The sequence below is a fragment of the Dioscorea cayenensis genome, chromosome 9 (assembly GCF_009730915.1).
Source record: "Dioscorea cayenensis subsp. rotundata cultivar TDr96_F1 chromosome 9, TDr96_F1_v2_PseudoChromosome.rev07_lg8_w22 25.fasta, whole genome shotgun sequence".
NCBI classification, from domain to species: domain Eukaryota; kingdom Viridiplantae; phylum Streptophyta; class Magnoliopsida; order Dioscoreales; family Dioscoreaceae; genus Dioscorea; species Dioscorea cayenensis.
Window position 1 is genome coordinate 2,062,723 of NC_052479.1, and position 72,089 is coordinate 2,134,811.

Here is a 72,089-nt window from a genome sequence, read left to right on the forward strand (position 1 = left end):
TATATATATATATCTTCTGTGTACCTATGAACATTGCTATCAATCGTGATTATAAATAGTAATACAGTAAAAAATGAAATGTACAGTAGTTTGATCTAAACCTTTCAATCAATTTATGCACAATATTTGAACAAATCTGAACCGTCCAACTCAATATTTCATATACCAACATCAAACATTTTAAAAACAAAACCTAAACTAATCAACTCAACTAACCCATAATTAGGTCTCACTATAGCACCTTGATGGCCACTGTGCGTAACTGCGGACGTTCATAGGAACGTCCGCATATGATGTTATATATAGAGAGAGAAAGAGAGAGAGAGTCTTGAGTTGAACATAGTGTAGATTAGAGGGTATAGTGAGTGTTGCTTAGGTTTTAGTTTGAGTTGATTAGTTGTTGTTTTGTTTATAAATAGTTCTGTATGTGTAGTAAAAATAGGGTTGAACGGTTAAAATTTGTTAAGATACTGTGCTGAGTAATAATTGAACTGTTCATATCAAAATTCCATACATCCCACTTTTTACTATGCTATTATTCATCGACTTATACTGAGTTCTCAAACGAGTGGATTGGTTTTTTTTGGGTTGTTTATAATTTTGTGGGTTTTATTTTTCATTATGTAACTAACTATTCATCCACTGCTCAGCACGGATGTTATCACATACATTCGTAGATGCATGGCCCATATATATATATATATATATGACTTTTATATTAAATTTTAAATTTACGTGACTTTCATTATTTAAATTTAAAACACACTAAACACAATGGTATCAAAAGTCTCTGATTATGGGAGAAATATTACAATCAAATCCCCATATTACTGATAGACTGTTGGTGTTCATGTGCACACGGCATTGATTATATATATATATATATATATATATGTATGTTTATTGTATTTGTCAAAAAAAATTCAGCAACAAAAAAAACATATTTTTTAAAATAATAAATGGATTAAGAATAAAATTCAAACATAAATTTCTAAAAACTAAAAAAAAAAAAACGAGAAAGTGATGGTGATTAAAAGTCAGTAATAACATTTGAAAATAAGAAAGTTGAAAAGTCAACAATCAGGGTGGAGATCATATCCCGAGGCAACAGAGGCCACGTCTAAATCATTCCCCCACCAAACCGGTCCCTTTAGTCAACGACACGCACTGCGCACTGGGTCCCACACCTCCGTAGTCAAATCAATCAGGACCATTGGATGCTAATCCTCCCTTCCACCCCCAAACAAATACCAGCCGTACGATTCAGCACGTGCGGAGAGTGGTGAAAATATCTAGCGATCTCGCCAGATCCGACGGCTGTGGACGTCCGAGTTGAGCACGAGCTCTCCGAAGTCACGTGCGTCACGTGCGCACCGACTCGTTTCCCTTCAGGTGGAGAAACGTTTGTTTTACCAAATGTGACGTGGAACTATTTTAATTTAATTTAATTTAATTTTTTATATTTTAACCCTTAATATTTTGATAATCACATGAATTTTCAACTTAATAACGTTTTAATTTTTTAATTACGAGTTTTGTTTAAATGTCGCATCATTTGCTAGAATAAAAAGGGACATCTAAAGAAAATTCTAAATAATTTTGTCATAACATATTTCGAGTCAGTCAACATTCAATAAATGTTTTTTGAATTTTTTTAAATTTAATTATATAAAAATAGTATTTTCAAATTTATGACAAATATATGATTTTTTTTTCTCAAATAATTATCATTCACTAAATTTAAAACACATATATAAAAATCCAAATGAAGCAATTAATAAAAGTACAATAATCATAAATGCAAATATTTTGATCTTTCTCTATTTATCAATTACAAAGCTATATATTAAAAAAAAAAAAAAGCAGTTTCCTTTTTACACAAGATGGTTAACTGTAAGATAATAAATGATTTATGTAGGGGTATATATACAAAACCACATTCTATTTTTTTTTTTAAGAAAAAAGTTAATTTAATTATTGGATAAAAAAAGGGGTAAAATGAGCTTAGCAAAGTTACCATTTTTATTTATTTATTTATTTTATTCTCAATGGTATATAAAACTCTGCCGCCGCGCAAGAACCGATGCGCGGATATCTTCGGGGAGACGGGTCTTGCTTTCTCGGGAGCAGAGAGGGAACAGGGGAGAGAGAGAGGACAACGAAGACCGAGGATTGGATTAGGGCTAGGTTTAGGGTTCGGTTCTGGAAGGGGGAGGTGCAGCGAAGGAGCGTAGCTGGGGGACTGTGGGAAGAATCATTGAGAGGTTGTGTATATTTATTAGCTCAATATTTTAATCAGGAGCTCTGGTTTTGTTTGAGTGTTTTGGTGATTTGATGTGGGATTGGTGGAAGTGGGATCAAAATTTGGTTTTTGATTGTCAATGAAATAGTTTTGTTGTTGTTTGGGGTTGTGATGGTTGAGGTTGATCTTTCTCTCTGTTTTTTTAGTTGTTTTGGTTTGGTGAATCGATTGGTGGAATAGTTTTTGGGTGTGTTTTTTGAGGGATTTATGAGGTTGTTGAGGTAAAAGGAGGAACTTTTTTTTGGATAATTTGTTGCAATATGAGTTGTGGTGATGAGCATAAGGAGGGTAGGAAGGAGGGAGAAGAGAACAAGAGGCTTGGGGCTAGCAAAGTGGCAGATGACTCTGTTGAGGAAGGGAGGCAATCCTTTGGATTTAATGGCACTAATTCTGTTCCAGTGCTTGAGCTTGATGAGAAGCTGCTGATCAATCCCAGGTTGCTTTATATTGGATCCAAGATTGGAGAAGGAGCTCATGGGAAAGTTTATGAAGGAAAGTAAGTGTGAAATCTCTGATAAGTTTAGTGATTCTGTCCACTTGATGTGCTTTGCTCTGCTGATATTTAAAGTTAATTTCTTGCAGTGATTTGTTGTTTTTGCACCTAATCTGATTCATTTTTCCAACTTATTGTTCGGACTTTTTGCTTGAAATCACACTTGGAATTTCACCTGCGTCAATTATGTGCAAAGCTCTAAACTCTGGTCCTGCTTGATAAAAATTTGTTTCTAGTTACTGAAAGATTTGAGTTTCTTTACTTGGGATGGAAGGCTTCCCCATATTTATCTTCTTTTTCCAATTATATCTGTGCTATCTCCTTTCTTTTTGTCTATTTTATAAGCCTGACATCGCTTGCATAGAAGTCACCTTCTTCATCACTCAGAGTGGTTTTTGTTTCAGTTAAGATTGAGGGTTTTTCTTTGAACTTTGTTATGAAGTGAGTTTTGTTTTTCATTCATTTACTAAACCGATCTTTTGCCAGGTATGGTGAGCAAATTGTAGCAATAAAAGTTCTCAATGGTGGAAATACTCCTGAAGAAAAAGCTACTCTTGAAAGTCGGTTTATTCGAGAAGTGAATATGATGTCCAGAGTGAGACATGAGAACCTTGTCAAGGTGTGTTCTAGCAGGGTGCTTTGTGTTATTGATTATTATGATATATAGGTGAAATATTCTAGCCAATATTTTGTTAACATGTCACATTCCTACTTATGTTATATATATACATATATATATATATATATATAGGTGCACTTTTCTATCCAATATCCTGTTAATATTTTGCATTCTTGTTCATGTCTTTTAGAAACTGATGTCTGATTTTTTATTTTATTTTTTTTGTTTTAGCATTTAGTTTGACTGTGCATTACTAATTACATGTTTTTCTCACAGTTTATTGGAGCTTGCAAGGATCCATATATGGTAATTGCTACAGAGCTACTACCTGGAATGTCATTAAAAAAGTATTTGAGTAGCATTCGTCCGAGACAACTTGATCTCCATATAGCAATTGGTTATGCTCTTGACATTGCTCGTGCAATGGACTTCTTGCATGCTAATGGGATAATACATAGAGACTTGAAACCTGGTATACATTCTTATACATGTCTTTTTCTCATACCATTGTATTAACTCATTCACATGTTCTATTATTTATGCGTTAGTTTTTAAAGAGTTCGGTGGTAGGATATTATTAATGAAATAGAAGAAGAAAATAGAAGGCCAACGTGTCCACGCAATAAAGGGATTGAATGCTCACAAAATATGGTGACTGTTTATGAATTGATTTGGTTGTCCTTCTTCAGACAAGTGCTGCTACACACATTATTCATTGTACTAATGCATGATTTCTGATGCATGGCTTTTGATTGGTTTTTAATTGTTGTTAGCTCATATAATACTTCAACTACGCAGACAATTTGTTACTCACGGCAAACCAGAAAAATGTGAAGCTTGTTGACTTTGGGCTTGCAAGAGAAGAAACTGTGACTGAGATGATGACAGCTGAAACAGGGACGTACCGATGGATGGCTCCTGAGGTTGTGCAGCCTTAACTCCTGTCTCCTGCTTTGATTGAAACATCTATTTATCCTTCATTGTACTTGAAAAATTAATTGTTTGGTGGTCTATTATTACAGTATTATAGTCATGAAACTATGATGAAGTGTGATATTAGCTGAACAGGAAATATCATGGCTACTCTGGGATGCTAGGGAACCTTTTTGGGCAATATTTAAACTTGATAATTTTTCCAATTTAAAGAATGTTTTTTTAAAAGAAGGCTAAGAATTTTCTTATATCTGAGCACTGGATAAGAAAGCTTATTTGCTGGCCAGAGGACCTATCTTCTGACAAATGTGAGGCTTTAAAAATGGTATTTGAAAGACATGAAATTATCTAACGTAGTTTAGCATAAGCATGGTGTTTTCATATGCATTTTATATAAATTGCTGCTGCCATACCTCTCTGCTCTTTTAAAGACATTATGTGAACTTTTATTGCCAAGCAACTCACTTACTGTCATTAAATATTGAAATTTCTTCTTTCTGTATGAAGTTTGATTCAGCTAATAATTTGATCTGAAGGAACATATTCTTTATCATAAAATATTTTTTTGACCTTGCAGTTATACAGTACAGTAACACTCCGTCGTGGTGAAAAGAAGCATTACACCAACAAGGTTGATGTGTACAGTTTCGGTATTGTCCTCTGGGAATTGTTAACCAACCGTATGCCATTTGAGGGCATGTCCAATTTGCAGGCTGCTTATGCTGCAGCTTTTAAGGTGAGAAAAACTACCTTTTATATTCCTTGTGCTATGATTGTTAGCTGTTGTAACTAAACGATGATATTTCACTTTTTGATTGCAATTGACATGTTGTTCGAAGCCGAGGCAGTTTAGTTTCATTTTAGAACTAAAACACTTGAGATCAGTCTGGCTGTTTTAGAATATTAAGATGTTCGAGAAGATTACGACAATATCTACTAATTATGTTTGCTTATTCTTAAAATCAGAGTATATGAGTCTAAAGAATTGCAATCTTCAAAATTCTGAATTACTGATTTAACTGTTTGTTGTATGTCAAAAGCAAGTGAGACCAGTTCTCCCCGAGGACACACCGCAGGAGCTCATGTTCATTATACAGTCATGCTGGGTTGAGGATCCGAACATGAGGCCGAGCTTCAGTCAGATCATACGAATGCTCAACTCATTCCTCTTCACACTCCCATCTCCTTCACCAGAACCCGAAGCTGCTCCCTCCGTGCCAAGCAATAGAGCTGCCATCACGACTACCTCGTCGCCACGAAACGGTCGTAAGCTTTCTTTCCTTCGGCAGCTCTTTGCAGCAAAGAGGTCAGGCAACAATAAAACATGATCAGAAAAGTTATGTATGCTTCCCCATGTAAAATGAGAAGCCTTTTATAGATCACAACATTATGAAAGCAAGCAGAAAATGTTAGTTAAAATAGTTGATGCTGTTTTAGTTACTGCCTGCTTCTATAGAGTTCTTTAACCAGGAAAACATTTCCAATTGTGTGTATATATGTATAACCCATCTAAAGTTGTACTAATCAAACTAAATTAGATGAAAATTTTCAGGCATCAGTTCTTGTGAGAAAGTGGAGGAATTACAGCTTGTTAATTGTGTTTATTTGAATTATAGCTGCTAAAAAATGGTGGACTTCATGAATTAATAAAATGTTGTTGGGCAGATTAAAATGAATGATTCTATTTGTGTAGTTTTTAGAGATTAAAATGAATATTTATATTTTTAAAATTAAAATTAATATTTTTGTGTAATTTAATTACTAAAGTGAATGCTGACGTTTGGATAGTAATTTCAGTGAACAAATTATTGTCACTGCAACCAGAGATTGGACATTCATTCGAGTGTGTTGTTTTAGGGTCATATTGTAAATTTTAGATTTTACAGGGGTGTACTAGCAAAAAAGGAAAATTATTTGTACACCCCCAATATATATGAGTTTTTCTTTTTTTAAAAAACATATAAGGAACTTTGGCCTAGCCCAATGGTAACTACTCATGGTTGTAAGTGAGAGGTCTCGAGTTCGAACCTCTCAGCTTACAATTCATATTTAGGGTCCCATGTGGGAGTTCTGTGTGAGGATTACCTCTCGTTCTCCCCCCAAGGTTGCATGGTGGGAGGATTATTCTCAGGAGGTCATTTAAGCCACCGTAACTGGTGCACCTCCGTACCCGCTTGTCCTTTACTTTGTCGCTTGTCAACTTTGTCAAAAAAATATATATATATATATATATATATATATGAGTCATGTAGTCTATATGTTTATGTGGACGTTATTGAATCAACATCCAATGGTACCACATCTCCCCATCTTAACTTAGGATTCTTTTTCTTTCTAAATCTTAACCTTATCGGTCATTTTCACCATTCTTCTTTTATTAATTTTTATTATCTGCAGGTGTTTATGAAAAGTTCGTAAATGATATAAGCTATATATATATTATTTATTTATTTTAACAGTTAAAAATCAACTATTATTCATGATTGAATGCAAAGCGAGTAACTTTTACAAAAGCCCTTGAAAAAAAAAAAAATTTGTTAGCATATTGCAATTATGTGACTTTGTGAGGGCAAAATTGCAAAGAGTTCGGTAAAACGAAAAAAACCTCCAACGAATCCCGCCATGAAACCCTTATGCATGCGCTCCGCACCAGCGCGCGCGCAGAAGCTCACATCGCTCTTCTTCTCGACCGCTCGCCCAGCATCAAACACCTTGCGTGCATTCACGCCCTTGTCACCAAGACCGGCCTCGCCGACCATCCATGGCTCCGCGCGAAGCTCATTGCCCTCTCAGCTCTCTCTCGCTGCGGCAGCCTCGCCCACGCCCGCTCCCTTTTCGACACGACCGCCGTGAAGACCGCGTTCCTCTACAACACCCTCATCCGAGCTTACAGCTCCAGCGTCTTCCCCATTGAATCCATCCACCTCTACAACCAAATGTGCGTCTCTGGCGTGAGCTCGGATTACCTCACTTTCCCCTTTGTTCTCAAAGCGTGCGGTAGAGCCGAGGAGGGGCACGCGAAGAAGGGTGCAGAGATTCACTGTAGGATTGTTCGGATTGGGCTTGGTTGTGATCTCTTTGTGCAGAATGCTTTGATCTTCATGTACTCACAGTGTGGTCAGGTGGAAATTGCTCGGAAGGTGTTTGATGAAATGACTGAGAGAACTGTTGTTTCGTGGAACACTTTGATTTCCGCTTATGATCGGTGTGGTGACTTTGAATCGGCCGACCAGTTGCTGTGCTTGATGCCAGAGAAGAATGTATCATCTTGGAATGCATTGATTACTAGGTATGTTAGGATGGGCGACATTGATGCTGCAAAGAAGGTTTTTGATGAAATGCCACAACGGGATGCAATATCGTGGAATGCATTGATAGCCGGGTGCATTAGTATCAAGAATTACCGAGATGCGCTGGAGATTTTCAAGATGATGCTACGAAGCAAGATAGAGCCGACGGAGCTTACAATTGTGTCCATTCTTGGTGCGTGTGCGGAGGCGGGGGAGTTGGCGATTGGATTTGATATTCATGACTACTTGAAGCACAAAGAGCTAAGAATTGATGGGTTTGTGGGCAATGCACTTATTGACATGTATGCAAAGTGTGGTGATTTGAGGATGGCTCGTCGAGTATTTGATGAAATAGGGATGAAGCATGTCACGAGTTGGAATGCGATGATCGTTAGCCTGGCTGTTCACGGGCATTGTGAAGAAGCTCTTGAACTGTTCTCTTGCATGGAGAAGGAGAATAATCGAATTGTGAAGCCGAACAATGTCACATTTTTAGGAGTTCTGACTGCTTGTAGTCACAAAGGTCTTGTGAAAGAGGGACAAGTGTTCTTTGATACAATGATCAGAGTGTATGGAATAGAGCCTGATATCAAGCACTATGGATGCATGGTTGATCTTTTGAGCAGGTGCGGTCGGCTCCTAGATGCTTACCGAACAATCAAAGATATGCCGATCGGAGTGAACTCGGTGCTGTGGAAGACTCTGTTGAGTGCTTGCAGAGTCCATGGAGATGTGGAGTTAGCTGAGTCTGTATTTACGGAACTTACTGCATTGGGGCAAGTTTGTGATGAAGATTATGTTCTCATGTCGAACATTTACGCCGAGGCGGAGAGATGGCAGGATGTTCATCGCCTGAGGGGTGGAACAATTGGCCGGAGCATTCTAAAGCCGGCGGGATGGAGCCAGATTGAGCTCAAGTGACTATGCTAATACCGGCTGTTGGTTGATCAAAGAAATAATTACAAGGTTTGACTACTGCATTTCGGTAAATTAATAAGTACAAATCTATTAAAATCACAAATTTAAGATACAATGTAGACGTCGACAGATTGTGAGTACAGATTTGTGAATTTGCCGACACATAATGTCATTTTCAACTTGTCAAAATTCATTAGCGGAATATCGTTCATGTTTGTTGAATGAGTTCGATTTAGATTATTCGGTCTTTATTCTTATGAATGTGATATTAATGTTTTATATATGTATATATAGTCAGCCTGAAATGGACCTGTTTACTACTCTAGTTATTCTATGGTCTAAATTAGATCAAAATTTGGATTTTTATTTCAAGATTTCCCTTCTGGTTTGAATGGAGCCACTGACTTCTAACCAAGGATTGTAAAGACAGCTTTAATCAAGTTAAATTTAGACTTGTTTACCAAAATAGAAGAACCATAAACATTATTTGTTTATGCAAATCATGAAAGAAAACAAGAAAGATCATTGAAAATAATCACTCTTGAGTGACGTATCCACTTTATAATAAAAATAAAAATAAAAATAAAAATAAAAATAAAATCACTCTTTGAAAGTAAAACCATGTCTTGTGTTATTGAGAGGTTCTTATGCATACAAATATCTGATAACAATTCTTCATTTAATTTTCTTTTGTTAGAAAAACTGGTTTTAAAATTATGAAATCAGATCATTTCTTATGTGTAGATATTAAAGTGATCTTTGACCCTGAACATCTGACAATGACATCACATAGAAATTCCAATATTCCAAGCGGTTATAATGATTCCTCAAATTACTTATGTTTGATTTCAAAATTAAAGTATTTTTATTATATTTTATGACATCTAAATATCTAAATGTGTGTTATAAACAAGCTTAAGACATCTAATAAGAACAAACATGACTCTTCCAATCTATTGGTTCTCTTTGTTGATAATAGAGCTGATATTCACAAGAATTTTAAGAATTAACTCCACATCATTATCTAAAATACAAATTAAAATTAATATATGATTCAAATAATAATATTACCAACCACTATAATTATTTAAATTTGTTTAATTTAAAATTATCATAAATATAATTTAAATTCAAATTTAAACTAACATTTCTTTGTTACATAACAACATTATAATTTTGTAGATTTAAGAAATTTATTTTTATCAAAATTCGATTATTATTATTATTATATAAAATTTTAAAAATAAGTATTTTTTAGAGCAAAGGCAATGCAAAAGCTAAAAATCTTGTATTTGTGAACGTTGACCAGAGACTTTGACTCTAATTTTGACCATTATAACATTGCGAGTAATTCAGTCTCATTAAAGCCCATGTCACCAACCGTGAAATTCCACTCTTCGATGGTCAATGCCCAGAGAGAGAGAGAGAGAGAGAGAGAGAGTAGCGAAGCCAATGGATCATGAGCCTTGGATTCCTCCTCCTCACCCTGCGTGTTCTTCTTCGTCTTTGGTTTCATAGATTCAAGAGTGGAAATCTCAGCTCGTGCTTTAGTTTGATGTTGATTTCTTGGAGAAAGTTTGGAATCAAGTGGGGAATTTCTTAGATTTGGAAAATTTCCAAGTTTGGTTGGAGATTGGAGGAAAAACCGTCGAAAAATTCCAGCTTTTTGGGGATTTGGAGAGTTTTACAAGGAAACTGGATGATTGATTTGGTTCGAGGTTGGTCATGGTGGAACTCGTTGTTGGGTTTGGATTTTAGTGCTTTTAGGGATTGGAGGTGAGAAAAGAAGACGAAGAAGAAAAAAAAAAATCAGATCTTTAGTGCTGTTGAAGATATTCAGATGGGGGTTTTGATTGGGGGAGTGGAGAAGGGTAAATCCCTTGGTTTGGTTTGATTTAGGCGTTAGATCCTGGTTTTTTCAGTGTGTTTTGTGTGTTTTTTAGTGACTTTGTTGATTTGTTCTGGAATTGATGGGAATGGATGGGAATGCAGCTCTTCTTACTGTTGAGAATGCAATTAAAGCTCTGGGCAGGGGATTTGATGTGAATTATGATACAAGATTGCTTTACTGCAAGGGAACTTCAGGTTCCAGAGTTGTTCATGTTGATGAAGAGCATACCAGAGATTTGCCAGTTCTTGATGGCTTGGTCATTCCCAATGTCCCTAGGGATGTTAGATGCTCGCAAGACATCTCTGGGCCTTATCGGGAGCTGACCGGAGCTTGCAGCTTCAATGAGGTTTAACTTTCGTATTCTTTGCTTTGTTGCTTGTTAAGTTTAAATGAATTTGCTGTTTTCTCATGAATCGTGATTGGTTGATTATTGTATATATTTAGAATCCATTGACATGAATGTCTGTTGTGTCTGCTTGATTTGTAGCTCATATTTCCTAGAATGATACTTGGTTCACGTCATTATGCTTTTATCCTTCTCCATCCGAGTTCTTCATTGGACAACAGGATTTGGTATTCTATTAGATACATTAAGATAATGTATGCTATAAAATCTTATGTTTCTCTTTGATTTTCAATTTCAATCCCCTTTTTCTTTGATCTATCTTGCCCTTTTCTTATTGTTCCAAACTTCATAAATCCTTTTTTACCTCTTTCTGATCTTTTTTATTTTTTTTATTTTTGGATAATCTTTTAATCTATAGTGTTGTTTTGAATTTTCATGATTGCAGTTTTATTTCTATGAAAACAATGAGTTTTATTACAATGTTCTCTTTTCGTTTGAGAATGTAATTGGAAACCCCCTCGTGTAAATATGTATATATGCACACTGATACATATATGCCTATATATAGAGACAACCCTGCCTGTGTATTATGTTTTCACCAAATTAAGGCATTGAATGCTATTGGATTGTGAAAATCCAATTCCTCGTCTGTGTCCTCAACATTGTTCTATTTTGTCTTTGTTAATTGCCTTTTGAAGTATGATATGCATGATCATTTGGATCAATTTATCATCGTGCTATCTATTCTATTTTCTTCAAATTTGTGATACAGCATCATATCTGAAGATTTTTTTTTCATGAACAAATGCAGATGGCAGAGTATTTTAGCAGGAAAGCTCTTCTATCTGGTAATACTCCCTTAGGAAGCTTTAATTCAGCATTCAGTTTTACTGGTTCAAAAAAGATTGATGCTGGAGCTACTAAAAACCTTGCAATGGATGGAATAGTCATTCTTTTATGTAAAGTTTTGCTGGCTAAGCAACCGTCATCGTTACTAGAAAATGTCAAACGTGCTGTCCCGACTTCATGGGATCCATCTTCTTTATCAAGGTAAGCTAAATAACTAAATTGAAAAACAAAGGAGAGAAGAAGAAAATCACTAATTTTTCACCTCCTGTCTCAGTTTCATTGAGAATTACGGCACTCATGTTATCACATCTATCAAGATTGGCGGTAAGGATGTAATTTATGTCAAGCAACACAGTTCATCACCATTGTCAACCATGGAGATCAAAAACTACATTCAGGACATTGGAGATCACAGATTCTCTGATTCTGAAAACCATACAAGTTTCGGTCCAATGGAATTGAAGAATAAGGTTAGTACTATTTCATTATCTCTTAATATTCCTCCTGTCTACTTTGAATAACGTATGTTTAAAACTACACCAGGCTGCAGAATCTTTTACATTTAACAGTCAAGGGATATACCCACAACCACCAACTGCACCGTATCTTACTGCAAAGGAGGTATAGATCCATTTTATATCATTTGTATTACTCATTATAATGTCTAGTCAACATCATCATTGTCGAGAAATCATAGTTATGTTTATAGATACAAAACTCTTCCGAAAATTGATCAGGTTGCATTTAGTCTTTTTTTCTTTATCAATGATACACATGTTTGCAGGATGTTACAGTCATCTTTAGGAGGAGGGGAGGTGATGATCTCATTGAGAATCACATTCAGTGGGTAAGAACTGTCCACTCAGCACCAGATGTTATTGAGATGGCCTTCTTCCCGATCACTTCACTCCTTGATGACATTCCTGGAAAAGAACATCTAATCCGCGCCATCAACCTTTATCTCGAATGTAGGATTTTGTCATCTAAACAGATAATAGTGTGCTTATCGTACCAACTTTCATAGTCTGACATTCACTCTGGTTCCCTTCCATTACTTGCAGATAAACCGCCGATTGATGAGTTACGATATTTCTTAGAGTTTCAGGTTCCTCGATTATGGGCGCCGATCATAGACTCACTACCCGGGCATCAAAGAAAGGAGCCAGTCTGCCCATTTCTGCAGTTCAGCATGATGGGACAGAGACTTTATGTGAGCCAAGATCAGGTATTTTTTACAGTGTAGCCTGTGGATTTATAGTTTCGATGTAAAATGCAGCAGCTTCAGCACTAAGATTTCAGTCTTCGTTTGAATGGAACATGCATATGTATTCATAAATACATTAATTTGGTGATATTGACAATCTACGGTTATGCTAATTGCGTTCTTGTGTAGGTATCTGTTGGCCGCAAGCCTGTTACCGGACTCCGATTGTGTTTGGAAGGAGTCAAGCAGAACCGGCTTTGCATTCATGTTCAGCATTTGGCTTCTCTCCCAAAGATCCTCCGACCTTACTGGGACACCCACATTGCAATCGGTGCGCCAAACTGGCAAGGACCAGAGGAGCAGGATAGTCGTTGGTTCGAGCCTGTAAAATGGAAGAACTTCTCCCATGTAAGTACAGCTCCAATCGAGAAAAATGAGACCTTCTTCGGTGACCTCTCCGGTGTCTTCATTGTCACCGGAGCGCAGCTCGGCGTGTGGGACTTCGGATCAAAGAAAGTTCTATACATGAAGCTCCTTTACTCGAAGATCCCCGGTTGCACCATACGAAGATCCTTATGGGACCATAGTCCAAAACCATCAGTTTTGGATCCCGGAAGCTCCGCCGAACTAAGCTCTGTTCCATCCGGAACTCTGTCAAAATTTATCAACACGTCCGAGATGGGCAAAGGTCCCGACGACATCCCGGGCCATTGGTTGGTGACAGGAGGAAAGCTCAGAGTTGAGAAAGGAAAAATCTCTTTGAGATTGAAGTATTCATTGTTGAATTACTAAAACGATACGAATACCTTTTCTTTTGTTCTTCCTATGTGATTGTGTATTGATTGATAAAATAGTCATATTAGTGTACTTAAAAATCATGTTGAGCAACGAGAGTTTATTCTACTTTATAATTCCACTTCATTTCCTTATTTTTAATTGCATTTAAATTAAAAAAACAAAAACCAACAACCACGATCTTTACATCAAAATCAAGTAGAACTCACTTGCACCCTTTCATCCAAATACATACTTTAGAAAAAACAACACACTCTTTTTACCTACTCTAATAACAACAAGGCTTTAGCGGGTGCTACTTAAAAGCCTACCTCAGCGTTGCCACTCAATAAATACATATATGTTTATATATATATATATATATAAGAACTAGAATTGGCCACCTTCAAAGGTTTGACCGAATTGCCAACCGGCCGGAGCAACGTTGTAAGAAGTGGACGTCCGGCCATCACTGGCAGTGACTTGGAAAGAGAGGGATTGACTGTTGAGGTAGGAGTTACTTTGCCAATTTTGACCCCAGTTTCTTGACATGGGTTGCCACCCTGTCCGGGACCCTTTGATAGAGACAGAGTGCACATCACCAGCCCCACCAACGTTGGTGATAAGCACAAGGTTGAAGTAAGAGTGCCCGTTGATTGTGAACCTTATTCCTCCTTTCTTAACACAAGCCACCCTGATACATGTTAAATGGTATGTTAATTCATTTATGTTTTATTTTATATTTTAAAAAATAGTTGTAAAATTGTTATAATTTATTTACCTTCGGAAGGAGACGGGGACAATACCAGCTCTGTATTGAGCAATTTGAAGGAAAGCAGGTTCTGCGAGATCGAAATGCTGTAGAGGCGGATTGCACCATCCGCCGTTATCATTAGAAAGTGCGAAATTTGGCGGGCAGAAGTTGGTAGCGGTGACGATGATTGTGCCCGGCAAACACCACCGGGGATCAGCGGCACATCGCATTTCGTAACATGACCCGCAACTCAACCCGTTATTGAACAATGCGGTGCTTAATGCTGCCGTGTTTGTTCCGTATCCTTGACTATATAAATTACCATATCCACAAGCACCTCCTGCAAACATAAACATAAACATACCACAACATCAATACAATTTGTTGTTAATGTATGTGTGTGTGTGTTATAAATCAAATTTACCCATTGTGCCGGAGGCATCTCCGCCTCCATAAAACGTCGCGTGGCCGCCTTCCCAACCGTAGGATTGGCTGAACACCGTGCCGGAGAAAGAAGAGAAGGAGATGAAGAGGAGAAAGATAGCTTTAGGCAATGCCATTGAAGGTATGAATTGTAACTAAGGTGAGTTTGCTTAGTAGTAGTAGTAGTAGTAATATAAGAAGAGGGTGAGTATTTATAGAGAAAGGAATGGAGATTAGATTTGCTTTGTATTTAGAGATAGACAAGTTGTTGGTTCTAATGTCTAAGAACCGGCAGAGGGCCCAGAATGGATTGGGATTTGATTTAGAAAACTTTAGTCTCTCATGCAAATGTTGGGTTGCATGGGTCCCCCCTTCAACTGTTTCTCTATTTGGAAAATTTATTTTTCTCCACCCTCTCAAGCCTCTACTTATATTTTATTTAAATCATATATGATAAATTAATAGACCACAAACACATTTAAGAAAAATCAGTTATAGAGCAAACTCAACAAGCGTATATACACTCACATAACATGGAAAAGAGTCAAATCTTTGACCTCTGCCGTGAAAATCTGTGTAAGAAACATATTTTTTTTAATAATTATGAAATAATAATCATAGATGAGTTATTATATATTTAAATTCGACTATGTTATTTATTTGAGTTTAAAATCTTAATTCAAATTTTGCTAATTATAACAAAAATGTACCTTTTTTTAATATATGGTCATAATTCATATAAATTGAAATAATTATACATACTAGCTCTTTAGTAGTTAATTATAAATTATCAAAACTTATTTCTCTCAATATCTTTATTAGGTGTCTGACAATGACAACTATATAAACTAACATATTATTAAAAAAATTGTTTATAAATGATTATAAATCAAAATAAAGCTTTATATAAAAATAGAAATACAAAACCTCTATAATAATTCACTTTTGATGATCTATGTGCATCAATTGGCAAAAAACCATTGGTGTGTATATATATATATATATATATTAGATATTATATTTTAAATGATATTATAATTTAAATAGAAAAGTTGTTTAAAAATATTTAAAAATAGATTTATATTTATACTCTGGTAATTTTTTTTTACATTTTCATGTAAATTTTTTTAAAAAATAATTGAAATAAAACAAATGAACGAAATAAATGATTGGTGTGGATTAGAGTGGGTGTTAAGGTTTTTGAAGGAACATACTAAGGACTCTATTATTTGGTTTGTAATAATTTAGTAAATATTTGCTTTTTCACTTTTTTTTAATTCTTCGAAGTGAATTTTATTTAAATGTGCTATAACATCTAATTTTAATGCATCAAAGTTAAAATTTAAATCATATTATTAATACAATATGAAAATTAAAAAAATAATTATATATTTATAATATGATGACGTGGCAGGGTGGCAGGTGGAGATGATGATATGATTGGACGGTGAAGAGTCGTTGATCAGGGAGATCGCGCGATGAAGGGCTTTTTCGGGTAGCAGGTGACGTGGACGATTGGATGAGGTGTGGGGCCCTAGTTAGTTTGACACGTGGTATCATCACGTGTCTACCCAGCAATCACGCCTTCCTTGTTTTTCGCTCATGACGCCTCAACTGCAATATATATATATATATATATATTTCCCAAAATAACCCTCCTTATTGTTTTTGCCTTTTTCTTTTTAATAATATATTTTAATATATATATATATATATATATATATATATGTGTGATCTATATGTTACTTAATCTTATTGGTGGATATAAATCTAATCCCATAAAAACAAATATTTTTAGTTTGCCAATAAAATGTTCTATTTATTTGGAGGTTGTTTCTTTTGTGCACACATCTAGTGGATTTGTTGTTTTAATTGTTGATCTTATCTGTTCGTGTTGTTATTCTTCTCTTTGAGTAATAAATGTGATTTATTCATTTTTTTTTTAATTTATTTATTAGCATAAATTGTAAAAGAAAAAAATTTAAGAAAAAAAATTGATATACCGGGAATATATTGATATAAAATTATTCACCACCAAATATATATATGAACATATATAAAAATACTCTCATTTAGATTGAAATGAATTAAATTGCAAATGTAAAAGTACTCAATAATATTGAACACAAAGATTTACAAATATATTTAATATAAAACATAATAAAAATTCATGATTATTTTTAGTGGAAATTGCCAAAAAAACCCTACAACTTTGCCAAATTGCCAAACAAACCCCCATAGTTTCGGAATACCCAAAAACCCCTTCCTTTTCAACTCCATGATTTTGAAACCCCCAAAAGTACGTAACGGCATTAAAGCGGAGTGTATTTAAAAATTTTATGGACGAAAATGCCCTTGCACGGAAGTCGTGCTGCACCCATTTCGCGGTGTGAGAGGAAGTGGGTGGGTTTTTCTTAGGCATTACAGTGCTTGTCTTCTCTCAACTCGCGACTCAGCTCAACTCGCGTCTCCAGCTCTTCTCTTCCCACCCAGACTCTTCCCTTTCCACCGGCGTCTCGAAGAAGAAGTCCCTTGCAAGTATTCGACGATTTCAGTCACTCTGCGTCTAAGGTATTCATTATGGTTTTTTTGTTAACTATTACATTACGAAGAGACATTTTTTTCGGTTTTTGGTTTTGTGATTTTGTTTTTTTGTTGGAAGACATTGAAGCTTTCGGGGGATTAATCGGTACGGGGTTTTTGTTAGTCTGCAGGGAGATGTCTCGGCTAGGGTTTTTTTGTTTTGTTTTACATTTTCGTCTATGTATACTGATCGAAATGGTTTTTCCGATTGTTGTGCTTTTGTGTAATGTTTATAATCTACGCTTTACTCTTTCGATTGATATGGTTGCGATTGTAAAAAATGAGGTCTCCGTTTAAACAATGAGCTTTTACCGCTTAAGTTAGTTCGTCTCCGCTTTAATTATTTGTATCTCTGCTTTAATAGTATACGTCATCGCTTAAAAAAATGATATCGGTGTTTAAGAACCGAGTGTTTACTCGCTTTAACAAATTACATTTCCGCTTAACAATGTCTCGTTATTATCGCGAGCTTGTGATTATGGCGGTCAATCTAGTTAATGGGCGATGCTACTTGACACCCAGTAGTGGAGACCGTGGGTCGAATTGAAAGTTCACATGATCCCTCGACATCGGGAGATCATCCGAAGGACACCGCTCACGACGATTTCATCGAGTTGGAAGTCGTATACCAAGAGCGGGCCCTTCTTGACTCTCATTGCGAGAGATACGATAACCGCACTCAATAAATTCGGGATCGGGAAAGCATGCCGACTTTCGAGCCCTCGAAGATGTGGCAATCGTTCTTGGCCTGCGTTGCGATGGGGAGGCGATCGTGTTTTCGGAAGAAGAAAAACATGGTCGACTTTTCGAGAGAGGTATTTATCGAAGACGTCACGAAGACACGGGAGACTCCATCGAGAGCACTCTTCGAAAGAACTCGTTGGACGAGAGGGAGAAGAGGAGAATTTTTGCCAAACCATCGATGGTGTACCTCCCGGGTACAATCCTCTTCCCAAATACCTCCCGCTCGGTTCCTAACCGGATCGTTGATTATGTCGATGATCTACCGGAATGGGGCGCTACGCATGGGCGCAGCGACGCACTAAGTGGCTTATGGAGGACATACCACAGCCGCTACCCGAGTGCAATCTAGATGCTGCGGGGAAGAAGACCAACACCGGGTATGTTAAGGGTTGCAGTGGCGCTTAACATCCGGGTTTTTATGAGTCGATCGGGAACCGGAAAGAAAGTCCGTTTCTGCAAGATCCCAAGGATGCTCGTGCTACGGTGAAAAAAACTTACCGGAAGCAAGCTGACGATAGAGACGAGTTTGTCATCTCTCGAAGGAAAAAGAGGTAATAATTCAAAAAAATATTTTTGTTTAACTCAGAGCGTTAACGCTTTAACCATATCATTTACCGTTTAACTTTATTCATCTATCGTTTAACATTATAACTTATCGTTTAACTTTGTTCAACTACCGCTTTAAACTTTTTAGTTTAATGTTTAATTTGTTTGTTTACTCGTTTAACACAATAGGTTATAACGTTTAAATATACGAGTTACATGTGTAAATATAGTTTTAATTGTTTAAACTAAATAATTTCGCTAAGATTGTTTGCTTTACACATGCTAGTTTCTCGAGATGGTTCCGCGAATCGTCGATGAAGAAGTATTTGTTCGGGCCAACCGTCGGTCGGATGCTATTGCTCCAGAACCGCTTGCTCAAAGGCAAGATGAGAGGGCAACCTCTTCCTTGCGCTACCGGACGCCGCTTCTCCCCGCTTCAGTGCCAAAACGCATTCGCCGAGGCCGGAGAAGCCCTCCCCCACCCCGCCCGACCGTGGCTTCCCCGACCGTCGGCCCCCGAACGTGGCGGCTCCCTGCCGGCACTAGGCGAGGATGTCACCGCAACTCTCATGCAGTGCTCGCGATTTTGATGACCGAGTTCCCTCGACTTGTCGCTCGGGTGGAGGCATCGAAGGCCGGTCACGATCACAATCGACTGCGCCTTCCCTTCAAACAAATGAAGCACCCGGGACGGATACGCCGTCGGAGTTCGACGACGAGGACATCATCGGGGTGGCCCTTCAAAGACGGCCTCATTCGAAGAAGCTTGCAAAAAGAGGAAAAACAATAATGCCTCCGTCTCCACCCGCGTCGGGACCGACGATGAAATAATAGCAGACACCATCGGCAGCAAAGCACCATCGGCGGGTCGATGTTGTTAACGCTGATGACATGCCCATCACGGTGGAGGAGATCGAAGATGGCGCCGAGTTTGCCGCGGTGGAAAAAGATCGTCGACTGCATTATCGACGACATCATGCATACGGTGGAACCGGGCTACCGATCAAAGCGGCATCAAAGATGGACACAATCCATGAAGAAGAACAACCGGACAACGCTGTGTCTCCCATTGATCGTCCGCCGCGTGGAACTCACGGTTGAGAAGGTCGTTGAGTCTATCCTCAACGAGTGGAATTCACGGTGGAACCAACGGTCGATCGTGCCGCATCGAGGCGCACACAATCCCACAAGAACAAGAAGCATGTAAGGAAGTGTCTCCCGCTGATGCTCGCCGTCGTGCCCCCATTAAAGGAAGCCAATAAAAAAAGTAGAAGAACTTCGAAAGTCTTCATTCGAAGAAAAAAATACGCTGCTAATCGCGCCTCAATAAGTACTGAGCGAGGAGTTGATAAGGATCTTCCTCAACCGCCCTATGGACAAGTAAGTTTGAAGTTTTTATGATATTGTTTAAAACTGCTTTTAGTTACCATTTAAGTAGGAGCGTTAACGCTTTAAAAATTTACGGATAACATTTAACTTATAAGTGATACCCTTTTAAATATTACCGCTACTGCTTAAACATTCAATATAGAATTTAAAGTTTATACTTTAACGCTTTAATTTTATACTTACAACATTGTTTACATGTCTTTGTTCCGCTCAACCACGAAAGACCGTCGTGTGGAAGAATGACTCGTCGAGCACCACACGGGCCAATCTATTCGACCCGCTCGAGGGAAAGGAGATGGTCGCGAGCGATGTGATGGGACGCATTCGTATGTATCTTGCAAAAAGACGATGAGCGTAGTGCCATATCGTTATAAGAGGCGCGCTCCATCACACGCCACCGGCCTTGTTCATGTCAAAAGCGAGGCGACGACGCATACGAATCCACGATGGCTATGATTGGAGATGCCTGCCGCAACTTGCATGAAGTGGACATCGTCATCCTCCCGATAATTATGAGTGGCCACTTCCATGTCGTCGTCCCTCGACAATGAAAAAAACAAGAATACAGTGCATTATTCTTCATGCCAAAGCGAAGAATACGATAAAAAAACGCGCTAGAAATGGTAAGTGCTTTAATAATTTGTGTTTGTGTAATAGTATTCGATGAAATAATCGGCATTCTAATATGAACTTGTATATCTCGACAAATGAAACCTATTCGACCTCAGTATCGACATGGAGTTAGGGCGAGTCGGCGATCGCAAAGTACCCGCTTGTTCACGACTAATCGAAGCCCCACGACGTAAAAAAAGGAAGTGTCAACTCGCAGTGCCTATGTCATGCGGTTTATCGAGCGATTACTCGCCGGGTGAGAAGTTACGGGTACCGCAGATCGACGTCCCTTATCTCGCGACTAAGGTATGTTTCCCGCGATACTTAGGGAGGGGAGGCGCAGGCATCACGACCCGGAGGGAGTCTTCGCAAGCGGGTTCTTAGTCATTCTTTCTATATTTGTATACACGATTCTTTCTTTAATAATCCAGATTCATTGTTTAACATACACTTTCGGTGTTTAAGTATATAGTTCATTGTGTAAATATCAATGTAATTGTTTAAACTTCGCTTTATCGTAAAAAAGCGAACCGAGGAGGAGTGTCATGCAAGCTGGGGTCATAGTTATCAGTATAGGTGTAATAGTTTCAAATGTAAACCAGCTTTTAAATTAATTCATTTTTTTCCGAAGAACATGACAAATTTTGTCAATGTAAATGTACATGTATCTAAATTCAATTAAATTCATTCTGTTTCATTTTGAGGTTCTGTTCTTGTTGGATGATATTGTAGTCCGCAGTGGTACATTATCGGGTAGGGTTCTGTTTCATTTTCATTTTCATTATCGGCTAATATCAACATTCATTTTAATCAGTATAATGATAACTTTTTGCCCTTTTAACTTTCGTTTTCTCTGCTTTAAGTTTAGGTTTCTCTGCTTTAAATTTAATATTTTTCTCGTTTAAAAATATCCTTATTATTTAATAATATCAATGTAATTACAACAAAAAATATACTTAATATTTTCCGTTTAAAAATATCCTTATTACTTAATAATCTCTTATAGAGTGTAATGTAACCTTCCGATTTTTTTATGTGCGACGGGAGTGGAAACGCTGGGGAACCGAGCGTGTATTAATCACGCTGGGGAACCGCTAGCACCATCCCGTCAGTACATTTTAAGCGGATACAAATTTATTTTTAAACGATAAAAAAATAACAGCTTAAAGCAGAGAATAAAAATATTTAACACGTAAGAGATATATTTAAATATAAAGTTCAATATTTAAACAATAATAAGAAGTATATACACAATGCCTAGTCGGACATGATTCATTCCACGATCTGCGATCGTGACCGAAACGCGTGCAATGGCTACTAACGCAACTTGCGGACCTCGGGACGCTCACGACTCGATCCTCTTTCGTCTAGGACACCCGAGGTTGCCTTCTCGTCACAAAGGCGGTCGCAAACGCGAGTCGCGATTTTCATCCATCGGCTCGTCATTGTCCGGGTATGGGGAATATAGCTTCCTTATACGCCATTTTTTTGAAGTCGAAGCTTCCTTCCACAATCACCCGGTGTTTCTCGTTCTTCGAGAATTTGAAGTCAAAATTCCTTTTGATTGCAAAAATTCCTAAGTGCGTCTCGAAATGTTCAACGCCTTCAAAACATTGTCCAATATCCAACGACAATACTTTCGACTTGATCGGATGAGGAAGGAAGGCATGCCACACCCTCGAGCTCGCCATGATGTGGAACGAGGCGATGCCGGATTCGAATCCCTCGCCAACACTTTAGTTTAAACGAACACGATCAATATTTAAACGAGACACAAAAATATTTAAACGATAAACATAAATCTTAAACGTTAAAAACAAAAAGTTAAATAATAAGTTAATAAGTTAATCGGAGACAATAGTGTTTAAATGGAAACTTGATAAATGTAAACGATGGACGGGGATAATAAACAATAATTAACTTCTACAACTATATAAACATAAAGCGAGAAGAAACTTACAACGAGAAGAACTCGCTTTTCGATGAGGATACGATGCCACATCATCCGTCCCCAACAACAAGATCAACAACGTAACATTTGAAGATGGAGTGCACGTGACACATGCTGCTGGAAAGTCAACCTCGCTTTTATATGAGACATACTGCTTTTATGTCCATCGGGTGTGATAAACTTCACCCTGACACGGGAAATATCAAGACCCCATCGCTCACATATTTCAGCCTAACACTCGATTCCCAAGAAGTCGTGCAGTGAACATTAGCACTCGTCCCCTCCCCGTTGTATCTAGCAATAGCACAAAAAAACTCTCCATAATTTAATCCGAAGAGCTAAAAATTGAATACACCAAATGAGAAGAAGAAAAAGAAGAAGAAGAAGAACAAGAACAAGAACAAGAAGAACAAGAAGAACAAGATATGAGCCTTCTAAACTTTGTTTGAGAAAAAGCAAGCAGGAGGCAAAAAAATTGAAAAAAACTATGCATAAAGAAAGTTATGATCGTGGGCCATTTTTTTCCCACCTTTTGCAAGGGCAAAAAAAGGAATTTCATATCGTGGACCCACTTCAACTTACCGTGAGGGGTTAAAAAGGAATGTAAAAATATAACGGAGGGTATCCGGGTGTCAAAAAGTTGGAGGGGGTTTTTGGGAAGTTTTGAAAATTACGATGGGTGAACAGTAATTTTCCCTAATTTTTATTTATAAATGTGACAAATACATTCAAAACTATTTTTTTTATAAATGCGACAAACACAATTAAAGGCATGCGCATAGATAAAAATTAAACCTGGCCATACGTTCTCACTTGGTGAGACTTGATTTTAGTTACAAACCTGTATTTACAATCAATGATCTATTACATTATTATTGTGCCCAGTGAGCTTTAAACTTAAGCAATGCAATTTTCACATTAATTTTTTTTTTTTACAGTGGATCACGGTTGTTAGATTACTAAAGACCGATTAACGATCAATTGCTTCATAAACTTTTTTAAACAAAGACTTTAAAATTGTCAAACATTTTAAGTTAACTACAGAACAATGGATGTTAATTATTTTTCTCAAGTTTTTCAATCTCAGACAAAATTATATATAATTATGAATATCACATGTGTAAATAGTGAAAATTTTGTTTGTTGTTTGAACGTGACACATGACACAGACCATGTTCGTAGCACATGGAATTCCGGCCAATGCGCCATCGTCAAGTATTAGTCTCATGCATGTCCTCAATTTGGATGCTTATCTGATGAAGCATTTAATATGATCATCAAAACTTAATTAAGGGTAGTATCCCTTGATAAGGACATGCTTCATCTCTCATATGATATAACAATGAAGACAAACCATGAGCATGAGCTTAATGTATATATGCATCAAAGCTTTCACCACTTGGCAACCATAAAAACAAGCCTTCCATGTGATGGAACATCCCTCCTACTCCTTTCATTTTCCTACTCAAATCTTCAACCATGCTATTCTTTTGTCTTTTAGGGTTTGGTTATTCTTTGAATTCTTTGTTGAAGAATTATATTATAATTTTATGATATGGAATATTCGGAGTTTTGATAAGACATGAAAGAAAAACTTTCAGTTTCAGTACTTCACGTGAGTTTGAATGATGAATTAATCTGAAAGTTTGAATGGTTATTTTAGGGTTTAAGGTTTTAAAAAAGACATGATGGATATCTTTCATTTCATATGTATGTTTTATTTTATTTTATATAAATTTATATTATAATTGTATATAATGGAATATTTGTAGGCGTTAGTTCGACAAAATAGAACTAGATAAAACATTTAAGATCTTGTCAATTAGGGTTTGTGATAATTTAAAAAAATAAAAATAAACTCAAAAGTTTAACCTATTCTATTAATTTAGGATTTTAAAAAAGACATGATTACATGAATGGCAAGTCATTGATTTGCATTAAAAACAATGTTATAACTCATACATCATAATCTAAATACAGAAGCTCTTTTGTCTTCTTATTTTCTTTTTCAATATTAAAACAAATTTTAAAATGATAACAAAATCAAAAATTTGGACATAAGAATCGCATAATTTCTCTTTTGAATAATTTTGCTCTTTTTGACTGAAATTAACAAGCTCCTAACCTCAATTTCCCCATTGAGATTCACATGCAACATGGACTAATGTTACATTAATATATATATATATATATATTACTTCGTTGAATTATTATTATTTTTTTAACATATGTAGACTAACATATCGGGTCCTCACCTTCAGAGTAGGTAAAAAAATAAAATAAATAAAATGAAATACTAACTATCACATTATAAAGGTGGTTATTAAATCATTTTTCTTTCTCTATCCATAAAAAACAAGATGAAAACATTGCAATAAATTTTGTCCGGAAAAATCTTTAATGAAATTAAAAGTGATGATACATTACATGTGTTTAGTTTATACTTTATAGTTTAATCATATTCAATTTACGGCGCAGAAAGGCCATCTCCGCCTATCGCGATCGCCAAGGACCACCACCACCACTACCATTCAAATGTACAATGTCTACACCAAAAATGTCTACAATGTGACCTCCATGTTAGAGTTAGGTCAAGTGAGCACTCTTTAAGCTACCTAGCTCAAGGACACATTAAATGTGAACTCATGGGGTTGTCATGAGACCTAAAGACCAACCATGTGGTATATTAGGCCATCCCTTGATCCTAGTTTAGAAGCACTGCAATTAAATTACATAACAATTTTGTTGTCTTGTTAGCCAACTTTTGCAACCCCACTTTATGCTTGCCCTATGTTTTATAATGGTGGTTGGATATACATTTATGAGTATATAATAGTTTTTTTGGTATATTGGCATCAAATTTTTTACGAAGGGTGTTTGTATCTTGTTAAAAAAAGGTTCGTTGGAACTTTAATTTTTTTTTTATTTTTATACATATAGAAAGAATATTTTTATTGACATAACATATAATTTATGGAACAAATTTAAGATATATAAAAATAATAAAATAATATATATTTCAAAATAGAAAAAGTACAAATCCGAAATAATGGAATACAATTAATAAAGATGCTAACTGGAAAAACATGTTATTGAAAAAAATATTATTAAATGTCAATAATTTTAGAGGTGAAAATAGTAAGTGTACGCGGTTGGGCATGCATGCCCTACTTTCGTAGGCCAAATGATTACTCCAAAATTTTTCCAACTAAGTCTAGCTAAAATTCTCTTCTTTACTTTACTTTTTGACTATGCCAAACCAATTAGGACAAATTAGGTCTAGGTTAGGGTTCAATAAGTTTGAGAAAACCCTAAGAATAAGGTCCATGTCATATGTCTCATCTTTAAAATTTATATAAATCCATGATCGATTAATTTTTCAACTTGGTGCCATGGGTTGCTCTAACTTGGAAATGATCTCCTAAACTCTTTTTATTTTTTTTCTTCAAATTTTGTTTCGCATGCATTTTAGAATATAATATTGTTGTTTTATTATTTAATAAAATACTAAAATAATACAATTAGCATAATAATATTGAGCAATCTTTTGATTATACCATGCAAATATATTGAGGGAAAATATATTTACCATTTTTTAAAATAAAAAAAGTCTAGAATAGAATATTTGAAAAAAATATTAAGTATGGTAAAAAGAAAAAACAAATTAAATGAAAATTTCCCTATAGTTTAAAAATTCATTCATTTTTTTTTTGTTTGGAAACAAATAGACAAATATTGTTAAATGGGCTTCGGTGAAAACTTTGGGCTGAAATTCATGGTCATGGATTGCATCTCATTATCAATTTCTTTCCAAACAAACATCACTGGCGATATACAAACCATAATAATAAATATAATACAAACCATAATATTAATTAAATTCATATATAAATGGATTGCAAACCATATAATACAAACCATAACATCACTGAAATTCATGGTCATGGATTGCAAAAAACTTAGTTTTTATATGGCACATTTATGAATAGAGGATCCATGACAATTTAGTTTGAAATATATATATATATATATATATATATTGTGACAAAGGCTGCAAGTGTCATCCATTAAAGTGGTTATTGAAGGGAAAAACATGTACTATGCATAGTCCATTATTAACAATGGCTTAATGACTTCTTAAAAATTTATCATATGGGTGGACTAACACATAAAACAGTAATGATTTCTTCTATATATCTAAGATAATATATCAAAGACCATAATCCCATAATGTAATATTGTACAGTATTACAAACTGTTGGCGGAAGATTTGATCCACACTCATGCTTTTTCACTACACTAGTTGGTGAAGGGATTCAACTCTTTCTCTACTCATGCCTAGCTACATGTATTTTCACTGCACTAAACAATGTTTGGCTGACTGAAATAGATTAAAATTATAAAAATAATTAAGTAAATCACTGAATGTGGAGTGCTCACATTTTAATTATTTAAGATAACAATTAACATGGAGTAATACATAAATTTACATGTTTAACTAACTTATCATTTAATTTAATTAGAACATATTATAAGGAGGAAAAATTTCAAGTAAAATTAATTAAACAACTATGTATTAATTAATTAAGTTTATTTTGCTTTGAGTTTGATAAAAAGACCATTGGCAGGATATGAGTCATATGACATTGGATTTCTAGTTATAATAATTGGTTCATTAGGTATTGACTGAGACCATTTAAAGTTTGTAACTGAGTGACCGATGCATCACTGTCAAAGCTTCAACTCTTGCAAGCTCATTGTCTATACACATCCTTCATCCTGCTCCAAATGGAATGTTAATGAAAGCTAGTTTGCATCCTCCTTGATGAATTCTCAAGCGAGAAGGATCAAAACTTGTCGCCTTTTCGAATATCTCATTGTTCATATGAGTTTGAGTAACTTAATTCCCAATATACGTACCTTCAAGGGAAGAATATCAATCTTATAGTATATATTCTACTTAATAGTCACACATTGATTTATTATTAGACATACATATATATGTATTAATATTTTACATAAATACCTGCCAGCCTTTGGGAATATCATAACCTGCAAAGTTGATGTCTTTCATGGCTTTTCTGAAGTCACCAAACAGTACTGGAGGGTCATTCTCATAATCTCTAGTGCAGCACACCAAGTGTAATTCATCTTCTGTATTTCACTCCATGCATGCAAGCTTCTCTTTTGTTTTCTCTCTTATATATATATCTTCTGTATTTCACTCCATGCAAGCTTCTCATTTGTTTTCTCTCTTATATATATATGTCAACGATAAAAATATATATTTACAATAAAAAAAATATTTATTACAATATTTGTCATATATCACAGAATAACAAAAAAATGTTGGAATAGATATATACCAACATTTTCAACAAATGTTAACTATATGTTGCAATTGCCATAGTATATTTTGTTGTGACATTTTCAAAAACTTCAATATCTATATAATTCGACGTTTATTGTGATATTCTATTGATATTTATAAATAATCTCAATATGGATCTTTGTGCATGGATTGAGTGCACCACCTTTTTATTTATTACAACGCTTGCAAATGTGTCACAAGTTTTTCATTGTATTAATTTTGAAACGTTGTAATATTTAAACAAGTTGGCATAGAGGTTATATAATACCAAGTGTTAGATGTTTTTTAAATTACTTATATTACCATTTAGTAAACATTGGTTTAATAAAATAGGATTAGTATGTTAATACCAACTTAATGCAACATTTATACATGTTGGCATAAGTTATTCAACATATTTAATTCTAATGTTGGCACAAAAAAATTATGTAGTAACATTTGTTTAAATGTCTCTTAAAGTCATATATTGAGATTAATTATTGTTTTAACTAGATTGTATTTGTGCATATCAACCCGCTCGATGCAACATTGGCAAGTGTTGAAACAATATTAGATATGATTTTTAAAATACTAATTTAAATATTATTTATATACAGTTTAATAGTTAAATACGAGATAAAAGGTAAATACCATAAAATTAATTAACATAATTTAAAAAATAATAATAATTATTATTCATCAAAAATTAAAACAAATCCCAACTAATACATAACAATAATTAAATAAACATCAACATGATTTGCAAACTTTGAAGAAATAGCTTTTAAACATTATAGTAAAGCTAAAGCTCCTATTATTCTTGAGAACTAGTTATAAATTCTTTAGAGTGTTATAACTAGTTATAAATTCTTTAGAGTGTTATCTCATCTGAAAAACAAAAGTTAGTAAATATTTAAATTAATTAATAAAAAATGAATAATAATAAATAATAATATTCATAATTTTAAAAATTTTAAAATGTAAGATAATATTATGGGAATAGTATGTACTACCAATAAAATCATCATGGCTATCATGAAATTGAGAAGAAATGATTAATTTGAGAACTAATACTATTTTTAGAATCTTCAGTCCACAATTAATGATTTTTTACATCCAATAGATCAAGGTAATAGAATTATGTAAATAAAATAAAATAAAATAAAATATAAGCATATATAATATATTGGAGTCAATAATACATAATTTGAAATAAGCCCAATACTACTAGAGGCAAGATACGTGAGAATAAATTCATGCAACATATTAAAAAATCTCAAAACAACTCATAATGTGAGATTAGCCATATTCTCTTTATATATAAAAAAGAAATAAAATGAAAAGAACAAATCTACCTATCAACCATCAACTAAACTACAAGTTAAATATGTAAATAATATTATCAATAAAATAAAAACAAATGTTAAGAAATAATATGGAATAAAAAACGAATTAAGATACTTGCTTCATCACCAACTGGAAACTTTGCTTTAGGCTTTTTGCACTATTAGTGTTTTGTTTTTATTTTTTATTTTTTATAGTCCTTGATTATATATGCCACTTAGATTTTGACACTCTTTAAAAAATTGCTACTTTTATTTTTGGTGAAGCACCAACTTTTTTTTTCAAAATTTAAATTCACTTTCATACTTTTGGATACTTTATACAGTTTTTTTTTTTTGGGAAATTGCTAGTTATAGTATATTATTTAATTAAAAAAGATTAATTAGGAGGTCAATTAATTAGGGGGTTGGATTAAGACACTTAATTTTAAATATATGTTGCCATGAAAAAATTTGCCTTCCCTAATTAATCGAATTAATAGTGATTATTGATTAAATTAATACCACCAATTGAATTTATATTTATAAATCCAAATTATTTTGAATGAAACATGCCAAAATTACAAAATAATATGTACACCCATATATGTTGATACTTATTAATTTTCTTGGGCGTTTATGTTAATACTCCAACACTCAACCTTCGAGTCGGAGCAAGGTTGACAAAAATACTTGAAATCAACAATCCTGAACAGAGTATGCAAAACAAAAAGTTCAAAGATACCCAAGGGAAGCATTGACAACATGACCTAATAGCAGAGTTAAGAAATGTACTAATCACAAGTACCACGAAGTTTTCAAGAGATTACACAAACATACAAACCATACATCAAGATTTTTAAACACACTAATGTATCCATAATCTAATACAACATATAATGCTCAAGGATGATAGCATATATGAACTTAGAAATGAATGGAAACAGACAATGGATGCCCTGTACACCGTTTCACTATCGCACTACTGCTTGTAAAAGCCTGGGAAGAGGAAAGAGGGGTGAGTAACCTAAGTCACTCAGTGAGTGGGTTAGCAGAATACTACAAGAATACACCAAAATACACGATATAATTCGCCAAAAATAATGCTTTACTAATAATACAAACAGTTTAGAACATAAATACACATAACAATAATCATCGATACAATATAACAAAAAATAGTGTCAAGAAAGCCTTTTACCCCAACAAGGTTTTACAACAATAAATTCACGAAATACTAAACACATAATTTATACTATAAAACATGTTAAACATCAAATCAAGCTTTTATAATAATTCAAATAGATCAGAACAGTTCTACACACACAATATATATATAATAAACTATATAATACAAGTCTCAAAATCCATAAAACACAAAATACTTACCGTCAAAACCACAAATTTAATATGACACTACAAAAAATGCAACATGGTCTAGAAACCTCTCTAAACCTTCATCGTGGCCGCGACTAGGTTCATAGCCATCAAGGAACTCATGGCCTTGACGTTGACTCATCGGTCCACCGTGTGGTGATCCTGGCTTCCTGATGATTATCCAGTCAAGACTCTACACTCCCACATGAATTGAAGTAATAAGTCTGCCGGTCTTTCACGGCACCTCAACAGGCTGACAGTAAAAAATTGGCTACTGCAATAGGATGTCACTAACTAAGTAATACAATCATGCATCTCACAACGAGGAGTCTATAACCAGGATGATAATCAATAATCAAAATTTCTGCCATTTCCCCATGGAAATAATGAATGCAAAGCATAACCAAAGTTTTGCAAAGCCAAACAATTCTCAACTTACAAAGCAAATATCATACTAAAATTCTTTTCCTTGAAGAACAACATTTTTCAAGTATGAAACATCAATGAATAAACTTATTTTAAGTCAATCAAAACCTCGATTTAAGTATTTAAGCCAATAAAACTTAGCTTAAACAATAAATATAACTATAGGTATTAAATTTTCTATTAGAATTATGCATAAACAATCCCACTCACAACTTAGATGATTTTACTTCCTCAAATGCTAATCCTCTGCTAGTTTCTTACCTAGAGCCAAAGCTTCACCTCTTTGCCAACAAAACACCAATAAGAATTAGCACAAAAAAATAAATCAAACCTTAAGTTTCTCTAACAAACAACCCTAAATTGATCTTAGGGTTGGTTCAAAGCTAGGTCTAAAGGTTACTAATGAATTCCTAAGGGTTTAAGCTTCACTCTAATCCAAAGAAATCAAAGAAACAACTAAAATTCACATGTACTACAGTACATTTATAGTAAAACCGACTCTAACACATAGGTTTTCTCTTGATTTACGTCATCTAATAAAAAATTTCTTTACAAATATTCACAAAAATGAATAACAAGAACAAGGACTTCAATTTGAACTTAAAATCCTCACAAATCATGAAAAACCTAGGATTTTCAAATAATTCAAAAACAATAAAAATACAAGCAAAATACGGAGTAAAAGCTTGGATCAAAGCTCCTAGAATATTTACCAACAAGAAAGGAAGAGATTTTTAGTTGAAGTTTACCGGAATTGGGTCGCCGGGGAAAAAATTTCCAAGGTTAAGATGTTCGGCCGAAAGAAACAAAGAAGGAATTAATGAAGAATTCGTGCCTCTACGGTAACAAATTGCTACCGTGCCAACTGTCTATAACTACAATAAAAACTGATTTTAGAAATTTAAGCAAATAATTAAAAAAGGAAAAAAATGCTTAGTTTTAATTGCAGTTATGGAACGTTAATCGAAATTGATATGATATGAAATACTGTTTACTTTTCTTTTTCATGCTAATGTTTTGTGGACCCTGCCATGAATGGTGGACATACCTCTTTTATTTGTCTCCTTAAAACCCAGTTAAGTGCTAACCATGTTTGCTTTACCCTTAATCCTTTCTTCTTCTTCTTCTTCTTCTTGTTCTTGTCACCTTGCTGGGAGATTTTCTAGAGAGAGGAATTAATGGAGGGATTCCCGGACGCCATCTCGTCATTGTCTCCTTCTTGGCCGAACGTATACACCCCATGATCATCTCCCTCCTCCATTCCTCCATCTCTCTTCTTTCTCTCCATTCTCCCACTTGATCTTACTCCCTTGGAAGTTGAAGAAGAGGGTCATCTGTCACCGGAGTTTGGATCTCCACCGGTAGTCTTGGTATCCGGAGGCGAGGAGAAGAAGATCAAGTAGCCGTCGGTGTTTCCCCAAAGGCTAGGTAGGCTCTCTCTCTCTCTCTCTCTTGGTGATGGTAGGGTGGTATGCTATAGTCTTGGGAGAAGCTTGTGTTTGTGAAAATCTTGAGCTTGGTGGTAGATTATTTTCTAATAAATATTCATGTTTTGAAGCTCTTAGTGGGTGATCTAACCTCTCATGTGTCTATGGTTGCCTTTCATGATGATGTTTGCATGTAGAGCTTCACCATTTTGATTTGTGTTTGGCTCATCCTTGCATGGAGCTATATATTTATATTTGCTTGTTAGGATTATGCCCTCGAATGCCAACGAGGATACTTGTATTAGAGCATTTCATTTGTATTATACATTCTTATTTAGTAAGCATTTATTTTGATGTTCATATAAATCTTGTGATGACATTATAATTAGTTTTGAATATCATAGTCCATGTGTATTAAGCTAAAACTTCTATTCTTTGTGGAATAAAGAGGAGAGCACTAGAAGGGTTTGGTACTTATACACTTAAATAGTTCGCAAATCGGAGAACCTTTAATTGGGCATTAAAGGTTCATAAGGATTTGTATGACATATCATTTGACAAAGAGTGCTAGTTGAACACTATGGAATAGTGGGAGTATATGTCATAAATGCATCATTGGGAATTGGTGTATTCGAACATGACTCGCAACAATCCAATCACATGGGTTTTACTCTTTCACAGTCAATGATTGAGATTGTTGGTTATGATCATATGAGTGGACCTTAGACCTGAGGTATCATGATCACAATGTACTTGTGACGTCTAGTCTGTTACTAGAGTTGTTAGGCTCAGTTCACCTTTTGGTAGGGCCGACCTCGAAGTGCGACTTTGTCGGGTAGGTAGCAGTTGTGAGTGATCACTAAGCAGGAATTCATTCTCTCGGAAGTAAACGAGTCAGTATCCTATGCGACTGTAATTATGTGAGATTAGAAGACCTTGGCCAAGGCAGTCAAACTAATCGTGTGGGACACGAAGTTTAGTTTGGTAATCTCACCCCACTATAGTTATTTACATGTGATCGAGTTCAGTGAGTTTGACAATTACCATGGCTCTCACTCGGTTGGGATACAAGAACGAAAGGTTTATACACCTATGGTAATCATAATCGGAAAGGTTCGTAATGATCTACTTATTCGTGTTCAATTGGGCTACAACGTGGGGCCACGGGGCTGGCTAGGTGTCACCCACGTCCTTTGGTATCCTCCCATTGCCAATCGGAACGAACCTATGGAGTCACGCTTAAAGGGATAAAGAATCAGTCTCGTTTTGAGTATAGGGGTAAAATTGTCAATTTACAATTTTACTTCATGGGATGAGTGAAATTGTAAATTAGTTTAGGGTTTTTGTCTTAAGTTTAAATTTTGATTTAAATTCGATGGAGTCGAATGGATAATCAAAATTATGAGGACTCAAAGATAAAAGTGGTTTTAGTTAGATTAGGACTCATATTTCTAATAGAACTTCTATGGTAATGTTTATTATATTATGAAGGTTCATATTTTTGAATAGGACTTCATAATTGAATGATGTTTATCATATTATGAAGGTTCATATTTCGAATAGAACTCATAATTAAATAATGTTTATTATGTTTTATGAAGTTTCTATAAATATGACTCCTCTCCAACTATAGACTAATCTCAATTAATTCTCTAGTGAGAAAATCCCCTAGCTCTCTCTTCCTCTCTAACCCTAGCCGCTATTTGGAGAAGAAGAGGAGATTGTCTCTTAATTCCGGCGTGTGATCTAAAGGAGTGGAACTTTCGTTCGGCGGTAGGAGATCTATTATTGCATATATATTATTGCTTCCGCATGCCCTTTTAATGTTATTTGATTTTTGCGATATAACCTAATAGTGGTACCAAGCCAGGTTATTTGTTTTAATGAACAATAGGTCTAAAAAACATATTATTTCATTGGTAGAAAACATGGTAAAATTGAATTTATGCATGTGTTCTTAATTTCTTAATTAAGGTTTTATTAATGTTTTATTTTACAATATTACATGTGATAAAATCCTTAATTTAGATTAATAATAATAACAATTATTATAATAATTAATAATAATAATAATAAATATATATATTTTGCATGTACGCAGTCCCGATGTGGCCCTGCGAAGGGTGTGCTGCACATGGCTGTGCAATACTGGGCCATGTGCAGAACTGCGCGCAGCCTTTGTATGGGCCCATGAGCATAACCACACTGTGTGCAGAGCTCGTCTGGCCTGGCCCACAATGCACAGCACTGTGATAGTGTCTGTGTGGGCCGGCCCACAGTACTACAGTGCACTATGCGCAGCCGTAGGCCTGTAAACGAGCCGAGCAGAGCCGAGCTTTGCCTTGTTCAAGTTTGGCTCGTTACTATTTAATCGAGCTTGAACTCGAGCCGAGCTTTCTTCTAGCTTCATTTTTTATGTTCAAGCTTGGCTCGTTACTATTTTAACCGAGCTCGAGTTCTAATCGAGCTTCTTTTGAGCTTTATGCTCGAGCTCAACTTGTTAAGAAAATTCGAAGCTTAGACTTAGCTAGCTAACTTGATTAAGGCTTGACTATTTTTTTTATATTTTATTTTTTTATTTAGTAAACTTATTTAATGAATCATTATCAAGTGTGACTCAACTCGATTTGAGTTTGATTATATTAATGATTGTTACAAATAAAATTGTAAATGATACTATAAATGAGCTTTTAATTATACAATAAATGAGTTCTTCACAAGATTTAATGAGCCGAGTTTGGTGGTGTTCAAGCTTAGCTCGTTTATCTTATGAGCTCATTTAACTTAATGAACTAGTTGACCTGAGCTTTTATTGAGCTTAGCCTTCGAATAGTAGTTTATAGCCCTATATGTGTAATTCAAATTGACAACAATGACATAGTCACATATACACCTTAATATACATATACATATGCATATATATAATGTAATATATATATATATATATATATAAACGAGCTCACAATCGAGCTTATAAACGAGCTTGTTCATGAGCTTGGTCACGAGTTGTGTTCGCGAGCCAAAACGAACCGAGCTTTTGGCTGCTCAAGCTTGACACGTTTATTAATCGAGCTTGAAAATGATGTTCAAGCTTGGCTCGTTTACAATATGAATAAATACGAACGAGCCTTTATCGAGCCGAACACCGAGCTACTCACGAACGGCTCGGCTCAAATACACCCCTATGTGCAGGGCCTATGTGGGCTGGCCCCACATGTTACAGGCAACTGTGCACAGGGCCTATGTTGGCCGGCCCACAGTGCTATAGGGCCCTCATTGGGCCCATGATTTTTATTTATTTTATTATTATTTATTAATTGTTATTATCATTTTATTTTATTTATTTAAAATAAATAAATAAATAAATACATAACTACGCAGGTTGTGCTGCACTATGTGATTATTATATTATTTGTTATTATTATTATTATTTATTTTATTTTAAATAAATTGAATCGACACCAATGAAATTTATGATTGTTTATTTTTATTTTATTTTTTTGATGTGTTGAATGGAATAATGGCATACGGTCATGAACATTAGGGCTTTTATATTTATTTTATTTTATTTTGTGTTTATGTATTTGGAACTCATCTCCCCCGGATCTGGAACCAGAGAATACCCTGGTTCCAGCCTATTAAACTTTGACACGTGTGCACAATCACAATAGAAAAAATATAATAACATCACATGGGGCACGTGTCAAAATATGATAAGCTGGAACTAGTGTACTCATGTATTTGGGCCATGTTGTGTCCGATGTTATTTTCTTTAATTTTTGCAAAAGTAGATTGTATCTAGGATACATATTTGTAAATTTTAGAGAAAATATAAAGTGGCACAAGATTCCGAGAATTCGTAGAGCAAGAAGCCCAGCGTAAAGTCCTTTTGTATGGAGTGCAAAGCCATGCAATAGTTTAGGATTTTATTTTAGATTAATCTATTAAAATAGGTTAATCATAGATGTTCATGATCGTATGGATGTGATGGCTTGAATGTGAATGTATGTTTTATTTATACATGCATGATTAATGTAATGTGAGACCCAATTAATAACTTGTAAACAATTCTCCCAAAAGAAATAACACTAAGTTGAAGGGCATGTGATGTCCTGGCTCTCCACCAAGCTTTGGGTAATTAGAGTGATGAGGGTTATGAGGGTGCATGATATCTTCTCTGTACGAGTGGGTCTTGTATTCGCTTAAATAAATGATTTCTGTTATTTTGGCTCGGGTCTGTCACCGAGGGTAAACAAATGACCTTTGGCACTTACAGTGAATTTGGAGACATACTCTGGATTTTGTTATTTATTGTTTTACCTTTTGATTTTATTTACAGTATTTTGTGTTATTGATTTTTGTGCAAATTTCAGACCTGAACTTTTGCTTTCAGTTTGTTTTGGATTATTTACTGGGCTAGTGAGCTCATGGATTTATTTTAAATCCTTTTTAGATCAGGAGCAGTAGACCCAGGGATCTTAGAAGGCTTCCAGTAGATGTCTTATGTCTTTGTATCAGTTGTATTGTTGTTAAGAACCTCCTTGTAGGTCATGTTGTAGTTAATTTGCCTTGTATTCGAGTTTGGTTGTAAACCTTAAGTTGTACTCTTATTTGGCATTTCTGTCAGTTTATTTTCTACTCTTAGTCTGTGTTTAGGTTTTGAGGCATTGCAGGTTCACTGGGCCCTACCCCGTGGATCTGCGGCCGTTTATCAGCGCACCAGGTTCGGGGCGTGACATGTTTAATGTCAAACATACATTTACATGCAGTTAATGTGGAATTATATTCACTCAGCAACTTTTAATACATTGTTGTTTACAATTGCAGCTATGGAGCTTTTTAAATATGTAAAATATTATGAACAAAAACAAAAGATGCGAATTTCTAATAGCAATGATTATATAATAGAAAATAACCACTAGTGAAAAGTGCAAAGTTTATTATTTACAAAGCTTTTGAATAAATATCACGTCCAATAAATCATAATCTATATATTGGTTGTTGCTATCTTAAAATTTTATAAACGTTATAGCAATATAACTTATTAATGTTATTAAATTTAATTACAAAAATATTAATTAGAAACTATTATTAATGTTATAGTAATATAAATTATTGATGTTTCCAAATATATCATAATAAACCTAAACAATAAAACTAGTAATAAATAATTATGGCATTTGTTACTAATGTTTTAATTAACATTTTAAAAAATAGTACTTTACCAACATTTTGTTGAAATGACTCTTGACATCTTATTAAATGTCGCAAAATCAAAACCTCTTATGACAATAAATAAGAACATTGGAACAAATAAAATCATGCCAACATTTATTACAACTATTTCTTAAAAATCATTTTAATGGTTTTAAGCAATATTTACTAAAAATGTTAATTTTAAAAACGTCACAACAAACTTTTTTTTTTAGCAAAGCATCATAGTAGTAAAACTATGGGATCTCTACGACTTGAAATCAAAAATTCCGACAGTTCTAACAAACGCATGTCGATTTTATGTTGTAGTAGCTACAGTAAGTATATTTTGTTGTGGTATTTCATGAAACTTAAGTACCTATATATTTTGTTGTTTATATTACACTGCAATTTAATAATTTCAATATGTATATTATCCTAACATTTTGTACATGGATTAAGTATACAATTTTTTTTCATTTATTGCAACATTTACCAATACCATTAGAAGCTTTTCATCGTATTAATTTTAAAATATTATAACATTTATAACTATTGATATAAAAATTATAGAGTAACAATTATTAAATATCTGTTAAATTACTTATAATGGTGTTTTATTTCCAAACTTAAAATGGTGTTTTCAAATATGTCAAATCATATTAAATTTAGTAATGACATTTGTTATGAATGTCATAATAAATGTCTTAACAAATAGTACTATAACAATATTTTTTTGGAACTAAAATCTTAAGCAATATCACAAAACAAAACCTCATGTATCTATAAATAGAAATGCTATCATAAGAGTATGTTGGAACACATGAAATTACACCAACATTTATTACAAATTTTAATTAAAAAATAAATTAACGCATATATTCATGTTTTGAAGTTTCCAATAGATATTTCCTTAATGTGGCGTTAATATTCATGTTTTAAAGTTTTTAATAGATATTTCTTTAATGTAGTGTTTATATTCATGTTTTGAAGTTTTTAATAGATATTTCCTTAATGTGGCGTTTAATTGGGGATACTATTAGATTGATTACTTTGGAATTTGAATCTGGTAATGTAAAATTACCTGTTTAATTGTTTAGAGTAGGAATATAACATTTTTGGAATATGATTACCAACTCAATATACGGTAATGTACATTCTGGGTGTAATGTGAATTTTTTATTATACCTTTTAGATCCAATAGAATCACGAAAACATCAATTTTTTAAAATTAAAAAATAAAAAAAAATTCATGTTTTTTCTTTTCATATATATTTTTTTAATGAATTTATATTTATCAAAATATTTGGAAGGGGAAAAGATTAAAAGTTTTTTTTTTCAAATATAAAATTGTAGGAAAAAATTATAATTATTTAAAATAATTAAATCCGACTTGATTATTTTAATAAAAATTAAATTTTAAAAAATTAAATTTTTTTAATAAAAGACATATATATTATTAAAACTTTTTATATTTACATTAAAATATTATGAATTTTGATATATTTGACACCTATTGGGTAAAAATATTTTAATAAAATGATAATTGTCAATATAAAATTTTTGGCGAACTAAACATGATAATGTTACATTCCAACCATGTTAATGTTTTATTTACCAAAAAATTACACATATTTTCATCAATATAACTTTAAAAAAATCATAATTTTTATTATACATAACAATATAAGATATCATGAACCAAACAACTCCCAAGAGCATTCTAACAGCTTGAGAGTGTTTATCTAGAGCTTTACATGCATATGTACAAATATAATATTTCATGATTTAATTGGTCTTTTTAGCATTTATTGTTTGCTCATTCATTTTTGCACGTGTGGGTTGAGGCGTGTCATGTTTTTAATTAATGCTATCGTCTTTTGTAATTCCAAACTCTTCTTTACATCCTTTGGTGTTGAACTTGCGCTAGTTTGGATTATTATTATTATTATTATTATTATTATTATTATTATTATTATTATTATGGATTTAAAGAGAATGAATCAAAAAGTTCTACACTCAATAAAGAAGAAAATTTTAGTATTAACATAACTATATATATATATATTATAAATTAAGACATGCGAAAGCATTTTAGTTATCACCCTACAAATTAAGTAGTGAGTAGCTTTTTTATTTTCTATGTTAGGTTTCTTTTGTTTTATTTTTTAAGAAATATAATCTCTTTTATTGGCTGATGTAGTGAACTTTAGAGTGGTTTCTCAAAGTTTCTAAAAATGAAAAAAAGGAATTCGTAAATAGCATTCATTATTTAAAAATTAATAACTTAAGTTAGGGGATAATTGAGAAAAGAAAAATAAAAAATAAATATTAAATAAGATACCATCTAGACCTGACCATGGGTTGACCGGGCCGGGTTCGGGCCTGGTTCAGTCCCTAATTTCTAAAATTCAAGCTTGTCTAAGCTCGGCCTGGTCTAAATATATGGGTCTTAACTTTTGCCAAACCTTGCCCAAATTTGATTATCTTTAACCAAGACTTGCTCAAATAGGTTTTTCATCAAATAATAAATAAGTTAAAAAAAATTAACAACAATATTAATCTGTGAACATGACCAAATATTATTTTACAAAACACTTTAAAATTAAAATACCAGATACACATCTTTATTCAATCACAATAACTAAAATTCAAACCATTATAATCAATGTCAATCACCAATAAATATATATTATATAAATATATATAAAATTAATTAATAAATAATCAATGACAATTTAAACCATTATATGTATATACGTATATACAAACTAATTAATAATATATTTTATAATTCGGGCCGGGCTTTTAACAATGAAAACTAAACTCGGCCAGTTTTTAAAACGAACTCTTTTCTTTTTTTGTCCAAAACACGGTCATCGGATTTTATATATTTGTTCAAACCCTCTTAAATTTTGGGCTGACCTTCAAATTTGGCAGGGTTATTGGGCACTTGAACATGTCTAATACCATTTACAACAAGAAGCGGTAGGGGGTTGGGCACAAAAAAATGTTGAGCAGCTCTTTCATTCCTACAATGGGAAAAATATTGAACAACTCTTTTCATTCACATTTGAAAACAAAACTAGTCTAGAATTTTGTTGGAGATTTGATTGAATATTATTGTTATTATTATTATTATTATTTTATAGAGTGTCATTTGATATGGAGCTGAGTAATATCAATCACTCAAATTCTAATTTAATTTTCTTTGTGGATATTACTACTATTTAAATACCCTAGAAAGCCCCAAGTACTTTGATTTTCAGATATTACAACCTGACTTCAACTGGATTGCTAGAAAAGCCACTGATAATGTGAATGAACATAGATATACATTACAAAATGCTAAATGAGGATATTCTTGGTTAACACTAAAGACTATACATCGACCTCTGAGCTTATGTTGATCTCTGATGCTCTTTGGCTATCTAAAAATTTTTTTTTTTTTGAATAATAGACGATAAGCGCCTTTTTGACTATCTAAAACTTTTACTAGGGGTTTAGGTTTTTTTAAATTTCAAGAACTAATAATAAAATTTTACTTACAGGTTGTATCCACATTTAGGTTAGATCCAACTTAGCTACAAAAGTTTTGGCAATAGAATTGGCTTTAACATGAGCGTGGGTGTGACATTTGAAGATTGACCATATTATTACTAGTTATGTTGATTGAGATTAAAAATTGTGGGATTATAATGGATTTATGAGGTATATGGAGATTGATCATATTATTACTAATAATGTTGGCTTGTAGTAAGGTTTTGTTAGATAAATAGATTAAAAATTGTGGGATTATAATAGATTTATGAGGTATGTAGAACACCTTTTTTTTTTTAAGAATTTATCGTCCTTACTATATTGTAAATAAGTTCACTAGTAATCCCTCATAATATAAGAAAAATCTCAAGATAAAAAATTACAACATTTACTGATTCAGTAAGAAGAACTTATGTATTTAATTAGTTTAAATAGACACAAAAATTCAATTAGAATTTGAAATAAAATCTTTTTTTAGACATAACTGCAAAAAGGCAAACTTTAAATTAACACCTTTTCGACAAAATACTGTTGATGAGTGTATAATGTTATATTATTTTATATTATTTTGTACATTTATTAGGCTTGTATTAGAATTATATGGTGGAATCGGTGTTAAATATAATGTGTCTTGCATTCTCAGACTTCGGGCAACACTTAATGATGAGAGAAAACCAAAAGAAGCACTCCAAACCTAAAAAAAAGAAAATGGAGCTCTCTCGGCATCAATTGAATAAGGATAAGGCAAATAAGATGGCATACGAGTAGCTTACGGTCTATCTTACAGCCGTAAGCATCTTTTCCGGAAAATTTTGCTGGCATGCTTATGCCCATAAAGGGGAGTTCAGAGACAAACCAGGGAACCTTATATGCAGGAATTACGTCCATAAGGATTCCTGTAAGTACCATTCAAAGAAGCTTACGCCTAAAGTTTACGCTCGTAAGGGCAACACGGTAAAGCTTACGGATGTAAGTTGGACCATAACACAAACAGAAAATCTTACCAAATAAGACTTACACCCATAAGTATTCCAGTAAGGGTCGCGACCCATCTTTCCAAGCTCCTTACGGCATGTCTTTATGCCCGTAAGCAACTCGTAAACAGTTGAGTATAAATAGACCTGATGAGGATTTTGGGGCATCTTTTATTTAATCTTGGATTCTTTTCTTGGAGACGAAGCTAGGAAAGAGAGGATGCGAATCTCTAGGGCTCCATAGGCGATTTGAGGAGGAGATTTGGATTCACATTCAAGGGGAAGGAGATCGTAGGCATCAAGCTTATCTTGGTGGCGTCGCGGAGAGTTGCTTGGAGTTTTCCAATGATCTATCTCGTTCGCGAGGGGGTTTCTATCTCCTCATTTATTCTCATTGTGTCTTGTAAATTGGATGATTGCCCTCCATTAATGGAGGACTAATTTCTTAGATATTTGGGCATAGTTGAACTTAAGAGTTTATCTTTTGACATTGGTACGTTGTGGATTTATGTGATTTACTTGTTTTTCTTATTGCAATTCTTTCTATTTGAATCTAATTGCGTGTTGGGATTCTTGATTGCTAATGTGGCGAAAACCCTAGTTATCACTCTCGATATGCTTTGTGACGAGTAGAAATATCCATCTAACATAAACATATCGTAATTAGAGCGAATTGTGAGTAAGTCTAAAAACAGGGTACTTTGGAGATCTTGCCTCCCTCAATTCTCCTGAGTGTGTTAATGAAAATTTCCGTACTCTTTGCAATCATGTGGAATGGTTTTTAGGAGAAATCACATCTTTATTTTTTATTCGGATTAGGGGTAATTTCTCTTCATAAGTGAAATTACCTACTTAAAAAGTTCTTGTTAAGTCAAATTGAGGTTTCACAAGATGTTAATGCGATTATGTGGTGACTGCATTAGCAATGCACTGATTTAGTTACTATTAACCCTTGAAAGAGAAGTTTAGGAAATCTCTCAGTTCAAATAGGATTGCATGCTTTAACAACTTTTGTCATTCACTTTATAAAACCCTAGAGGGATATTATGCGTGGACATCGTTCCTTCTCTTGATTTCTCTACTCTTTTATTCTGTACTTCATATTTCTACTTTCTTTTGTTCACAAACATCATTATTTTGGTTAGGCTAATTTTCAGAACTAGAGTTAGTACTAGTAATTTCATTCTTCCATGTGAACCGACATCCCACTTTTTAGCACTTTATTACACAATCAGCATATACACTTGTAGTCCTATCAACTGCAAAACGGTTAAAATAAAAATAATATATATATATATATATTTAAAAAGGTTCACTTGCCCTTCTTTCCAATAATATTCATTTGAATCATTTGATGTTTTCAACAATTTAAACACCTTTACAATATCTTATTTATTCAATTTAGGCCAAGCTCATCTCAACACACATTTATAAACTAACAGTAACATGCTTAACACCTATCTCGGCTGAGGGCACATTTCTACGAGTTGTGAATAGTGGTTGTGTACGGGTGGTTTCAGCGCCCACGTATGTGAGCGCGGCCCCGTCTCCACTTGTTCCACCAAGACTTGTGCATGTCCCTGGGTTTCTAGTGGGTTCGCTCCGCTCCTCTTTCTCAACATGCTTAACACCCAAAAAGTTCTATTATAACTGGAGATTTATTTATGAAATTGCCAATATTCATAATTTGATAATTTTGTCACTATTTCAAGATAGCTCATGAGGTGCGTGAATACGGGTAGGTTCGGGATCTAACCTTGTTTTTTGTTATTTTCTTTTCTCATATTTTTTATTTTTATTTTTAATTTGTAAAAACAAATCATTTAAGTGTGTTTGTGGTGTGTCTTTTTACGTTGTGGATCTATCTTTTTTTTTCTTTTAAAAAAGAAAACTATCCACCGACGGGAACAAGAATTCAAGAACCGACGTGCAGTGGTAGGTGAGCGGTCGGACGCGCATGATGCTACGGATCTTCTTGCGTTCCACGTGTCAGAAGAAAGGTACATGTAAATATGGTTATTTGGTGAAAAAGTACATGTCTTTTCTAGTAATTAATTGGTAGAAAAAGAAAGAATGAAGCATGGTCACAAGAACGTGTGACACGTCTCTAGTATTGCCTTTGCCATATCTTCTTAGTTAATGCATGATGATATTATGTAGGTGGCAGAGATGAAGAGGGAGGATGCTTGTCATTGTACAACTTTGTTTTCATTCACTCATTTTCATACGTCTTATCCTTTTCAAATATTTTCTTTTTTATTTTTATTAAAAAAGAATTAAATTATGTATCAGTGAAATTCATATATATGAATCACTGTCTTGCGGTTGGTATTTTTTTTCCAGCTTTGAATTCATAGATGGAGGTTTGAATAGCAAAAACATAAAGGGTTAGCAAATTTTTAAAAATATGTAAATTCATATTAATTAAATTAACTTAAAAAAACTAAACTAATATGTATATATATATATTTATTAAATTAAGTAGTGTGGGATTATTAATTGATCAAATAATTAGTTTTATGTGGAGTACTTTTTGTGTAATAATAATTTTTAATTGTATTAATAAACGTTATTTCCAATCCTTCATCCCTCATAAATATTCAAAAAAAATTTTTGAAGGATGAAAAGCCTCCATTAATGACATTTTTTTAACAATTAAATCTTATGATCAATTCTTAAAGTTAAAGCATAACCAATGACAGACAGACTTTAATAGATTGGCAAACCAATGTGTGTATATATATTATTATTACTATTATTAGATGGATTAAATTTGTAGTATTTAGTTGAATATTTTTTATATTATATTTTATAAAAAATAACTATTTTTTATCTCATGTATCTCCTCCACTCACTAAAAACAACATTTTGAATCCCGCCATAACTCATAAACACTTTTCCCCATCCTCCGGCTTTTTTTTTTAAATATTGCTTTTTTTTAAATTAATTACTAAAATAGGTATTTTTAGAATTATTTACCAAATTAGGCATTTTTATTTTTTAATATTAAAGTTTAAATTTTTTTAATAGTTGTGGGTTCCACTGGTTTTTTAATATTAAAATTTTATTTTTTTTAAAAATCAGCAGGTCCCACTAGTTTTTTAATATTAAAATTTATTTTTTTAAAACTGAGATGGGTCCTACTTAGTTTTTTTAAATTAAAAAAAGCAATTTTCTGACTAAAAAGCCCTTATCATTTCATAAAAATGTTTCTGTTAGTTTTATTTCAAACTCCCTACTTTCACTAATCCTATGAGATAAAAAAATTATGGGTAATATTCGAGTTAAAAAAATTTAAAAGATAAAAAAATTATTGTGGTTAAAAATTTTTTTATATACATTAGAATTAAAAATTATCTCGATAATACATAAAAATTAAAAATTATCTCCAATATTTATGGATCTTTCATACTGATATTAGCTATGTATTTTCACGAAAAAGAGACTTGGGACCAGTTTATACAGGCTCACGCTAACAAATGGATGGTTATGATCGATTTGATCCGATGAGCTCTTATGAATGGGGTGAGGTCTTTATTCTGCACCGATAATTCAGATCATCAACTCCGATAATACTCTCCACTCTCCCTAACGATTACATCTTTTACTTGTAGAGATAATTTTTTTAGGCCTCACCTAACAAATGGATGGTTATGATGAATTTGATCTAATAGCTTTCTTTGTGAATGGGGTGAGGTCTTCACTGCCACGATAATTCATCCCATCAACCCCCCAATAATACTCTCCACCTACCCTAACAATTACATCTTTGATTATTCTAATATTGGAGATAATTTTAATTTTTATGTATTATTGGAGATAATTTTTAATTTTTATGTATAAAAAAATTTTTAACCACAACAATTTTTTTATCTTTTTAAATTTTTTTAACCGAATATTACCCATAATTTTTTTATCTCATTAGGGATTAGTGAAAGTAGAGTGTGAATAAAAGCTAATTGTAAAAATTATATGAAATGATAAGGGGTTTTAGTGTAAAATTGTTTTTAATTTAAAAAAAACTAGTAGGACCCATCTCAGTTTTAAAAAAATAAATTTTAATATTAAAAAACTAGTGGGACCTGCCGATTTTTTTAAAAAAATAAAATTTTTAATATTAAAAACCAGTGGAACCCTACAACTATTAAAAAAATTTTAAAATTTAATATTAAAAAAATAAAAATGCCTAATTTGGTAAATAATTCTAAAAATACCTATTTTAGTAATTAATTTAAAAAAAAGCAATATTTTAAAAAAAAAGCCCCATCCTCCACAACTTTTAAATATATTTTATAAAAGTAATTGTTTTTTTTTTATCCCATATATATATATATATATATATAGCCAATTTGATTTCCCTCCTCCCTGATGAGTAACAAGTACTTCCCTCAATGGCACCATTCTTTCTCATAAACTCTTACCAAGCTTTTCAGTACAACCATTAAAAAACTAAAGTCAATAAAGTGAGGGAAAAAAATACCAGACTTATATATATATATATATATTTCTTCAATTAAATCATAACATTGCAATAAGACAATATACATAGTTCCAAAAATTATATACATATATATTAAGTTAAAAGTAATTTTTAACAACATTTTATAAAAAAAAAATTATTTTTAGTTAAATTAATGGCACAATTCTATACCATCAACCATCTCACCAATCTTTTTCAAAGCCATTAAATGAAGAATTAACCCTACTGCACCACCTTATTCACAAGTCACACCACCTTAGCACTGCCTCACTAGACCACTCAAACACACACTACTACACTAGATCTCTCTTAACAAAACCACATTAAATTCACTATATACCATTGCCCAAGATTTCATACTCTCATTAATCCACCACCTTTCAACTGCCAACTACCATCTCTCACCAGCCCATCATCTCTCTTTCTCTCTCTATTATATATATATATATATAACACTAGGAACACACTCAACCCTTCATACAAAACAAGAACAAAAGAAAAGAGATAGTCAATAGAGATCATGGCAGGGATGAAGGTGAGTGTCTGCATGGTGGCGTTGATGGTGGTGTGCATGGCTGTAGGGTGGCAAAAGGGGGAAGGGGCAGTAACGTGTGGGACAGTGACTAGTTGTTTAGCGCCGTGCATGCCCTTGGCAAAGGGCACTGGAGGGTTAAGTCCGGCTTGTTGTGCTGGGGTGAAAAGGCTCAATACCTTGGCGGCAACTACTGCGGATAGGAAGACGGCGTGCGGTTGCCTGAAGACCATCGGTAATGCCCTAAAAAAGGCTAACTGGGGGGCTATTGAAGCTGTGCCGGCCAAGTGTGGTGTTAGTGTCGGTTACAAGATTAGCCCTTCCACTGACTGCTCTACGTAAGCCTCTTATTTATTTTTATTTTTATTTTTTTTTGGCTCTTCAGAGCTTTATTTATGTTTCATCTTTGTGATTTTGTTTTTTAATTCTTGGGAAACGCGTTTTCCTCTCTGTGATTTTGTTTTTAAATCGCTTTTCTCCCTTTTGTATTTATGTCTTTTAGTTGTTGTTTATTAGAATAGATCTTGAAAACTTAACGTTAGCTATTTTTGATTTTATGTTTGTGTTTACAACAATTTTCGCATATAATATTGAGCGAGGAATTTTGCATGCTCAAGAAACGTTCCCCCTACATTTGGGAAACGCGTATCCCTTATGTCTTTGTTAAAATTCTTATTAGTTTTTGAACCCCCTCTATATCTGTGTGTGTGAGTGTAATTTTTGGTTTGATTTTAATTTTAATTGTTTTTTTTTTCGGCGAGTTTCATTTATAATAACACCTAATGCAGAACTCTGCATGGTTGTCAAACGCGTTTCTCTATTTGCTCTGACTTTCTATTCTAACCCCTTGAATAATTTTAAATTTCATATTACACTTCAAATCATCAATCCATAGACTTTGTAATGGTTTTCTTTACTATAACTTATTTTTAGCATATATTGTTTAAATTTATTTTCAGAGGTGATTAACAAACATTAACTAACACTAGAGATGTTTGTTTGAATGTTTACAGGGTGCACTAAAAGGACTTGGAGACGAGACCCTCCTGATAAGAAGGGATTCAGTATGGCGTAGTACAATATCTAGAATGAGAATAATAAGGTGACAAGTGTATTGCCATCCACCGTCTGTTGTGTGGTTGGGTGCCATATATATACATATATACTTATATATATATTTGTCGCCAGGGCTTTTATCTTTGTTTATTTTATTTTTCACTATTATGATGTCGCTTGTATGTGCCCATTACCTGTCTATTCTGGGCCTGCATTATCTATCTATCTATCTATCTATCTTTTTATTAATGGAGTTGCTTATTATATAGTTTTTCTGCTCTTTATTTATTTATATTATTATTGAGAATAATTCTAGCAATGGTGTGAGGATTATATCCAAAAGAAGGACCATTTTTGAGTTTGACTTCAGTGACAATGGTTGGCCTTGAAGCCTCATTGTTAAATATTAATATACCAGTTGATGAGGTTAATATATGATCTAGTGAGCAATTTAAATTAATTGATGAGTTTTTATGGCTATTTGCAGAAGGCAAGATATTTATTTAATCAAATTTAAAGGAAATATGGAATTTATATATTATGTTGAAATGATATTTTAGTTTTTCTTTGTATGTTCCTAAAAAAATGTATGTATTTACATGTGCATTTTCCAATAAGATTAAATATTATGAATATTTCCTAAAATTTAATTTATACACATGTATTGCTTCACATAAACTATTAGAAGACAGACTATGAATAATAATTTTTTGAATGATGATATATTAAAATATTAATGCATTGTTCATCAGAAATTTTTAGGATGTAATGATTAATAAATAAAATAAATCCAGTTTTTCTTAAAAATATGTTACAAAAATATTAAATTATATGTACATACACCCAAAATGTTTTGATCATGCAATATTTGATGAGATCTTGTAATGAAGATTGTGGGATACACGGATAATTAAAAAAAAAAAAATCAAATTTTGAAGGCACATCATTTTTGAATAATTCGGTTAAACAAAATCCATCATATTATTATTGATTTTTTTTTCGTGCCGAACTCTTGCTTATTTTGTTGATGAATTCAAACTTTCACTCATATGGGTTAAAGGCATAAATTTGTTAATGTGTTAACTGCGTCTTTCTTCATTCACATGGTTTGTCCGGTATCATAATTAAAAAAACAAAATTAAATAAAATAAAAGCAACAACAAAATCCATCTTTTCCAAATAATCCTTTAATCAATTTTTCTAAAATCTTTTCCAACATATAAGATTTTTTTATTTATTTTACAAAAATTTGTCTCACTATTTCCTTTTAACAGTTTCACTCACTTGTGAACGGGGAAATTGGAAGAATGAACCATCATCTAAAAGTTAAATTAAGAAAGCTTTATACGTAAAATTCTATCCTAGTTTTTTTTATTGACATAAGTTTTATGTTCAAATTATAAAGTTATTTTAGGTCGGTGGTTTTTACATCATTTTTTTTATATGTTAGTCCGGTGGGATGTATGTGTGTAGGTTTATCACTTAATCACTTATGTAAGAGAAATGAGACACACAAAGAGTTCGGCACAACTTGCCTATATCTTGGGGGCCGAACCCAGATATCAATAATCCATTAAAAGAGGTGAAAAACAATGAGTACAACTCTCACACTCATTCTCACAAAGATAAAGAATAGTGTTCTCTAGATTACTAATGCCTACTTTCACTCACCCTTACTCAAGAGACTCTCTCCGGTGATTCACTCTAAATTTCAGAGCATGATTTCTTATATAGATGCCCCAACGTCCTAAATGTAACATTTCCTCTTTTAGAATTTCTGTGACTTCCTAATTTAGACACCTTCCTAATTTAGACGTTGTAACTTTTGTTGTAATCGAGCTTGTAACACGGCCTACCTACTGATCATGACTGAAATCTAGCTTCCGTTGCAACATACCCTTGCGACGCCCCAAGTCTTCCCGACTGTGCCAATCCAAGTCGATGCAGTCAACTCCTCTTGAGCACTCATTGCCAGCAACTAGCTTGCCTTATCACACCATATTAGTAAGTCCCTCTCTGAGGAAGCGCATTTCCATCTCACTAAAGATGGTCTTCAAAGATCTTTAAAATATTCTTTCCAAACTTGATCTCCATTTATCCAAGTTTGGTCTTCACAATCTTCAAACTTGATCTTCATTCATCCGAGTTTGGTCTTTAATATCTTATTACTAAACTTGATCTTCATGCATCCGTGTTTGGTCTTTAATATCTTATTACTAAACTTGATCTTCTTTCATCCAAGTTTAGCTCTTCAATATCTTCTAAGAATCTGTACATGGTTTTTTGAGAGATCATCCAAATATAGCGCCAACCATAATTTTCTAGTGTTCAAGCCACATCAACATCTTTTGCGAAGTCATCTTGCCATGTTACTAGGCTTGCCATGTCACTTTGATTTGCCACGATATCATTGTTGCCACGCTATCTTAATTTGGTATGAAATAATGCTAATTATATAACTCCAGCTCTACCAGTAATATAATATGGAATTTGACTCAAAATTGTTCGGGTTGGGCCTTTCCTTTGATAAAAATAACATAATTTTCATAATAAAACAATCTTTCCTCAAAATAAAAGGGAGTGGGCAAGGATGTGGTAGTAGTGTTTTTCATTCTAAGAAAAATGATATGATTTTTAATTATTCACTAAAATATTAAAATAATCTTAAAAATATAATTTATAAGTATTTTTAATATTAGAGCGCGCACACACATATAAAAATACTAATAATTTATAATATATAATTTATTAGTATTTTTAACATTTTTTTATCAAATTGAAATTAATCAAACCAATTGAAACAAAAAGTTAACCGCAAAATATTCTTCTGTTTAGTTTTCTAATACTACTTAAATTATTTTGTTTCTTTTTTTTTTCAATGTTCTCCTAAAATCACATTACTATTTGATTCAATACTTGTGATGCATCTAAAGTACCAATTGCAGTATAGAAATGACCTGTAAAAAATTTCCTCCCCTCAAAAATCCTTTTCAAAATAAATTTGATTTTTTGATTTTATTATACCTTAATTTTAATTATGAAATACATCTAAGGTACCAATTAGTTGGAGGTAACCCTTAACCTTTTTTAAACACTTGTGATGTATTTTTTCTGTCTTATTATAATTGTTCATTTCTAAAAATTTTTTATATTCTAAATTATTCATTGATATATTTCATTATTAGGAGTTGTAGAAAAAAATAGAGAAAATAGAAAAAATAAACTAAATATTTATAGAATTTTTCATTATAATTACTTTGTTTTAATTTTTATGAAACGATTAAAATAAACATTTATAATAAAACGGTTAAATGGACATTTATAATGACAGAGAGTACTGCAAACATCATTATTATTGTATTCAATACAACTATTTCACTTCCAGCATTGACACAAAATTTGTTTATAGGACAGTGATGCAACTGCTACTGCTGTAACTAGTTTTTTATTTCATGCAATAAAAATGCATTGAATGGAGACCAACCCTTTTGAACTAACCTTTGCAGCTATTTGTAAATAACAAAAGATGGATTACTCAGCATTGACTACAACATTTATGATCCATTAAACTCTTTGCATCACACAGCTAAATGTAACTATCAACAACCACTTGCTAATTTCTGTCTTTTCATAACATTAATTAAAATATTAAATGCAAATTAAGAGTTGGTTATGTTGTATGAATACATTTATACTTCATTTGTATTTTTTCACTTATCACATTTATCTAATTTACACTGATTAAAAAAAATTAATTAAAATCAGTTGATTACATATAATTATAAAAAAAATTATTACTTTCTAAAACTATCTCTATTTAAAACTCCACTAAATTGAGTATATACTTTAATACTTTTGATTATAATTTATTGAAAATCATACAGGTACATTAAATTAAAAGATAAGTTTCAAAAAATTTATTTAATGCTGCACAAAATTTATAATATAATAAGTAAAACAGAACAAATAAGAGCTCCAAAATATAACAAATAAAAAAAATAGAGGGAGTACATCAGACAAACAAGAAGAGAAAGGTCTAGTGTGTTTTTTTAAAATATTTTTAAAATATTTATGATAATAATATCATTTGAATTGCATGATTAATAATCAGAGCTCATCTCCCCTGGTTCTGGAACCAGGGAATACTCTGGTTCCAACCTATTAAAACTTGACATGTGTCCTTAATCACAATAGAAAAAATATAATAACATCACATGGGACACGTGTCAGAATATGATAGGCTGGAACTAGTGAAATCTCTGGTTTCAGAACCAGGGGAGATGAACTCTAATAATTACCATTACAACTTGAAACTACAGTGAAATTAAAATTTATAATTTTTTTTAATAGATCATTATCTAAAAAATTAACTAAAATTGAAATAAATTTTTAATGATAAAATTGTGAACCGAAATATTTAATTTTAATATATAATATTAATTAAAATATTAAATGCAAATTAAGAGCGGCTATATATGTTGTATATATTAGATAAGCCAGGAGAGAAAGGTACAGTGTGATTTTCAAAAATATTTTGAAAATGTTTTTGGTACAAGTATCATCTCAATTACATAATTAATAAATGCGATTGCAACTTGAAATGACAGTGAAATTGAAATTTGTTATTTTTTTTTAATACATCATCATTCAAAATGCTAACTAAAATTAAAATAAAATTTTAATGACAAAATTATGAATCACAATATTTAGTTTTAATTTATCACATTAATTAAATACCAAATGCAAATTAAGAGTGGACTATGTTTTATACATTAGATAAACAAGGAGAGAAAGATAGTGTGGTTTTCAAAAAATATTTTAAAAATGTTTATGATACAAGTATCATAGTATAACTAAATTGCATAATTAATAAGCACCGCAATCTGAAATTATAGTGAAATTAAAATTTATTATTTTTTTTAAAATAGATCATCATCTAAAATGCTAATTAAAATTGAAATAAATTTTTAATGACAAAATTATGACCCACAATATTTAGTTTTAATATATAATATTAATTAAAATATTAAATGCAAATTAAGAGTCGGCTATGTTTTATACATTAGATAAGTAAGGAGAGAAAAGTGTAGTGTGATTTTCAAAATTTTTTTGAACATGTTTATGATACAAGTATCATTTGAATTGCATAATTAATAGTAGAGATTGCAAACTGAAATGACAGTCAAATCGAAATATGTTATTTTTTTAAATAGATCATTATGAAAATGCTGACTAAAATTGAAATAAATTTTTTAGTGAAAAATTGTGAACCACAATATTTAGTTTTAATATAAATTTAAATTAATATATCCTTAGTTTAATGTACACAAAGAATCAAATTAAGATTGAATTAAGAATTGATCATTAACCGTACGTCCTCACCGGTGACATGGGATTTAGATTACAAGCATGTACTTACAATGAGAAATATGTTACTACCATTTTCTCTAGTGAAACTCAAATCCAAGATCTCTTAAATATCTAGAAATAACTTTTTGCAATGGGGTCAATATTACTAGGCTATGAACTCTTAGTCAAATTAACATAACTCATACAATATAATGAATTGTCATAAAAGCAATTTTTTTTTAAATCTGAAAAATGCAAAGAGAATTTTGATATGAAAATTTAAACAATATATACATGAATATATCGTTTTTAACTTCTAAAATTATTTTAGGTTCACAATTTTTGTAAAAAGTATTTAACTACATATTTTTCTGCAATTATATTTTATATTAATTAATCTAATACAATCAAATTGTCTGGTGAATATTTATTTTTTATATATTGATGTGGAAGTATGTCTCACTTTGGGATCAAAAGATATTTTGGAAATTTATGGTGGTCAACAATTTTTTTTTTCTTAAATGGTTCATTACCTTCTTGTGTGTTTTTATTTTGGTCACTATCTTTCGAAAGTTACGATTTAGTTCCCTACTTTTAATTTTTGTTATAATTTGGTCACCCAAATATACGCCATTAACGACGATCTCACGTAATATATATATGTCAACTTAGAGAAAAGATGTGCCATGTAGTATATCACATGTAATCGCTGTTAATGGTGTATGCTTGGGTGATCAAATTGTAATAGATACTATAGGTAGGGGACCATCTAGATTGTTTATTATTTTATTTTTTTTTGACAAAAATAGCAAACTCCATTCTATAAGGGGTTGTGGAGAGATAAACATACAAATAGTGTATCAATTACGATGGTTTATCTATCCAGAGATTTATTATCTCCGTCAAGACTCACATGGTGCAGATAAGTCCTACTATGTTATTGATCGAAGATTTTTAAAAATCAAACCAAGCTAATAAATCTAACCCCCTATCATGTAATTCAGGAGACCCAATAAACAATGAACAACTATAATGTTTTTATAGTATTTTATAGTGCTGCAACAATATTATTGACCCAAAAATTCTATTTTGGATTTGTCTATTTACCATTCACATAACAATAGGCACTGCAGTTGTTGTGGTGGTTAACTCTAGAAAGTACACCTCCAACTAGGTGGAGTTAAGAAGTAGGCGCTTAGGCTTTGCTTGGATGAGGTCATGAAGAAGGGGTTCATAAAAGAGAGTAGAGTAAGGTAAAGTAAGACAAATGGAGTTTGTAAGTCATACTTTATTTGGGGCTAAGGTAAGGTAAACGGAGGTTATCAAACTTTCTAATGTTTGGATTGAAGGTAATAAACGGTAAGGTTTTATGTCAAATTACTAAAATGGACCTTCATTAAGTTATTGTAATAACAACACTAATACTAATACTAATACTAATGTGAATACTAATATACTAATAGTAATACTAAAATACTAATAATAATAATACTAATACTAATATTAATATAGAAATATGAATACTAATATAATAATAATAATAATAATAATAATATGAGTACAAATATACTAACACTAATGATAATGATAATACATAGATGTAATTGTTTTGAAAGGTTGAGGGTGTTTTAATCAAGATGAAAATCAAAACCTCTTCAACCCCTAATTTAGAGGGTTGAGAAAATAGGTTAAATTGAGGTTTCTCAACCCTTCATTTAACCGCCTCAAACCTTACCCTTTAGATAACCCTTGATCCAAACAAAGATTGGACCATAACCCTACCTTACAATGCCCTCACTAACCCCCTCCCAAGCAAGCCCTTAGAGGGAATTGAATTCTCGAGATTACTTTCTTCGGTTGAAGATTTTCTTTTTTTATATTTGTGTCTCGTGGTAGGGTTTATTGTCCAAGTTTAGCATGTATTCTCATATGATGATCATCCACGCATTTGATGATGAAGGGCACAGATTGTGTCTCCTATTCAGCATAGGTGGATATTTTTTTGATGTATCATCATAAATAAATGTTTTTAAACAATAGAAAAATCAATCTAAATAAATAAATGGTGTCAAAAAAAAAAAAAATCCTCTTTTTATCAAAATTTCATGTTTTGTTTTGTGCCCACTTGAAGTATGAATGCTTTAAAAAATAACTTATTTTATATTTTTAAAAAATATACATCTGTTTTAAATGTATTTGAACATCTAGTTAAAGGAAACAAGCAATAATAATAATAATAATAATAATAATAATAATAATAATAATAATAATAATAATAATAATAACAACTTTTGTGTCCTTTCCAAGACCTATCATCATTTCGGGTGTTTGAAAAGTATTTCTAAAACCTTTAATCGATTTAATTTTTACTTATTTAAACACAAAACTATAATAAGAAGAAAAATAAAAGCTAAATTCAAATTATTTACAATTTTTTTCTTTAAAAAAAAAAAAACATTTGTTTTAAAAACCTACCCTACTTCACAACCACCACTTTTGATCATCTCATCTATACAATAAATGTAGCAACACAAATAGCTCATCAAACTCACACACCAGTGACAAAATCAGCATGGCTACCATCAAACCAAAGTTATCAATCTATCTTATGCTAATTGCCCTCATTCTTGCATATGATCTATGTCCTTTATCAGCATTGACATGCACTAACGTGCAACAATCACTTCAACCATGTATTCGCTACGTGAAGGGGATCGGTATCTTGACGGCTCCGTGCTGTGCCGGCGTTCGGCAACTTAATAATGTGGCGAAAACCACGGCGGACCGCCGACTTGTTTGCGGTTGTCTCAAAAAATTCTACTCCATGATCCATGGTTTCAAGCCCAGCCTCATTCCCGGCATTCCGGGAATGTGTCGTGTTAAACTACCGTATTCAATTAGTGCCAATATGGATTGTTCCAGGTATACATAATGCATGTAACTTCTTGTTTTTGTTCTTGTTCTTGTGCTTGTGAGCTGTAAATATATTTATATTTTTGGTTTTATTTTTATTTTTGAAATGTTCCATATAAATTATGGACTTTAATTTTGTATTCTTATTTGCAATTGATATCCGTTTGAATTAGTAAAGTAGAAAAGGACAATCACACAGGTTGAGAAAAATAATATTTTAGATTTAAAATTAAGTATTTATTGCAAAATGTATGTATACTTTATTCCCTTCCATGAGTAAAGATTGAGAGTTAGAATTTTTTATTTATTTATTTATTTATTTATTTTTTTTTATAAAATAGACATGCTATGTTAGCTGTTAAGAGTTTGCCCAGATAAAAGATTAATATTTTAATCCATATGTACCATCATCTTACGTGAGTTAAAATTTGAATTTGTCCTTTTGGCAAAGACATGAATACTCTGCGCGGAGAACCCAATACCAATAGATTAAAAAATTATTGGCTCGAGAGTTAGAATTTTACTAGTAGTTTATCCACAATTCTTTCAATTTATTTATATATGTTTTATTTAGTAAAGATTGTATGACAAACTAAAAATATTAATAAATGATGAATATATATGAGACCCGTCTTCTGTGAACGTCCATAAAATTTTTTTTTTCTCAACCAAATAATTCAGTACAACTCTTTAGTACTGTTACTTGTTACTACTATCCAATCTTACTCCACGCTCCTCTCTTCTATTTTCTCTTTTATACTTTTCATTCTCTGTGGATGGTCTCCAAACGTCCACTGAAAGCGTATGACCTATATATATATATATATATATATCTATGAATCTAATATCTCATTTGGTGTGTCAAATGTTTGCAGGATAGGCTAAGCCGGAGTTCCTGATATTTTATAGATCTATTTTGTGTGATAAAAAACCATTGAACTTGGTGTGTGTATTTATGTACATGTTGCAAGTCAAAGTGAATGATTTTATTCTTCACATTACTGTTTGAAAATGTTTATCATATTGAGTAGCATAACATGCTACTTGAGGTTTTATTTATTGCCAGTGTGTCTGTAACTGTCTTCTCTTTAATAAATGGTGGATATACTTTTAAATTTTAATTAATTTCCTTATGGTCTGTTCTTTGTTGATAAATAGAATTTCCTGATCTCTCAAATTTATAAAAATTTTTACCATAAAGCAATATCTTTGTATTATTATTATTATTATTATTATTATTATTATTATTATTATTATTATTATTATTATTATTAAAGCGACGACATATGTAAGATGCAATCAAAATTTTATTTTTTTAATTAAATTAACTCTGAATTAGTGAGGTTTTGATTGAGTTCGGATCAAATATAAATTTATGTCCATTTAAATCTAATTTTGTAAATAAATTGAGATTTCCAAACCAAAAATCGGAAAATCCAACTTGTATATATAATTTATTTAATATGTTTGTTACATTATAATTATGATCAATAAATTTAAACATATATTTCTCTGACCGACTTTAAAAAAAACACCCAATATATGTACACACATGTATATAATTTTAAGTGAAGATATTCTATTCGGTTCGCTAATAAAATGACATTAATTCTCTTACAATAAAGATGTTGATTTTTTTTTTTATATATCAAACCATTGATTACTTAACCCAAATTCTTATGTCACTAATACATGTTGGTAATTATTTAATCAGGAAAGCTCCACACTGCACAATCACAACACTAATTAATTTTACATCTAATGTAATAAATGTACCTAGAGTCATATACACATGCTTTCAAAGAAGCTCCCCATCCAAATACAATCACTGACATCATCTTTATGTTCTACAATGAAAGGTTGAGCATGGACACTGAAAAACAGGGGACCAAAATTTAGGTGGTGTCTTGATAAACTGGTCCAGACCATGTCTCAGATTTATCAACAGCTGATCAATTCAATGACAAAGACACAATAAATTTCCTTTTAAACAATAATTTATTAATAAATACATATAATGTCACTGATATACATATAAACAAAAGAAAAGTTATAATACATGTGTAGCCATTTAGAAGTTGCTGCTGCTCTCACTTGCAGAGAGTGAACAGCTCTCTGATTTAATAAAGAATGAGGCTTTGCCGATTTCTTCGGATCCAATGAGAATTTCAAAGTGATCATCTTGCATTATATCCAAGAAATCATGGGGGTTTGTTGGCAGCTGATGATCGACGGCAATGTTCGACTGTAAGTTTTGGTTATGAAAAAGTCCTGCTTCTTGTTGAGAAAGTGTGGAGAATGGTTGATTATATGGGTTGTTTTGAAATTCTCTCGTCGTATAAGTTTCCCCGTGCTTTGGCATCTCTCCTGTGGCTATCCTTAGTCTATCGACTTCTTGTTTCAGGGCTTCATTCATCGCTGCAGATACATCATGAATTATAACCACAATGGTCTGATATGTGCATGCCGAAGACAAAAAACATGAGAGACATTGTTGGAAATTGATAATACAGAAGAACTTTTTAATTCAATGTAGCTATTCATGATTTGTCTGAATGTAATTTTTGACTGAATGATTGGCCCTTTTTCATATTACTTGCAGATAACTGAAATGTATGTTTGACATTACTCAATCATATATTGTTGTCTAATTAAGGGAAATTATTATGCCCATTCTGAAATGAACTTTCAAGATATTATTTTCTATTTTGAATATTGTGAGTAGGAAAATGGTCCTATTTCTTTCTAGTGGGTTGTTTACAATGTCAAAGTTAAAAATAGAGTAACAATAATTACCATCACATAATTGAGATTGCTGCTCCATAGCCTGTAACTGCAACCGTAGTTCCTCGTTCTCTGTTGTCAGACCACTTGTATCTCTCTAAGAAAGTACAACAACAAAGAAATCAAGGAAAGACACATACAGAGGAATAATAATCACTAATTCTTGACCGAGTTAAGTAAAATTCTCAGAGCCATTTAAAATATGCTTTCACTTCTCTGGTCAATAAGGTAAGAACAAAAATAACTTCAAATACAATGTTTATCATGGAAGCAACATTTCACAACAATGGAAAACCATTTACCCAAGAAAACATGCCTCAGTATAAACCAAGAAATACAAACCTGGAATAATGCAAGCTGTGCAGAAAGAGTTGTGGCTTCAATTTGAAGAATTTGAACTCTTCGCTGGAGTTCTGCAATGTACCGTGCCTTCCTTTCTTTTGAGCGAGCTGCAGACTGCCGGTTTGCCATTATTCTGCATACAATAATATTTAATAAACTCAATATATATACGCATAGACATAACATCAAAACACAAGTCTGATTCTTAGATTTCACAAACTATTATCAGCATTTCAATCAGCCATCAATCCTTGGATTAGTTGATCCATTGGTAAAACTTTTGGCTAGCAAAGCCTGGACCAAAGCTTCTTACACAAATGCTCAATGAGAAGGGTGTATACAAACAAACATTTAGCTCAAAGCTACAAACTTTGTTAGCATTTGTTTATGGTTTCAATGTTGGGTTCTACCCCATTTAGTGGGCCAGGAATAATTGGGCCTTGAGACAAAAAGCAAAAGCAATATATATATATATGACTTTTTGATGGGCTAAGAGAGAGAAAAAGAAAGCTAGAATATACTCGAAAGAACACGAGAAGAACAAGGGGTAGGTTTATGAGTTTTGGAAAGATTGGGTGGAGAGACGTTGTTGGATTTTGCTCAAATTTCAGGTGGTGAATCATTGCGAGTAGCTTTTCTCATGTACATCTGCTCTTTTTGGATACTCCAAATTTGGTGAAATCTAAGTTATTTTGGTTATTCATCTTTTGTGATAATGTCTACATTGTTGTGAGCTAAAAATACTGATTCTTGATGATGCTCCAAAAATTAGTGAAATATCGTTTGTATCAAGAGAGAAACTTTGAAATCCCATTGTTGATATAGTGAAAAGTTTTCAAAAGACCTATGAGTCCTATGGTCTTTTACCTCTCTACCAGAGTAGTTTTGCACATTAAAATTGGTGTCTTACATTTGTGGATTGTTGTGCTTGATTAGTGTGCTTCAATGTGCTTTTATCATTAATTGATTGATTGATTGATTGGCTTTGTTAGCATTTTGCTTGAGATCCTAGTTTAGCACACAAAAAGGAAAAGTTTACAATTGTTTGTTGTTTTTTCCCCAACACAATCCAGCTAACTCACAATGCACTAAAATCTAATTACCTTGGTTAAAAGCATAAAAGCTAATTAGTCCATACCAAAAATCAACATCAAATTTCAATAAATCAGGGGAATTTTATTAACTTAGCCACAAATTAATGAAAAATCATATATATACATGATACTTAAAATCTACCAATCACGTTAGCATTTATTTATGATTTCAATTCAAGGATGAAGAACACTCAAGATACACTAACAAATCAGAGAAATTATATCAACTTTACCTCAAATTACCATTATTATTTTTGCTAAAAAAAAAAATCAACATTAATCAAATTGATTCAATTAAAACAACAACCATTCAAAGCTCAATTAGGTCAAAAACTACGAATTAAACCAAAGGTTTATAAAAAAAAATGCACCTTTTGGCTCTCTTGGGATCAATGACGGCGAGTTCGGCGAGCTTATCAGCGGACATGGCCTTCTTAGGCTCAGCAATGGGGTCCGGGAACAAGGCGTCGACAGAGGAGCTATAGCGGTGCTTGGGTCTGGGGATGGCGGGGGGTCGTCGGGGTTGGGGAGGGGCATGGGTGAGGGGTGGTCGGAGACGGCGGTGGTGGGGGAGGGAGGTAGCATTGGGAGGCGGAGGAGGGAGCATTGGGGCGAAGGAGTCGGGGGTGTATCGAGGGTCGAGTGTTCGATGAAGCCCTCGAGAAAAAATTAGGTACTTTTTTTCAGGATTAGTCGGAGGGTGCTCCGATAACTTCGCTCCGATTTGGTTCGGACCCATTGACTCAACCCCTGATATAAATATATAAATAAATAAATTTATTTTTTTTCTCTTATTTTTATATTTAATAATTATATATAATAAATTAATGGATATAACTAAATTTGTGAAAAATTATGAATGTTCAGTCTTTAATTTAATTTTATTTAAAAATAAATATTTTAAAAATATGTATTATGATGCCAAAGGGGCTTTTAGAATTGATCGGTATTTGGCTTTACTTTGAAATGTATTGATGTATGATGCTCAAAAAAATTCTGAGTTCAAGTCTTGATAGATGTAATGATGTTAATAGGTTCCGGCTTGTTGGTTTGGGCTTGCAATCTAGGTGAGAGTTTAGAATTCAGCAGTATTGGTTTTACTTTGAAAGGCATTGACGTGTGATACTCAAAAGGTCTTGAGTTCAAATCTTGATAGATGCAATGGTGTTAATAGGTTCCCGGTTGTGGGTTTGAGCTTGCAATTTGAACCTCGGGTTGGGTAAAGGTTGGATGCTTAATTCTCAATCCGTGCTCATATCATTGACAACACTTATTGCATTTATCAAAAAAAAAAAAAATTGTTTTGGCTTTTATTTAATTTTTGTAGGTGTTTTTTTTTGTAGGCTTTTTTTAAAAATATTATAAAAAAAATGTTTACCAAAATACGCATGTTTTGGATTATTTGCAAAAATACACACGTTTGGGGAAAACGGGAAAACTTTTCCCGTTTTCCAACTTTTTTAATTTTTTTTAAATATAGAAAACGGGAGAGTTTCTCTTGTTTTCTATTTTTTTAATTAAAAAATTTTGAAAATGGAGAATTTCTCCTGTTTTCTTGATATTTTGTATTTTTTTTAATAAAAAAATTAGAAAGCGAGAGATTAACTCCCATTTTCCTTTTTGTTTTTTTTAAGTTAACAGTTGCATGCTACACCGTTAAGATTTAAACAAATTCTTTTTTATATAATTAATTTTTTAATTAAAAAATAATTGCTGAGATATGTATATATATTTTTAACGTTTTATTTTTTTTTTAAAAAAAAACTACGAATCTCGAAGAATATTAGAAATAAAATAATCAAATTTGTACTAGTAAAAATTATTACGAGAAGTAGTTAAGGGCTATTTGTTTGCAAGGAATGGAATTGAGGAGGAATTCAATAGGAATGAGAATAAGGGGGAATGGATTAGAAATGGAAAAAAACTGTATTTTGTTCGAGGGTATGAGAGAGTAATTCATTGGGAATGGGAGAAGTAAAAAGAAGAAATATATGAGAAATGTCTTTTATGCACTTAATATATTAAATAAGTGTATAATTTAAATAAATAAGTGAATATTAAATAAATAAGTGTATTAACCAATAATATTATTTTATTTATAATAACTTATCAATTTTTGTTATAATTTAATTTTTTTTATTTTTATAATTATTATTAAAAAATTGAAAAAATTATTTTCTCCTCCCCACTCTCGCCCACTCCAAACCCACGGTTTTTTCCTTGTGATCATGCCCTCCCACCAAATCCAATCTCAGCCGCCCATCGCGGCGGGATGCACGCAAGATCTCCGGTCGTTCTATCGTCACCCCAATCAACAAAATCCTATCCATCCTCACCGCTTTCAAGAACAAGCTCCACCTCGCATCATTCCCGAAACAGTGATGCCAACGACTGCGGAAACACTGGCTTGCCGCCACCACCCTCTGTTGTGACCTTTCCCCTACGCTCTTCTTTACCTTCCTCACTCCGATCTCATCACCGCCACTACCGTCGACGCGCTCGTCAAGGCTCTCAAACCCTAAGCATTCGGTACAGAACCTGAACCCACCACTAGCTCCCGAGGGCCTGGGATTCAATCAGAACCATTGGTTTCGGCGTGGGTCCAATGGCGAAGTAGGCAACCACATGATGGGGCTTAGGAATCTTTCCGACGAGCTCGTGGAGGCTGGCGGCATCGGACGGGATGGTGCATGGACGGCGGCCGGCAGATAACTTTCTCTCACAGACCGAATGAAGAAGATGACGGTGGTTTCTCTTACAGACCAACGGAGAAAGATAAAACTTGGATAGAAAACAATTAAAATCAAGGGTAAAATAGTTATTTCAAATACTGAATTGGGCAATCCTTAAGAAATTTGGATGAATCCCGATCAGACTTCTACCCTCATCTCATTCCTTAGAGAATCCTTCCCCATTCCTAAGCCTGCCAACCAAACAAAGGATTGGGCCCATTCCCAATCCATTCCCAGTCCAATCCTTGCAAACAAACAACCCCTAGTAAAAAGGTTAGTAATTAGGACATTCAAACTTACACCTATATGTAATTACTATAAAGTAGGTCGGTCAAACCTGCACCGGTTAGTAATTAGCATAAAATAGGTTGGTCAAAGTTGCACTGGTAATTAATTAGTACAAAATAGGATGATCAAACCTGCACCGGTAAGTACTTAGTACAAAGTAGGACTGTCAAACCTCCACTGGTCAGTAATTAGCACAAAATAAGTCGGTCAAACCTGTACCCGTCAGTAATTAGCACAAAGTAGGACGGTCAAACCTGCACCGGTTAGTAATTACCACAAAATAGGACGGTCAAACCTGCACTAGTCAGTACTTAGCACAAAGTAGATTGGTTAAACCTGCACCGGTCAATAATTAGTACAAAGTAGGTCAGTCAAATATTCACTGGTCAGTAATTAGTAGAAAGTAATTTGATCAAACTTGCACCCGTAATTAATTAGGAAAAAGTAGGGCGGTCAAACCTGCACCGGTCAGTAATTATCATAATGTATGTCGGTCAAACTTACACCGGTTAGTAATTAGTTCAAAGTAGGTCAGTCAAACCTGTATCGATCAGTAATTAGCACAAAGTAGGACGGTCAAACTTATACCGGTCAGCAATTAGTATAAAGTAGGTCCGTCAAATCTGCACCGGTCAATAATTAACACAAAGTAGGATGGTCAAACCTACATCCGTCATTACTTAGCACAAAGTAGGTTGATCAAACCTGCACCGGTCAGTAATTAGCTCAAACTAGGACGATCAAACCTCCACCGGTTAGTAATTACCACCAAATAGGATGGTAAAACCTGCACTGATCAATACTTAGCAAAATATAGGTTGGTCAAACCTGCACCAGTCAGTAATTAGTACAAAATAGGTCGATTAAATCTGCACCGGTTAGTAATTAGTACAAAGTAGGTCAGTCTAATCTTCACCAGTCAGTAATTAGTCCAAATTAGTTTGGTCAAACTTGCACCGGTAATTAATTAGGACAAAATAGGATGGTCAAACCTGCACTGATCAGTAATTAGTACAAAGTAGGTTGGTAAAACCTGCACCGGTCAGTAATTAGCACAATGTAGGTCGGTTAAACCTGTACCAATCAGTAATTAGTTCAAAGTTGGTCGGTTAAACCTGCGCCGATCAGCAATTAGTACAAAGTAGGACAGTCAAACTTGCATCGGTCAGTAATTAGTACGAAGTAGGTCAGTCAAACCTTCACCGATCAGTAATTAGTACAAAGTGGGTCGGTCAAACCTGCACCGATTAGTAATTAGGACAAGTCAAACTTGCATCGGTAATTAATTGGGACAAAGTAGGATGGTTAAAGCTGCATCGATCAGTAATTAGCACAAATTAGGTCTATCAAATCTGCACCCGTCAGTAATTAGTACAAATTAAACCTGTCAAACCTGCACTGGTTAGTGATTAGCACAAAGTACACTGGTCAAACCTGCACCGCTCAGTGATTAACACAAAGTACACTGGTCAAACCTGCACCGCTCAGTGATTAGCAAAGTCAGACGGTCAAACTGCACCGGTTAGTAATTAGTATAAAGTAGGTTGGTTAAACTTGCACCGGTCAGTACGTAGTACAAAGTAGGATGGTCAGAATTGCATTGGTTGGTACTTAGTACAAACTAGGACTGTCAAACTTGCACCGGTCAGAAATTAATGCAAAGTAGGTCGGTCAAACCTGAACCGGTTAGTAATTAGGGTATGTCAAACTTGCATCAGTAATTAATTAGGACAAAGTAGGATGGTCAAAGCTGCACCGGTCAGTAATTAGCACAAATTAGGTCGGTTAAACCTACACCAGTCAATAATTAATACAAAGTAAACCGGTCAAACCTGCACTGGTCAGTGATTAGCATAAAGTACGCCGGTCAAACCTGCACCGCTCAATGATTAATATAAAGTAGGACAGTCAAATCTGCACCGGTCAATACTTAGCATAAAGTAGGTTGGTCAAATCTGCATCGGTCAGTAATAAGTACAAAGTTGGTTGGTTAAACTTGCACCAGTCAGTACTTAGTACAAAGTAGGATGGTCAAAATTGCATTGGTTGGTACTTAGTAGAAACTTGGTCAGTCAAACTTGCATCGGTCAGTAATTAACACAAAGTAGGTCGGTCAAACTTGCACCCGTCAATAATTAGTACAAAGTAGGTCGGTTAAGACTGCACGGGTCATTAATTAACATAAATTAGGACCGTGAAATCTGCACCGGTTTGTAATTGTACAAAGTAGGACGGTCAAACCGCCACCAGTCAGTAATTAGGATGGTCAAACCTGCTATGACCATTAGTAGCCCATTTTCACTCTTGCTCACTATTTACTCTCTTTCAACTCGCTCACCCGTACTTCTTCTTTTTGTCTTCAACAATGGTATAGACTTCACTTGTTTTGGTTTACTATAATGGTTCAATCACTGACATAATTATATTTTTCGTCGAAGGATCAATCATATTTTTATGTCGAAGACGATATCTCTTATGAAAATTTAAAGAGGTATATTGAAGAAAGCATTGAGACTGCTGACAACTAAGGAGTTTCATGTATTAAATACAGGCTCTCAATTTCTTCAGGATCTGGTAAGATTTGCTATCGGTCATTCAAATTGCATAATGACCGAGATGTTTGGATGATATTCAACAACCTCAAAAGAAATCTAGATATTGTCATTATTGAATTGTACGTGGAGTTTAGCACTGTAACTTTCGAGGTTACTCCTTCCCAACAACAAACCACCATAGATGACCAAGTTCAACGCAATATGGGACGGGAGAGGATTTCATCACCATGCCAAATTAATAAACCTAAAAGGCTCTCTACGGAGTGGAGGACATAAGATGATCCACCACCCAATATTGATTTTACTAATTCACAACATCTACAAGGTGAAACGAGTTCTTTTCATGATACTCATGAAACCGAATTCAGTCGGTATGGGCGATCCAGTGGAGACGATGAGGATGACGTCACTGACAGCTTTGGGGAGAACACTGAAGCAAGTGTTGATAACATTTACTTAGAAGAATGTAATCTCAAGAACATTCCTATGCTCGGCCATAATTTCACGATGGCACCAATAGAGCCTCCAGCACATATGCTAATCCTTGATTTGGAAGCAATATTCGCACAAGAATTCCATAAGTACCCTTTATTGTATACCGACACATTAAGCAGAGCAACGACAAATGGAGATCTGCATGTAGGCATGAGGTTTCGAGGCAAAGATGATGCTATGACCGTAATTAAGCATTACTACTTACTTAAATCTATCGAATACAAAGTTATCGAGTCCGATCTGACTAGATACTCCCTAAATGCAAGTCATATGGCGATGGATGTAATTGGAGGGTTCGCGCATCCTACATCAAGAGAAAACAGCTTTGTTAAATTATAAAGTACACTGGGCCTCAAACGTGTGCATCAACAATGATCTCGTAGGATCATTCGAAGCTGGATTCAAACATGATTTGTCGCCATATACAAGTACTAGTCCAACAACAGCTAAGCATCAATGTATCGGTTTTAATAGTGGAGATCAAGAATCGATACGGATACACACCGACATATAGGAAAGTATGGACAGCTAAGAAAAATAACAACTAATACAAGAGTCTATTCTACCGTCTACGCTACCACCTCTCAGTAAAATATCGAGGTGGATGGATATTTCTATTAGGCAGTCCCCATGGCCTAGGTCTTCGTGCTTGCTCGGCTGGTGGGTCGTCATTAGATGATTCGTCCGAATCATATATTACTGAGGCTGGAGTGTTCAGGTTCCCAGCAAAGCACGAAGAGTTTGGAGGTAATTCCCAGTCTTGTTGCTGAAATGGAGTTGAACAACTAGATTGTCTGTATTCCATAGGTGGATGAGGTTGATACTCAAATAAATTCCGCACAAAGTCCATCCTGAAATCAACCGAGTATCTGCTGGGCTCAACTGGAGGAAATCCATGGAGATGAGATGATCGAGTAACGTTGATATCATTTGATAAGTGAAATGTTTGGTACCCTTTGTGATGTGGTTGTCAAGGAATATGTGCCTTGTCGTGTTTGGCCAGAGAACTATGCCGCTGACGTCTTCGTAAAGGAGGACTCGGTGGTGGCACATCTACAACTACTGTTGGAAACGCTTTGAGAGGCGTTGGAAGAGTGTTTCCTTTCGTAAGAGGATCTAACAGGTCCTAATCTTTTGACAAAAATAGTATGGTGTTAGCAGTATACCATTTATAATATTCCACCGACATTGCGTTATTCCCGGCAGGAACATGGAGGCTGAGGCAACGTGATGCTCTATCTCTCCAATATCCAATCCATCTTCTGTGTACCAATACCCAATCTATGTCAATTCTGCTACGAAGATCATGATTTTGGGTCGGTCCAATGCAAATTGGATAGAGAAGATCACCTTGGGTGAAGCCAAATTGTCTTGTCAGTCGATCTGTTTGGTGCCACTCAACAACTTCGAAGCAAATCAATGATGTAAACATAGTCTATAAAGGTCTGTTCGTAAAAATATCGTGTGACACTTGTACATTTATCTCGTTCGCATCATAAGGCCACCATATGAACTGTTAAAAATTGTTTACCAAATAATCAACGATTATTAATACCTAAAATATGTGCATGAATTATCAATTTTTTTAATAGCATTGCCTGTTGCATCTCTAAGATATCTAGTAACTACCTATATACCTTCACATTGTGCTTGTTGCTATGGCTATCATCATCCACTTCAATGTGCGCCCACCTAAAAAATGAGAATGAATTATAATTTCAATGCATTATAATTGAGTGTAAAATGAATCATCAATTTAATTTGTTCTCACCTACGTGTCAGAAGAAAGGATACGATAGCACGGGTTTGAGGGGATATACTTGAAATCCCGTACAGGGTTGCGAGACATGCTGAACCCCAACTGTATCTTCCTGCTTCTGTAAAATCTCTCATAAGTGGTAACCACTTCAGATGAACCCTGTTCTGAGAAATATTCGGCATGAGAACACAATCGATAAGCCTTAGGATATATGCACGTGCATAACATTCTATCTCTCATTGACCTATATCGTATGACAACATGCCAAATATTTCCTTAAGCCACGTTAGAGTTATACTCTGACCTTTCCTTTGATCCGCCGATGGGACCACTCCGAGCAACTCCACATAGACAACACTTCTTAAGCCGGAAGTCTACCCGATGACTTTGTGGCCGTTAATGGGTAAGCCCAGTAATAGCGCCACATCTTCCAATGTGATTGTTGTTTCACCGCATATAAGGTGGAAAGTGTGTGTTTCAGTCTGTCATCTCTCTACTAATGTGCTTACAAGAGCGGTATTAATTCGGAAATTAAGAATTTGAGCCACATGATAAAACCCAACTTCTCTTAAAAAGCCTATGATTTCTGGAGGAGGCTCTACAAAAGACACATGTCTACACCTTAAAATCCAACCAGGATGTAAGAAGTTAGAAATTAATCAATTTCATAATAAATGGAAAAATAAAATAGGTTGACTTGAAAAAAATATAAGATATGAACAAATCATAAATCCAAACATATATATGTCATTGAAAAATTAAATATGATTGCACACTAAACCATAAACATCGGTGTGTTATTTATATAATACATCATCTATCTAACCTAATAATATAATTATGAATATGATTAATAATTATGACATAATACAATTATTAATATAAACTAATGACTTAATACAATTTTTAATAAAAAAATTAACCTAATAATATACTAGGTTATCTAAATAAACATGCTTCGGCTATAATATAACAATTGTTAATACAATAACTAATTATGATATAATATAATTATTCATAAAAACTAATGTCATAATACAATTATTAATAAACATTTACCTAAAAATATATAGAGTTATCTAATTAAACATGATTGGGGCGCTACTAAGATAACTATTAATACGATTAATAATTATGACATAATACAATTATTAATATAAAATAATGACTTAATACAATTATTAATAAAAAATAACCTAATAATATAATAGGTTATCTAAATAAACATGCTTCGGCCATAATAACTTTCAATATTGAAATTAATTAATTAAGTAATTAGTCCATTACCTTAAACAGTGGCCTTAGGCAAAGTGGCTCCAATTATTTCTTTAATTTATTAATATCATATTTTTCTCTTTTATTCCGCGCGAAATTTTCTTTTTTATATACCAAAACCTTTTTCTTTATATATATTTGTGTTGGGGCCATCATTTACGCTGCGGTTTTATTCTTTATATATATATATATATTGAAAATATAATGAGCATGTTTTCTATTTGTCAATAGATTAACTACGTTTTTTCATAAACAAATTATTTGTTTTATTTTTAAAACATACAATTTGTTAATAATTTTTATTATAAAAAGTACATTACATAATAATAAGTTGAAATAAAAAAAATATATATAAAAGCTACATACTAAATAAGGATTTATTTTTATATGAATAAATTACAAAAAAAATTATTTTCTATTATGCTTGCATTTTGCTCTAAGGAGAGACTATTTGTAGTTAACTTGGTATCTTGAGTTTCGATTACTGTACTATCTTCATATAGTAGGAAAGCTGAATTGTGAGATATTGTGAAGCTATGTATGCATACATTTTTCCCTAATTTAGTAACCTTGGATTCTCCCATTTGGTTTATGCTTTTCTTTAAGTCTGACAGAACTACATTCGAATCTGAAAGCTGTATTTTTGTAATCTCTGAAGTTGTAATGTTCATATCAACGTTGAGATTTTTTTGAGTTTTTTTAGAGCATTGTATGTGGGTACTTTCCCTGTGTTTCAATCCTTATTTGTAGTATCTTTTCAACCTATAAAAGAATAATGTATTCATCTGAGTTTGGTATAAGAATTTTGAGCGAAGTTGTTATTTTAGATTCAATACAAATCCTTATGATATAATAACTTATCCATAGAATAATTTAGTGTTAGATTCACTTGTAAATCATAATAAAATTACATCATTTGTTTTGCATTTTATTTTATATTTATTCATAAATTTGCAAGTATTATAGGTATATTAAACATTTGGAAATTTCAATATATATCTTAGTTAATAAAATTTTCTATATATACAAAATCACAACACTTACCTTTAGCTGCTCATCCATTTTCTTATATACTTCAATTTAGTAGCTCAAAGCTTTAGTCAATGTGATTTCATCTGTTTTTTTCTGTACTCCAATCAAAGATTCAATGATTTGTGATTTCTTTATATCTAAATAAAAACATGTCAAAATTCATGCATTATCCATCATTCTTATTTGAGAATTTAACATGTAAATCATAATGTAATAAATGTTATTAAGATGGAGATACCTAAAGCGAAACATTTTGACATATAAGTTGAAAAAAAAATTTACGAGGATTAAAGTGGATGTTACCCTTCATTAAATTCTTTTGAGATTTCAATACATGTAGATGTTGAAGAAAATTGACATTTATCTTTCATTTGGAGCTTTCTAGAGTTTAGAATTCTCATTCGTTTCTTTCTATTTCTTGTAGCTTCTACCTTATTAACTCTAGGTATAAAAATAGGCTTTCTATTATGACGGGTCTTAAGCATCGGAAAGTATTATGTAAGTTCCTTGCAAATTAAAACACTGCAAATTTAAATACATATATATCATAAATCAAGTGGTGAAAATGAATACTAGCTAAGAAGAGAATAAATGAATAATTGCAAGCCAATAAAGAGCTAGGCCTTTATTGTTTTGTGAAGTGTACAAATAACATACAAATGAAAGAATCTCATACATTTTCATCCAAAAAAAAAATTGACAATTAAACAATTGCAAGGAAGGATTAAAATTGATGCAAACTGATGGGATTATGTAGCATTTTAGATCTCGGAGATCGATAGCGGAGCATTGTTTGGGAAGAGTACCATAGTAGTAGTAGTTAATGAAGTAGTTGTGTGATACTAGATACTTTTCCTTTTCCTCTGTCGTCTGTTCCAAGTGTTTTCTTTAGTGCATGTTTGGTTTATCTTGGGGGATTTCCTGGGTGTAAAGTAGCCCTTTTTTTAGGTTTTTCGGTCTTAAAACATAAACACACTCGTGTTTAGGCCGTGTTTATACCCGAGCTTTTTACTGGAGAGTGTTTGGCTTGATTTTGGAGCAAAATTGGCCAACATGTAATAAGCACGACCTGAAGTACACTCGTGCTTTTGAAAGAACAACCCTGCTAGGAGACCACCTCCCGTGCTGAGTGTTTTCTAAAATTCCAGAGATTTACACTGGGTGAAGCATGCC

At 33.2% G+C, this 72,089-nt stretch overlaps 7 protein-coding genes across 8 annotated transcripts; 5 read left to right on the forward strand and 2 right to left on the reverse strand.

The window, feature by feature from the left end:
* The first annotated feature begins 2,062 nt into the window (after window positions 1–2,062).
* LOC120268862 (serine/threonine-protein kinase STY13) lies at window positions 2,063–5,915 on the forward strand. 2 transcript variants are annotated; one of them, XM_039276124.1, is made up of 6 exons: window positions 2,063–2,798; window positions 3,282–3,414; window positions 3,691–3,886; window positions 4,213–4,337; window positions 4,925–5,083; window positions 5,392–5,529. In XM_039276124.1, exons 1-6 carry the CDS (start codon window positions 2,563–2,565, stop codon window positions 5,392–5,394), a joined length of 852 nt encoding a protein of 283 aa, XP_039132058.1. In that variant the 5' UTR covers window positions 2,063–2,562; the 3' UTR covers window positions 5,395–5,529. The 2 variants fall into 2 exon arrangements, with proteins under 2 accessions (XP_039132058.1, XP_039132057.1); XM_039276123.1 differs by having other exon boundaries at window positions 2,065–2,798; window positions 5,388–5,915.
* Window positions 5,916–6,980: 1,065 nt separating this feature from the next.
* Window positions 6,981–8,836, forward strand: LOC120268861 (pentatricopeptide repeat-containing protein At1g74630-like). The gene has a single exon (XM_039276122.1). It carries the CDS (start codon window positions 6,981–6,983, stop codon window positions 8,556–8,558), a length of 1,578 nt encoding a protein of 525 aa, XP_039132056.1. The 3' UTR covers window positions 8,559–8,836.
* A 1,097-nt stretch (window positions 8,837–9,933) lies between these two features.
* LOC120268860 (MACPF domain-containing protein CAD1-like) lies at window positions 9,934–13,756 on the forward strand. Its single transcript, XM_039276121.1, has 7 exons — window positions 9,934–10,792; window positions 11,604–11,842; window positions 11,916–12,111; window positions 12,185–12,262; window positions 12,426–12,609; window positions 12,703–12,866; window positions 13,035–13,756. Exons 1-7 carry the CDS (start codon window positions 10,526–10,528, stop codon window positions 13,635–13,637), a joined length of 1,731 nt encoding a protein of 576 aa, XP_039132055.1. The 5' UTR covers window positions 9,934–10,525; the 3' UTR covers window positions 13,638–13,756.
* Window positions 13,757–13,822: 66 nt separating this feature from the next.
* On the reverse strand, window positions 13,823–14,990 carry LOC120268865 (expansin-A8-like). The gene is made up of 3 exons (XM_039276125.1): window positions 14,798–14,990; window positions 14,401–14,713; window positions 13,823–14,313 (listed from the first exon to the last, which is right to left on the reverse strand). Exons 1-3 carry the CDS (start codon window positions 14,931–14,933, stop codon window positions 14,010–14,012), a joined length of 753 nt encoding a protein of 250 aa, XP_039132059.1. The 5' UTR covers window positions 14,934–14,990; the 3' UTR covers window positions 13,823–14,009.
* A 32,183-nt stretch (window positions 14,991–47,173) lies between these two features.
* LOC120268238 (non-specific lipid-transfer protein 1-like) lies at window positions 47,174–48,566 on the forward strand. Its single transcript, XM_039275675.1, has 2 exons — window positions 47,174–47,580; window positions 48,256–48,566. The coding sequence occupies exons 1-2, from the start codon at window positions 47,231–47,233 to the stop codon at window positions 48,263–48,265; spliced, it is 360 nt and encodes a 119-aa protein (XP_039131609.1). The 5' UTR covers window positions 47,174–47,230; the 3' UTR covers window positions 48,266–48,566.
* A 7,614-nt stretch (window positions 48,567–56,180) lies between these two features.
* LOC120269209 (non-specific lipid-transfer protein 1-like) lies at window positions 56,181–57,681 on the forward strand. Its single transcript, XM_039276549.1, has 2 exons — window positions 56,181–56,569; window positions 57,436–57,681. Exons 1-2 carry the CDS (start codon window positions 56,220–56,222, stop codon window positions 57,443–57,445), a joined length of 360 nt encoding a protein of 119 aa, XP_039132483.1. The 5' UTR covers window positions 56,181–56,219; the 3' UTR covers window positions 57,446–57,681.
* Window positions 57,682–58,574: 893 nt separating this feature from the next.
* On the reverse strand, window positions 58,575–61,488 carry LOC120269211 (transcription factor RF2b-like). Its single transcript, XM_039276551.1, has 4 exons — window positions 61,152–61,488; window positions 59,687–59,819; window positions 59,357–59,441; window positions 58,575–58,978 (listed from the first exon to the last, which is right to left on the reverse strand). Exons 1-4 carry the CDS (start codon window positions 61,385–61,387, stop codon window positions 58,632–58,634), a joined length of 801 nt encoding a protein of 266 aa, XP_039132485.1. The 5' UTR covers window positions 61,388–61,488; the 3' UTR covers window positions 58,575–58,631.
* Window positions 61,489–72,089: the final 10,601 nt, after the last annotated feature.

Excerpts from the sequence above, each read along its gene's own strand:
- LOC120268862 (XM_039276123.1), top strand. The coding sequence starts at position 2,563 with ATGAGTTGTGGTGATGAGCATAAGGAGGGTAGGAAGGAGGGAGAAGAG. Across the intron at positions 2,799-3,281 it reads GGGAAAGTTTATGAAGGAAA|GTATGGTGAGCAAATTGTAG; the intron begins GTAAGTGTGAAA and ends ATCTTTTGCCAG. Across the intron at positions 4,338-4,924 it reads ACCGATGGATGGCTCCTGAG|TTATACAGTACAGTAACACT; the intron begins GTTGTGCAGCCT and ends TTGACCTTGCAG.
- LOC120268861 (XM_039276122.1), top strand. The coding sequence starts at position 6,981 with ATGCATGCGCTCCGCACCAGCGCGCGCGCAGAAGCTCACATCGCTCTT.
- LOC120268860 (XM_039276121.1), top strand. The coding sequence starts at position 10,526 with ATGGGAATGGATGGGAATGCAGCTCTTCTTACTGTTGAGAATGCAATT. Across the intron at positions 10,793-11,603 it reads GAGCTTGCAGCTTCAATGAG|ATGGCAGAGTATTTTAGCAG; the intron begins GTTTAACTTTCG and ends GAACAAATGCAG. Across the intron at positions 12,610-12,702 it reads CATCAACCTTTATCTCGAAT|ATAAACCGCCGATTGATGAG; the intron begins GTAGGATTTTGT and ends CATTACTTGCAG.
- LOC120268865 (XM_039276125.1), bottom strand. The coding sequence starts at position 14,933 with ATGGCATTGCCTAAAGCTATCTTTCTCCTCTTCATCTCCTTCTCTTCT. Across the intron at positions 14,714-14,797 it reads AGATGCCTCCGGCACAATGG|GAGGTGCTTGTGGATATGGT; the intron begins GTAAATTTGATT and ends TTATGTTTGCAG. Across the intron at positions 14,314-14,400 it reads GTCCCCGTCTCCTTCCGAAG|GGTGGCTTGTGTTAAGAAAG; the intron begins GTAAATAAATTA and ends AACATGTATCAG.
- LOC120268238 (XM_039275675.1), top strand. The coding sequence starts at position 47,231 with ATGGCAGGGATGAAGGTGAGTGTCTGCATGGTGGCGTTGATGGTGGTG.
- LOC120269209 (XM_039276549.1), top strand. The coding sequence starts at position 56,220 with ATGGCTACCATCAAACCAAAGTTATCAATCTATCTTATGCTAATTGCC.
- LOC120269211 (XM_039276551.1), bottom strand. The coding sequence starts at position 61,387 with ATGCTCCCTCCTCCGCCTCCCAATGCTACCTCCCTCCCCCACCACCGC. Across the intron at positions 59,820-61,151 it reads GATCCCAAGAGAGCCAAAAG|AATAATGGCAAACCGGCAGT; the intron begins GTGCATTTTTTT and ends TATTGTATGCAG. Across the intron at positions 59,442-59,686 it reads CACAGCTTGCATTATTCCAG|AGAGATACAAGTGGTCTGAC; the intron begins GTTTGTATTTCT and ends GTACTTTCTTAG.